Source organism: Arachis hypogaea, chromosome 6 (assembly GCF_003086295.3).
Source record: "Arachis hypogaea cultivar Tifrunner chromosome 6, arahy.Tifrunner.gnm2.J5K5, whole genome shotgun sequence".
NCBI lineage: Eukaryota > Viridiplantae > Streptophyta > Magnoliopsida > Fabales > Fabaceae > Arachis > Arachis hypogaea.
The window spans coordinates 109,035,142-109,096,089 of record NC_092041.1 but is presented as its reverse complement, the minus strand read 5'-3'; the positions used below and the strand labels follow the sequence as shown (position 1 = coordinate 109,096,089).

Here is a 60,948-nt window from a genome sequence, read left to right as displayed (position 1 = left end):
ACGCTGAATAAGAAGGATGCTACATCATCGCCTTCAACAGAATCCACATTGGCATTTACATCGCCTTCAACAGGATCCACATTGGCATCTACATCAACAACAAAGACTGATATTCCAGAGCTTCCGGAAATGTTCAAGGCGATTATCGCTTCACTGAAAGGATTTGATGTAACTTTTGTGATGCAAAGGAAGTTAACAAAGACAGATTTGGAGCCTAATAACAGCCGGTTAGCGATGCCAGAGAAGCAGATAAACGAGGAGTGCAAGTTCTTGGCACACAAAGACGCAGCGATTATGAGGGTTCTTGAGGCTCGGGATGAGAAGGGGCGGCTGATTGGGATGAAAGTAGGGCTGATAGAACCGTCAGGTGAAGTGTGCCATGATCAGGTTCTGAAGAAGTGGAATATGACCTCTGCATCGACATATAATCTAGCGAGTTCTTCTTGGTGCGACATTGCTAGGAGGAATCATCTCAAGAAAGATCATCTTCTCAACATTTGGTGCTTCAATGATGTCGCCAATAAGTTTTATTTTCTTCTCCATCATGTAGGCTCTGAACCCTTGCAATGAAATCAACTCTTAGCGTTAGTTTTAGGGTTTAAAAAGGAAGGGTAATTTGAAGTATTTTAATGAAATTAGGGATAAAAAGGTAAATAGGGATGAGGTAAATACTAAATAGTAAATACCATAGTATAGGGATTGCTAAACTATCTGGTTCTTTTGTTAGGATCTTGATGGCTATGCTTAGAGGCTAACCCAGATTTAAGTTCCAAAAATATTGTATAGAAATACTTTTTGCAGGAAATTTCAACCATCTACATTGAACATTTTATAAAATTAAATGTTAAATAATTAATTTTTTTCTTGTATTTGAGTTTATATTAGTTAATTCTCCATTTTTTTCCATTAATTAATTTCTTTCTTGTATTTGATCAAAAAAATTTACAACAATTTAGCAATTTATTTACATTTCGCTTTACAATTTTAAACTATTATCTTTGTTTAATTTATTATTTATTAACTTTAAAATATAAATATATATACAGAAATATCTTTTATTTGAATTTAAATAAAAATTTAAATTTTATATCTTAATTCTAATAATAAAAAAGGTAAAATATATTTTTTATTTTTTAAATTTTCGATTTTTATCAAATATATCTCTAACAGCTAAATTTTCAAAAAATTTATGACTAATTCAATAATAATACATGATAACTATGTCTGATTTGTTTGTGTTGAAAGTTGTACTTGTAAAATTGTTGTTGAATTAGTCATAAATTTTTTAAAAATTAGCTGTTATAGATATATTTGATACAATTAAAAAATTTTTAAGAAAAAATTAAAATAAAATAAAATTTATAAATATTTTTAAAACTTTTAACAAATTTTAAGGACAAAAAATATATATCCTAATTAAAAATGCCATCGAACAAAGAAGCCTTTCTCTTGCAAACTTCTCAAAACTATATGTACTCAGGTAAACTTAGTGAAAACGATTTTGGAAACAACAAAAAGATAAGAAGGAACAAAAGGAGATAAAAGAAAATCGGTTAAGTGATAGAAAAATACTTGAGCTGAAAAATGGGACTAGTGATATATTTCTCAATCACAAATCTTTTACAAATGTATGCTGCTGAATAAGCTAGCGTTACAGGAACTGGGATCCAGAAAATGACTATTTCTACTTCAACTCCAATATTTCAACTCCAAAAAGTTATGGTATGCAAGTTTATTCCACTTTTTTTGCTAGATTTGGGATCACTCTCTTTTTGAGATGAGTTGGCTATCTTCGACTCGTCGAATTCCAATAACTGATTTGAAACAAAGTTATAAAGTTGTTATGCATAAATTTTACAGGTTTGAGCCTAGTTAAACCTACATTCAGTCTTTTTTTAACTAACTCGGTTCATAAGAATTGTTATTACTATGGTAATATGTTAAACATACTTAATAACCTTATAAAAACCTTAACAGGAAACTTTAGGTCAATTTACATTTGTAAATATGTATAAGATTTAGTTTTGATCTGCAACATGATGCAATTTGTTTGAAAAACAGTTAAAATCTTACAGTAGAAGAAAAATTTAGTTACCGCAATAATTAGACATTTTCTTATTTATCATAGACAATGTTATAGTTTCAAACCAAAATTAAAATTCACACCCTTTCCAGTGGTTTCTAACATTCAATTAATTTCCAAAATAGAATTTAACTTTTGATCCATTATCAATGAACCATTAGGTATTTTTATTTCAAAAAGAAAATGTTTGGAACTTTTATTGCCATTACACTGATGCAACTTGCAAGTAATTTGTTTTTGCAAAGTACCTTATTGGATATGTACTGGCCTCACAAAAAATTAGTAAGAACTTAATAATGAACAGATCATAAGTAAAATTAGTAAGTCAAACGAACCTGTTTAACATTAGCATTTCATATGCAATGAACAGCCAAAGATCCAATTACAGCAGGTACAATGTATAAAAGAGTAGGCTGAAACAAAGATAAAAGGAAAGAAGGAGAGGGGTGAAGGGGAATCCAATCAATCCATGTTAAAAGAGAATGCATTTCCTACGTATATATATGTCACCTGAATCTAAAAAAGCTATTGACCTGAATCTAAAAAAGCTAATTTCAATAGTACTCTTTTCTACTAAAATGTACTAAGACTTCAAAGTTCATTTATAATAGATGAATATTTTAATGATATTTCAGTAAACATAAAAAAGGAGGAACTTTGCAACTTTAGTACTTAATTTTGTAGCTGTTTTCAAACTGCAGGCTGGCCCAGCACACTACTTGGCCCTAATTTTGTCAGCCGGATATACATTTCATCAGATTATTCACAAAATTGTCAAAGAAACATATATTTTCACATGCTTGATCAGCCATATGTGTCAATATAATTTTTAAATACTTTCTATCTTAAACTATCATGACATTATGAGCGAAAGCCAATAACAGAAGGGGAAAGTAAAAGAAGAAATAAGTACTCAGATCCAGTCACCTGAGCAGCTTGAAACCAATTTATCACAAAAATTGAAAGCGCCAAACCAATAGTATATCCTAAAAATGAGCTTTTGAAATATTGAGGCTGTTTTTCTCTGGACACATCAAGCCGCAAAGCCAATGCTATGAAGATACCTGAGAGTATTTTATCAAAAGAATGAAATAACAAAATTATGACATAGAAGTCACTGACTCTTTACCCCAAAATGCACATAAGTATGAAAATATGAAAGATGAAAAATGCATAAAATTCTGCAGTACATACAGGGAATACAATAAAAAAAAGTATATTATCTTTTGATGGCTAATTCCACATTGTGAAGCATATAAGAAAATATGAAACATGTTTCATAACAGAAATGAGATAGGAAAAGTTTTCTATTCAAATGGTCACGGAGAGAACAATGATTGAAACAACCATACAACCTCTATAAAATAGTCATTGATTAAATATGTGGTTAACCATAGGTGAAACAAAATTGAAGATTAGAATAATCTCAAAGAAGAATTTTACGGACTTAAATTAGATGAAGATCTTAGAAGTTCTGGTTAGTAGAGGATGACACTACCACAAAAATTTACATTTAACTTTTTTGTTATATCAAGTGTAATTAGGAAGATAACATTTAGTATTTTATTTTGTTGTTGTTTGTTGCTCTACCAATGGATTTTGAGGTTTCATGAACCATTCCTCCTCATTCCACATGAAACTCACTTTTGCGTCCCTATAAATTGACAGATAATGTGGTGAAATGCATTACCTTTGTTTCAAAAACTTGCATTTTAACATTCCTCAAGTTGAGCCACTTAAAAATTTCAATCTCCCTACTCACTTATTAATGAACAACTCTTTTTCTATAACATATCAGAATCCAATACCAAATATAAATTAAGAAGTTCTACACACTAATCTTAGTGCTACAAAAAGCCGGATACATTTGCAAGAAAATACATCAATAAACAAGTCAGCCTACTAGGAATGACAATGTCACCAAAGCCAAGCATTGAACATGGCCGGGCAGAATCTGCTATGGGAAACAAAAGCTGAAAAATAATTAGAATGATCAATATTAGGAAGATATTGTGTAACAACCACCCCTTCTAAAAACAAAAATTAAATTCGAAATTCGAAAGTCAGTTGGGAGTTGGGCTTAGAATTTTGAATTTTATGGATAGGAATCTAATAACTGCCTTCCGTTTGAATTTAAAATTATCCCAACCACCCTATCACCAAATGTATATAAATAGGGGTGCACCTATAGGTAGAAAATCACTTCTCTCAAACACTAATCCTCTCCCTTCTCTCTCTACAAAAATATATTCTGTGTGCAAACACAAGGAACACAAGAGGCAAGCTCATAGGCAACAAGGAAGCGTTAGAAAAAGTGTAGGGAATTATGCCTTTCTTACTTATGTTTTATTTTCTTCCATCCATGCATGGCTATCATCTTTCATGTATGTTATGGCATGAATTATTCTTTGCTTATCTCTCATCTACACTGAACATGATTATCTATTATGTCAATTATACCCTCTTGAATCCATTAATATGTATCTCATATCTTTTCTATGTGCATTTACATGACCTTTTAATTACCATTCATTCCTTTCATGTTGAGAGTACATGTCCATTTAAAATGTTTTATTAAATTATTTAACATTCCCTAATTTTACTATGTGCTCTTACATGACCTTTGATACCGTTACATCATTATTATTCCTTTAATGTTGAGAGTACATACTCCTTTTTGTAACTTGTTCAAAGAACCCTATTTTATTATATGCAACTAAATGACCCCTTATATCATTATGTTATTATTGCTCTTTATTCTAAAGATCAAAGGGTACATGCTTCTTATAATATCTAATCCAAGTATTTCAAATACCCACTTTCTTACAATATGCACTTAGATTATATTTTGTACATTATATCATTAATATCTTCTTAGGGTCAAGAGTACATGTTTCTTTATAATTGTTTTATTCAGCTAATTAATATCTCTCATTTTATTACATGAAATTATATTGACTTTCATACCATTAGATTAATATTAATATTTCCATGAGTTAAAAAGAGTACATGCTTTCTTAAATATTTTATTCAAACATCTAATATATCCTATTCTACTATGTGCATATCATTATGTCATTATTACTCCTTTAAAGTCAAGAATACATGTTTTCTTAAATATTTTATTCGAATATTTAAATATACCCTATTCTGTTATGTGCATCTATGTGACCTGTTATATTATTATGTTATTATTACTCCTTTAAAGCCAAGAGTACATGCTTTCTTAAATATTTTATTCAAATATTTAATGTACCCTATTCTATTACGTGCATATCATTATTATTACTCCTTCAAAAAAGAGTACATGCTTTTCTTAAATGTTTTATTCAAATATATAATATACTCTATTCTTATTATATGATCGTTGCACCATTATATTACTCCTTTAGGATCGAGAATACATAATTTCTTTAATATTTTGTGCAATTATTTAAAATGTCCTATTTTCTGCACTTTGATATGACCTCTTTCAATCCATGCTATTATATTACCAAGATCTTTTAATTAGAAAATCTATACACATGCTAGAGTCTCATGATTTTCATATATCCCTTTATTATCACAATTGTTCCTTTTCTTCCATGATCTTTTCTTATATGATTTCTCTCTCGTGTATGTTTAAACAACCTAAGTGTAAATTGAACTGAGGGAATGATCCTTCGGTAAGGGAAGGTGACCCCCAAAGACAAGATAATCGAGATGATCCTTCGGTAAGGGAAGGTGATCGAATCGAGATGATCCTTCAGTAAGGGAAGGTGATCGGCAAACCTTTTGGAACCTTCGGTAAGGGAAGGAAACTCCCATCAATGTTATATAATAAGATATCTTTGTTGATATAACTCTTTTCTTGTGTATGTCTAAATAACCTTGATTGTAAATTGAACTGAGGGAGTGATCCTTCGGTAAGGGAAGGTGACCCCCAAAGACAAGATATCGAGATGATCCCTCGGTAAGGGAGGGTGATCGATCGAGATGATCCTTCGGTAAGGGAAGGTGATCACCAAGACACTCGAGATAAGAACCTTCGGTAAGGGAAGGAGACTCTCATTTATACCGGTTTGAGCTCAATACCTTCCATAAAAGTTAAAAGTTAAGAAAGAAGAAAGCATGAATGAAAGTTTGATGTTTATGTTTTTTTCTTTAGATTTAATTATGATTATGTTACTTAAGATGTTATCCTTCTATTTTCCTATATGCTTTCCTTTTTGCACACATGTTTTACAAGAAATATACATATTACATGCCACGTTATACGCTCTTTTTAAAAATCCCGCACGTGGGCTGGAGATGGATATGGAGGTGTTGCATAGCACTCCTACTGAGACGTTAGGTTCTCACTCCCTTTCTTTTCCCATACTGTCTCCAGAGGAACATGGCACAGCGAATATAGACGACGCAGTGTCCCCCGAAGGTAACTTCTGAGTATGACCCCTCGAAGCACGCGTGGATAGTTGCGACCACTACTACCGTGCTCCAAACTATCTACTTAGATCGAGAGTTCGTAGAAGAACCCCAATTGCCCGTCGTAACCTTCCTAAATAGGAATGCTTCAGCATCTAAGAAGCGGTCATCTAAGGTGGTACACCTCGAGTCTGACTCCGAAACTGAGGAAGAGGAATCCGACAACCCGAGCCAAGGATAGGACATGACACAAGGATGGAAGTCTCTTCGATGAAACTAGTTAGGATGCGTTAGTTTCCTTTTCGTCATAGTTACCTTTAAGCACTATCTCCTTTAGAACCGTGTTCATGGGAATTCTTTTATGTTTGCTTGAACCTCTTTGAGTTTTGTTCAATTTCATCCTTTTAGTACTACTCAATTTCCACCCAAAGTTTCGCACGTATTTTCCTTCTCTTCTTACCTAACGATTTAGTTATCTTTGCCTTTTCATATTAAGTGTGACACCCTACTTAAAGACCTTTAAAGGTAGAATATTAATTTAGGGTGTTACATATTGTATAAGGTATATTATTTAACTTCATATAAAGGAGGAGAAAACAAATCCAATTCACTTAGATAAGACTTTAACCTTTATCGGAGCATCAAATGATTTAGCAACGCAAATCATCATCTGGACTGCGGAAGATAGCACATTCAGCACTCCCTTAGCACATTCATCAAATGATTTATCGGAATATCAACTTCTCGATAACAATTTTCTTCTTTATAAATAAGTATTTGTATAAATAAATATTTTTATAAATTATTGTTAAAGTTTTAAAAGCCCGATTTTTATCTTGTTTGGACCCGGTATATTGTATGCCCCTCTGTAGGAGTTGGTGGACACTTCAGTAGCGGTGGCTATGGATTCTTGATGGCCTTGCTGCTGATAACATAGTTGATGCCCACATGATTGATGTGAAGGGAAGGCTTCTTGACAGAAAAGCTATGAGTGAGGGCCTTTTCTCGGCCATTAGAGGTGGTGGTGGAGCAAGCTTTGGAGTCATTCTAGCATGGAAGGTCAAACTAGTTGCAGTTCCATCAACCGTAACAGTATTCAGAGTTAAAAGAACATTGGAACAGAATGCAACTAAGCTTATTTATAAGTGGCACCTTGTGGCAAGTAAAATTCATGAGGACATAATGGCTACTAAGCTTATTCAAAGTCTCCTAGAGCTTCATATGTCAACTAAAGAGACCTTGACATTGGGGTCAATAACATTAATGGCTACTCAAGCTATAAGTAAGCTAGCGTTTGGGGTGAGAAGTATTTCAAGGTTGATCCTCTTAATTTCTTCAGGTATGAACAGAGTATACCTTCTCTCGTGTCAAAGAGTCACAAATAAATAATGTAAGATCTAAAATCTTGGAATGTTAGCAGCATATATAATTAAATAAGCTGCTTTATTCTTATGCTTCTGTGTATCAGCGTATGCAGGGTGTCCTTCTTCCATAATATTATTTCAGATGTTACATCAATGCCTAATATATGTTTTGCATGAGGACCTTGAGAGCTTCAAGATGGTTATTTATAAAAAAGAAAAAAAAATCTATTTACTCTTTACTGTGTCCTAAATTTTTCTTATCCTGAATCAAAATAAGTGGAAGAGCTTGGGCATATTCTGGCGGTGCTAACTCTTAATTAAAATCCCAAATTAGCAGCTTAGCCGTGATTCCAAAATGGTTAAGTAGATAATCATTACTTACAAGTTGAGGATGATTCCGGATAAACATTGTGATCCGGCTTGCTTCAACAATTTTGAGGGCGCATAAACTCCTACTTAGAAGAAAAATAGGAAAAGCTTAAGATAATTATGAACAACTACTAACAATTATGCGAAAATTAGGTTGGAAGGTCTAAAAACAGAGAAAACTTATTGCCATTATGTTGCTCAGTATAATTGATAAGTACACGTGGGATGTGTGAATCATATAAGAAAGACTATTTCGTTGAATTTGCTATTATAAACGTTTTAAATGTAAATATAAGACAGACCATCTTATATGTGAATCATAGATCTTCTAGCGTTCTAAAATGTTTTAAAACTTCGGATATTTCTTTTTGGAAAATGTAAATTATAAAAGAACAAAAAAGATATGTCTTGTATGAAATGTTTTGAAAACCGGATCGGACCGGCCGGTCGAATCGATTTAACCGAAAACCGGCAAAAAGGTCCAATCCAGTGTGTAAAACCGCAAAATAAAAAACCGTTTAAAAATCGATGAACCGGCCGGTTACCTTCAAGCGGACCGGAACCCGGTCGGTTTACAGAAAACGAGGTCGTTATCCCCCATGAAAGGGAAAACTTGCACGCGTTATCCCCCATTCCCCCCTTCTCCAACTCCTTCCTTCAGCAAAGAGCAAACTGCCCTAGCCTCCACCAAAGAAAGCAAACTCTAGCCTCCACCAATAGTTGTCGCCGTCTGTCGGAGTGAGAGACTGCTGCCGCCGTCCATCGCACTCAAGAACTTCCGTCTTCGTGCTCTCGGGCCTCTCGCCGGATCCTCCACGTCGGGTGCTCGCATCTCGCCGTTCTCCTCTGTGCTCGGCTGCTCGCACCTCCCTCCGCCAGTGAGTGCTCGAGCTGTGCGTGTTGGTTGCTGCTCGTCGTCTGTGGTTGTCTCTGCTCGATTCTGCCTCCCAGTCTCACTCGAGTCTCGTCTCAGTCACTGGCATCTCGTGGTTCGTCTGTCTCGTCGCCGGCGGCAGAAGCAACTCGTGGGGTTGTCTCTTGCTTTGTCTCCTTCCGTGGGGTGGTCGCCGACTCGCCGTCGACTGTTGGTGAGTCCCTGCACCATCCTTCCCTGTTCTCTCTTTTTCAGATTTTCCTTCTCCCTGTATTTTTGCATGTTGCTGAATTGCTAATCAAATTTGCCTTTTTACTAATCTAAATGTTGCTGTAAATCGGGACTTTACTTGGATTTGTTAAATTTGTTGCTGTAACTTGAATTTGTTGCTGAATTTGTTGCTTCCCAGTCACAGAATCAGAACAGAATACTTAGTCAGTGCTTGGTTGATTGGCTTTGCTCACTGATTGTATTTGATGATAAATTTTAAATTGATAACTTTTAAATTTTAAATTTGCACTGCCTGTTACTGATTCACCGTTCCTTCAGTACTTTTTGTTGTTGTTAATCATTGTGATGAGCTTTATTAAAATTGGGTTGAAAACTGTTGAATCTTTTTTCATTTTTCATTGTTCTTAACTTCTGTTCTTATTAAAAAATTTGCAATTGGTGATCTTTTGATTTATTATATGCTTCATGTTTTTAATTTCACTCTGCTTCTAGGCTTTGAAATCAGTTTATGATAACTGTGATGCAATTTCACTCTGCTTCTAGGCTTTGAAATCAGTTTATGATAACTGTGATGCAATTATTTAGTTGGATAACTGATGTAATTATTGAGTTCAAGAGATTGAGTTTTTGATTTGCAAGGTGATTTTTGGTTGATTTTTTATTTAATTTTGTAATGGTGTTTATGATTGGGGTTATCTGGTTTTCATTCTTTTTGAATTTGGTAATAGTGTGATTACTTGTTGCTGTTTGTAATGTTTGTTGCTGAATGATGATTGTTCTTTCTTGCCTCTGTTTAGTAATGTTTATTGAAATTTTGTACTTTTTCAATGCATATTTGTATGTGTGTTATTAGTCAAAGTCATGTCAAGGCCATGCAAATTTATTCAATGTAGTTAAGCATTACTTGCCTAGTCCAGTATGTATGCTCTCTGGTTCCCTAGAGTAAACATTTTGTGAATTCATGAATATTATAATTTTTCTTGGAGACAAATTCACAGGGGGAGCATTGTATAATCTCATGTTAACAACAGAGACAAAAATTCACCTCACTACACTATATAATCATGCATCTAAGCTCATATCTATCACCTCACCACAACATCCATCATTCTATCATCTCAAAGGCATCTCCATTGCAGTCCAACCGAATTTACCTTTCCTAAAATCTGCCAAGACCTGGAATGTTGTTGAACATTTCCATTAAACACTTGGAGTGCAAGCTTCTCTAGAATTCTGCAGTGTCATAAAAGCATGTTCTAAATGAAACCAAAACTATGTATATTCTGAAGAGACACACTTGTCCAACACGTTTTTACCACATTTTTATTTTTTTTTTTCGGTTTTGAGAATTTTCCCCTTTTTAATGCGCAGTGTAATTTTTCTTATTAAATTACAAATGAAAAATATTAGAGAAAAAAATTGCAGTATTCTTTTTTCTTTATTTTTAAAAGGAGATATTTTCCATTTTCCTATAGAATTATCTAAAATTGTGTTGTGGTTGTTACTGATCCAGCTGAGAAATGAGCAGCAGCATAGTTATGAGTGTTCAGCTTTCAAGTTTATGGCTTCACAACTTTCCGGCAGTCACACCTTCTCTCTTTCTTCCCAGCGGCGGAGGTGGAGGAGGGAGGTCTTCCCCATCAGCTCTCTCTGCCACACCCAACCTCTCTTCCCATTCTCCTACCGTTCAGGTAAGAAACCAACCCTTTTCGTTGAAGTTCTAATATTTATCGCCAAACAAACACTGCCGTATTCTTTTGGAATTATCTAGATTCTAGAACGTGTTCTTGAATAGTTTTAATTGTGATGTAAAATTTGCAGATTGTTGGTGTGAAAGGCCATGATGGATATGGCAATGTCAATGTGAATAGCAACGTATTTGATGGCTTCCAAGGAGATAATGATTATTGGAGTGATCTTGACAATGATCTTTATTACTGGACAAAGGCATTGCGCCCTGTGCAGGTATTATTATTTTGAATTCATGTTGCCCTATGTATAAGCTTAGTTACTGTAGCTAATTGTATGTGGAGGGTTAATTGGGCAGTGGTTTCCTGGTCATATTGCAAAAGCAGAGAAAGAACTCAAGGAGCAGCTTAGGTTGATGGATGTTGTCATTGAGGTGCGAGATGGCAGAATTCCAATGTCCACAACTCATCCACAGGCAAGTTAGTTTGTTTGTTTTGGTTGGGGGATTCTATATTGTTGATCAATAGACCAGCTTTGGAGCAATGCTTGAGTTATCTCCACGTAACTTCAAGGCTATTTGTTCGAACGAAATAAGTCACTGTTGTATATATCATGTTATGCCTGTCTAGATTAGTACTGGTCCAAACTGCAAAATCAGTCATGGATGTATATATCATGTTAAGTCATCTAGATTAACACCGGTTGGGTGTAGACCTTGCCCATACCCTGCACAATGTGGGAATCTTGAGCATCAGGCTGCTCTTTTTTTTTTAATTATTATTGTTGTCGATTGTAGCCTCTTTATCTGGAAAGTAGTTTTATCACAAGGTGCCAGCCATTTTTCATGGATTCTTTGTGCTTCTTAATGGGGGCATAGAATATTGGTGACACTCCTACAACCAATGGAAAATCTAGTCATTTGGCACTGTGATAAAGATAACACATGTAAACTCTTGACCTCGCTATCGCTCTTCTTGTATAGATGGATCTATGGCTTGGTAATAGAAGGAGAATTTTGGTTCTTAATAGAGAAGACATGATATCAACTGCCGATCGTAATGCTTGGGCAGCTTATTTTGCTAAGCAAGGCACAAAGGTGGTCTTCTCCAACGGGCAACTTGGAATGGTATATAAATTAATTTCTTTTTAGCTGTTGATGTCTTGTTAGGAAGTTTCACATGCCACATACTTAATTCTGTGTTGTATGTACTGCAAAGGGTACAATGAAGCTAGGCCGGTTAGCAAAGGAATTAGCAGCCGATGTAAATATTAAACGCAGAGCCAAAGGACTGCTTCCTCGTCCGGTGGGTTATGTAGCAATTAAGTGTCAATTTTAGTTGTGTCATTCCTTTAATAATTATTTGGCAAAAGAATTTCTCTTATTGCTCAAAAGAATTCCTTTCATTATCTAATATCTATACAAGAAAAACATAATTTAAACCATATGGATAGTAATTTTGTACCTCTTTCTCTGTTGCAGCATTCTTATAACTCCTAAATGATATAAATATAGTGAAACACATTGTTTGAGTGAAAGTTTGGATCAGTAAATTGCATAACCAAAATAATCTATCTGATTGCTGTGTATAATCTTTAGGCTATTTCTTGTGTTTTTCATTTTACAAAAAAAAGTATTTTTCTTTTTAAGTTTTACACTAGTTCTCACTCTTTAGTACTTGTTTCAAATGAATATAACTAAGTTGAAGTGAATTATTCATGTCACTGTGTAAAGGTTCGAGCTGGAATAGTTGGATACCCTAATGTTGGAAAGTCATCGTTGATAAATCGTTTACTAAAGCGAAGAATGTGCCCTGCAGCCCCCAGACCAGGAGTTACAAGAGAATTGAGGTAACTTATTCATTTTATTTGTTACCAAGAGGTTGAAAGTGTTTTGAAAATTGGAACAGTTTCTTAATTGTTCATGAACTTGTATTCTGTTTAAGTTGAAACTAATGGCTTCTAATGTTGAGTACTTAAGTCTTGAACTTTTATCAGTGTTCAACAGCTGGGGGATTTAGGGTTTAGGGTTTAAAGTTTAAAACACGACTGTGACTTAATTATTCTAGCTTTCCAGTAATATAAGAACTAGTCTCCTCCACTGACTAAAATAAAACACACCTAGAGGAAAATAGCAGTATGTTCTGTTCAAGTCCTAATAGTTTCAAAAACAAGATTAGCCACAATAATAGTATAATACAACTAATTTGTTCTGTCTAAATTTGAAGTTTTAGCTCAAAAAAGAAACGATGGTAGATATGTCAACGACAATTAAGTTAATTATTCATAAACTTATCGTATTTCTTTCTGAATGCAAAAGGTGGGTTCGTTTCGGAAAAGATCTTGAACTGTTGGATTCTCCTGGGATACTTCCAATGCGAATCAGTGACCAATCAGCTGCTATAAAACTTGCCATATGTGATGACATTGGAGAGAGGTCCTATGATGTCACTGATGTTGCTGCAATTCTTGTGCAGATGCTTACAAAGCTTCCGGCAGTAGGTACATACGACCCCGTTCCAGTTAATTGTTTGGTTATTTATTTAACAATTTCTGGATCTTTGAAAATGGATGGGCTTCTTTGTGACAACATCTTGATTCCCCTTTTCCCGTCTTCAAACTTATGATTCTTACCCTTTGCTCAATGCAGGTGGAGATGCTCTTCGCAAGCGATATAAGATTGATGTAGATAGTCAATGCGGCAAAACGTATGTCCCTCATTTTTCTAAATCTGTTTTTATTGCATCGATTTATCATTTATGCGGTAAAACGTGTTGAACAGGCATGTCTCTTCAGAATATATGTAGTTTTGGTTTCGTTTATAACATTTTTATGAGACTGCAGATTTGTAGAGAAGCTTGCACTCCAAGTATTTAATGGAAATGTTCAACAAGCGGCATTTCGGGTCCTTTCAGATTTTAGGAAAGGTAAATTTGGTTGGACTGCACTGGAGAGGCCTCCGAGATGATGGATGTGGTGTTCGCTTTCGAAACTAGAACTCTAGTGAAGCTTGAATTGAAGGTAAGAATACCTCCAAGGCTAGAACTCAATCCTCCTTGGTGATAAGTGAAAAAATGGATATCGTGATTATGAATAACATGAATGGAGGACAAAGGTGGTGAATGTTCTGAAAAAGACAACACCATTGAAGAGTTTAAGTTACACCAAACAAAGAATCTTTCCTGCTGTTACCATGGAATTAGTTGGCTCGATGTAAGCTATGTCTGTATAATCAATAATGTATTAATGCAATGTATATCTTTAATTTTGTTAGCGTTAGAGATAATGAAATTGTGAAAGAAGATAAACATCATGATTAGGCCAAAGCATGATCAAATTGAGGAAATTGCACATATTGCCACTTCTCAAGCATATACTCTTTTTTTTTTTTTAGGTTTCCCACGGTATCCCCTAGCCGGGCAGGCTAAGGACTAATCCGCCGCGGTACTGAGCTCCATTTAAGGGTTTGCCGCTGGCCAATGGGTTGCTGCATGCACAAGGTGGGATTCGAACCCCCGACACTTGCTTAAGCGGACTAGTGAGCTAACCACTAGACCAACCCAACTTGGTTTCTCAAGCATATACTCTAATTCTAAAGCCACACCACATATTTTGCGTTGGATCATTCTTTCTCCTTAGACCACAAAATACGAATGGATGGTAAGTATAGGGGCCTACTATACTATCAGCTAACTTGAACAACTTTTCTAAATATAGGATTTTGAATAATTAGGATTTGTTCCGCAAAATTAGGATCCTTCTCTGTGAACGTGGACACATAGCTTTGTGAACGTAGGTATCATCACCTAACGGCTTTATGAATGTGTAGCTCTCTTATCGTGTCACTGGTTCGTGGAGCTCAACCGCCTGTTGTGCTGTTGCTATGCCCTCTGCTGGAGCTCCTCTGTGCGTGGTGCCGAGTCACTTGCACCAAATTCTCATTGCTGTGAGTGGCGCGTTTGGATCCTTGAGGTTGAGCTTTGCTTGGTTGGAGTCCCTGCTCTTGGAGATTGCGGCAGAGGAAAAACTACTTCAGACCCAATTGGCATGTGTTCATCTTTCTGAAAGTTCTCTTTGAAGAATTTCATTCTTAATAATAATAAATAATAAATTAGAATATGTAATATATATTTCTTTTTTGAAAGCAAGATTTTAACACAATAAAATAAAGTGAAACTTATTTGGAAACTAGAGAAATAAGATTATTATTACCAGTTTGTGAGTTTCTTGATTTCTTCCGGGTTTTTTTGAGTGTTGACAATTCCTATAATGAATTTTGATGGGAATTAAGAACATAGCTCAAAGTTTCTATCTTTATTATAGGGTTGTGATGGATATCTTTGGTGGAAGTAAAAGAAGTTAACTTTGTAAGATCTGAGGCTAGTTCCTTCCCAGCTAAGCAAATTTTGAGAGTTATATCCTCTTTTGTTGTTAACTATTGTGGAGAGCTTGTATTGTGTAGCCAGGGAGATAGGAAAATTCGTTGAATTAGATTGGATTTGTTGTTGTTGTAGTTGTAGTTGTGGTTGTAGATTGAAACAAGATTCTGGAGATCCACGGGTATCTATGCTCTTATGTTGCTAATGCTAGATTTCCAATCAATGGGGTTTGCTTAGATCTAACCAAACTATGAAAGTTCTCATGGCATGATTGAGACTATGTGAAGTTTGAAGTATGGTGACTGAAAATGGCAGAATGGGAGGTTGCTAATAGCTATAATATGATTTTTTTCATATTTTGAAATTGAGGTTAGGGTTCATGAATGGAGAAGATGTTGAGAGAACTTGGGATTTCTGAATTTCATCACTTTGCCGATATTATAAACCGGATGCCGAGCATAACAATTTTTAACATTTCACAAACTCAGCCCAATATATATTGTTATCCTTTAGCCACATTTGTTCTAAGTTTTAATAATTTGTTGTTTTGTTGAGGTTATTGATTTGTTGCACACATATATGTTGACAGATTTCTTCAGCACACAGAGGTCAAATTGATTTCACTAAACGTGCATCGGCTTTTGATAACAAGCATTATGGTTGTACCGAAGTTTATGGATGATGCGTAAGTTAGTTTGAAATTGCAGGAATGCTAATAGTAATTTTGAAACTTTGTCTAAAAATTTATTCCCTCTGATTCTTTTTACTTGTCACGGTTGCTTTTTGGTACATCATTGATCAATTGACATTGTCCCAAGTAACATAATTAACATATAAATGGAAATCGAGAGAATATTATTGACTGTTGATAACTCAATATAACTCATCTAGTAGGTTGAAAATGACACCAAGTAGTGTTTTAATTAAACTTTCTGCTGTTTCTGCAGATTCTTCAACAATGCATACTATGTAAGAGTTGGAGGAGTAAGTACATCTGACTTGAACAGATTGGAGATGAGCTTTCTGTTTGACAAACGTGCTTGGGAATTGTAGCGCAGCTGAAAATCACGCCTAGAGGAAGAAATCGCGCCTGTGACTAGGGGTGGCAATGGGTAGGGTAGGGTAGAGTTTGGAGTCAACCCTAACCCTATCCTATCAGCGGGTTGAGATTTTTATATAAATTCAACCCTATCCTATCCGCGGGTTGAGAATATCTCAACCCTAACCCTACCCGCTCTTAATCTGCGGGTTGAGAATATTTCAACCCTAACCCTATCCGCTCTTAATCCGCGGGTACCCGACCCTACCCGCGGGTTATAAAAAATGATGCAACATTATTATATAACTTGATGATAATTTAAAATAGAACTGACTTTTATGTAAAAAAAAAGTTTATTAAATTATCAATTAATGATCTTCTTTTAATGACTAAGGATCTTTTATATTTAGTGAGAGGTCTTTGGTTCAACATCAACTTAGAACATATTTTTATACAAATATATAACATATACATATATAGGGTGCGGGTTGGTCGGATAAGGTTAAGGCTCAACCCGCACCCTATTCGACCCGCACGAAAACCCTACCCGCACCTTATCCTATCCGCTGCGGATCGGGTTAGCAACCTTACCCGACCGGGTGGGATCGGATTGGGTACTCGCAAGTAGGATACATATTGTCACCCCTACCTATGACAAAGAGAAAGAGGAGAAAATCGTGTGACAGAGAGAGGGAAATAGGAGAGAATTGTGCGTGAGAGGGGGAAGGAGGCGCGTGTAACCGATATTGGGGAGAGCAGGGTGGTGTTGAGTGAGAGTGGATTTGGTTTTTAATTTTTTAATTTTTGTATTTGTATACATATCTATATATAGTAGTTGAAATTGGTGTACATGTAATATAACTGTTATAGAATAGTTGTGTGTTCAACAATAAAAATGTTTTTGGAGATCATAGTCGGTATCTGATATCTCCCATCTTTTGTGAAGGTATCTTCCTTACATGTATGGAATTTAGGTTTTTTTTGGATATAGAAAAAAAAAATTGAAAGAAAAAAAAATAAAAAAAAAATGAGAGAGAAAATAGAAGGAAAAATAGAGTTATTTGTGTGTTGTTTGGATGAAAAGAAAATAGAAAGAAATTTTTTTTTGTTTAGATGAAAAGAAATATAAAATAAAAAAAATCATAATAGTATAAAATTACATTAATATTTTTATTTATATTATATGTAAATTATAATTTATTAATGATAAAAAATAAATGTGTAATTTTATTAATATTTGTCATTTTTTTTTCTAATTTTATCCCATCTTTGAGATGAAAATATTTTAGTGAAATCTCACATTATTTTTTTTTATTTTATTTTCTCTTTTCATTTGAACAAAAAAAATTTACTTTTCTATTATTTTCTTTTTCTTCAAATTCCCCCAATCCAAAGAATGTGTTAGAGTTGTGGGAAATTGATAACTTACTTACCTCTAAAGTTGGGTCAAAGGATCGAAGTTAGTATGTAATTGAGTGAGAGTGACCTCCCAATCTATTGGGCCAAGTCGAGTGGAAATGAACTTGGTTCATTGTTGGGTTGTGTCCTTTTGGATTTAAGCTTTTTAGTAAGAATAATATATATATATATATATATATATATATATATATATATATATATATATATATATATGACATTTTTAATAATTTAATTTTAATATACTATCAATATAAAATAATTTTATGAATATATCTAATTATATAATGTTCAGTCAACAAAAATAATTATTTTTTATTTTAATTCTGTAAATAATCACTTAAAAATAAAAATAATTAAATAATTATATAAAATATTTTATAAATATATTAAAATTAAACTCTATTTTTAATATATATTTATAAGAATAATTAATGTTTGAAATCTTGAATGTATAAGTTAAACAGTTAAGTTGATTTCTTAAAATTAAATTATTGAGTTAAATTTCAATTTAGCACATAAAATTTAATTTGATATTCAATTTAAATTTCTACGATTTTATTGGTTTCAATTAGAACCTCAAATTATAGTAATAATAGATTTTAGTTGTTTTTACAATGACCTTTGTCACTGAAATGCTTATCTACTTATCTAACACATTTATTTGATATTGTGGATTTTATATTACCGCTAAAGTGTTGAGTGTGTTGGGTAACAATTAAACGGCGTAGGGATGAAATTCGAAACTCAATATGTCTCCTGCGATTGAAATAAAACTCTAGACAAAGTTCTAAATGTCTCAAATTAATAATTAATCATCATCTTTGTAGGAATGATTGAGAGTAGCAGTTAAATTTATGCAAATATATGACCTAGTAGAGTTCCCAAAACTTTGACTGTTACTCCTAATTATTTTTGCGAAGACAATGATAAATTATTAATTTAGGACATTTGAGACTTTGTTTAGGGTTTTATTTCAATCACAAGGCCAGATTGAATATTTAAATTTCATCTCCGCACGAAGATTATTGTAGGAATAACTGAGATTCACTATTGTTAATTTGAAAGTTCTAATGGGGACTAATAAAATTGTAGAGATTAAATTGAATATCTGGTCATATTTTAAGAATTAAATTGAAATTTAATTCAAAATTATTAAGATAGTATTTGGCTAAGAGACGGACTAAAATAAGTCTAAGGATTATATTTGGTGTAAAATGAAAGAAAGAGATTGAAATAAAAATAGAACTCTAATTTAATTTGTACAAAGAATAAAGTTAGAATTAATTAATTGAAATGAAGATTTGTTAAGTATAAAATGTTATTAAATTTTTAGTCTCCATCCTGATAAATTTTAATCTTTTATATTCTTACTTTTTAGAGGTACTGAAATACTAAAATTTTAGAAATAAAAATTAAAATTTTAATACTAATCTCTAAATAAAAAAAGATGATACTAAATCTCAATTTTTTAGTCTCCATTACAATATTCCAATACAAACGCTACTGGTTGAATCAGTTTTGGTCTAACTCGGCCGAAAGGGTGAGTTTGCTTGGCTGGCTGGGTGATGCAACATCAATAGGGGTGGTCGGTAGCAGCAACGGCATCACGGTGCGAATTAAACCCACATAATACACGTGGCAACTTCTCATAAGCTCACTACTTTGTTTTTCCCTTCATGCTTCCAATTCTACCCCTCTTACCTTTCCTCAACGGATTCGCCAACGCTAATCTAGCAATGTTTCGTTCGTGAGAAAGATTCACGGAACTAACTAAGACGAAACGAGAAGCAGATAAGACCAAGTCGTTTATACTTTATATAGCCGGAATCTTTCTCCGATCGCGCCGGAAGCTCCGTTTTTAAGCTTCGTCGGAGAATCGCCGATCTTCCTTTTGTTTTCTTCTTTCTATTACTTCAGACCCGTCGGTAACCGGAGATGGTGAATTCTATGGTGGAACGCGCCACGAGCGACATGCTCATCGGACCCGATTGGGCCATGAACATCGAGATCTGTGACATGCTCAATCGTGACCCTGGGTACGCTTACTTCCCTTTCTCCTATTCCATCCAAAACGCAGCGTTTTGTGCTTCCAGTCTTCTCGTTACTTCTCTTTGTTTGATTGATTGTTTATTTATTTATTAATTTTCTTTGGAAGAATTGTTTGGAAGAATTGCTAACAAAAACTTAAAGTTGAATTTGATCTTTTGGTTTTGATGCTATGACGGAATTCCGATCGAGTTGTCAGTTTAATTGGAATGAACTGCAAAGTTTCTGAACTATTGATTTGGTTTATGAACTAACTAATGCGTGCTTCAAAGTTTGAGGGTTGAGTGCTCTTAGTTTTTCGTTAGGGGATTTTTTGGCTGAACATTTTGAATTTGAATAATCAGTTACGGTGGATGGCTAAGATTTTGAACCTTAGTGCAGAAGTAGGGTTAACCTAGATGGACTTAGGTCTCCAATTCAAGGCTGCATAAAACTACGCTTCTCAGATTGTACTAGATGGTAGTTTTGTACACTGGACTGGCAATTTTTAGTGATAGTAGATGGCTACTACAGCGGGCTGTGAATGTTAGTGTGTTTCTCTGGCGATGCGCATTTGATGTGTCATGTCTAGTTTGCTGGTTGTTTTCCACAAGACTTCGTGATAAATATCCATTTTTGCTATGTCTGTGACTGATTTGCTGTGACTTTAGAACTTTGACCTTGTGTTGAAACCAGTTTGGGTTTAGTCCGAGTGATTCTTTTGTGCATTGTTGATGGGCGAAAATGTGCTATCGGATTATCTTGATCTTCTTTATTAGGCTTTGGTGAAAACTCACATGTAGTTTGTCTTCATGTGAAGTTGATAGTGAGAACGGTTAGATAATTTGACATGTTTGATTGAATTATCATCTAATGGTTTTCAATATCAACTTCGTATGAAGACATTGCATGTGAGTCTCTATCTTAGGCTGTGCTTGATAAGTGTCTTAAGACAGAAATATAGACACTAAGACTGAGACTGATAAGATAGAAAATTAGGCTAGTTTTGTCCTCCAAAACAAATTTGGGTCTCCCTACATCTCTGTATTTCTGTCCTGTCTCAATTACCAAATGTATCCGTATTAATTGGTAATGAGTTCTTACAGTTTTGATTTTTGAACTTGATTTTCTTTTTAGTGATATAAGTGGAGTATGATTGATATGGATATTTGGTGTGTAATTTTTAACTTTGCCCTTTGTTTAACTTTCATATATTGAAAACTTGGGTTGGTTATGATTTGTCAGGCAAGCAAAGGATATTGTTAAAGGTATAAAGAAGCGGATTGGAAGTAAAAACTCAAAAGTCCAGCTACTTGCTCTAACTGTAAGCACTTTAATTCATCCTTTTTAAAACAAAATAAAAAATAAACTCAGATGTTAACATTGTTCAAGCTGATTTTTTCTTTTGTTTGTTTTTTGCTTCTTCCTTTTCTGGGCCATCTTTTCTTCAATTACTTTTTCACATTCCATTTTGACTTCATAAACATCTATTCATTTTACTGCTTTGAATGTTTATTTGGTTAATAATCTTGATTTTCATTGTAATTTTATGAACTTCTTTAAGATACCTTTCTTTTTTTATTAGTAAAGTTACATTGACAAGTGCTTCAATTGTTTGGTAAAATATGATGAGAAATTTAGTGAAGGTAAAGGAAAGTTCAACTCAAAAACATATTTGATGAAAATTTATTTTATAAACCATATAAAAGGATCCAATGCAAGAGGAAATATAATAATAAGAAGTCAACAGTCCTTTTCCAACCAGATGAGATTGGTTACATGATTCGGAAGACGTGAATAATATGCTAAATAACAGTGCTACAGTGCCTTTCTTCCTCTCGATGAACAATACTGATGTGCTAATGCGAGCACTACTCTTCTACAATAGTACAGTAGGAGCAACAAATGGAATTTACTCCTTATATTCTACATCAATGGATTCCTTGTAACTTGCACATTTTGTGCTAGGTTTTTTGCCAAGATTAAATTATGCCTTTGGAGACTGTTTTCAAATGAAATGCTTATAATGGAGTAGTTGATTACATAACAGGATCCAGTATGATGTTGTTTACTCTCATTATCATAAAAATCATTGCTTCCTATTTGATTAGCTGAGAATTGAAATTTTTTGTGTGTTATCATGTTACTTTGTCATAGTTTGTTACAATGGGATTCATCAGAAGTTTACCGTTATGTCTTTAATTTTCAAATTGAATTTTTTTATTGATGATATGGGGTAGAATTGTAGAAGCCACATACCTATTCTAATGGTGTTTTTTTCAGCTAGAAAGTATTATGTCTAGTCTGGATATAATTGACACGTTTGACTCTATCTGTGGCAACTCATTTGGTCTTGTACTATTCTGCTGTATTTTAGTTACTGGAGACAATCATAAAGAACTGCGGAGACATTGTTCACATGCATGTTGCAGAGAAAGATGTGCTTCATGAGATGGTGAAAATAGCAAAGAAGAAGGTATCATAAATTTTGAACGTTTTCATTGTTTTCTTATGTTAGTGGCCTCTTCTTGTACAATATTTGATTTTATTTCTCATGCCAATTGTAGCCTGATTTTCATGTCAAAGAGAAGATACTGATTCTTGTAGATACATGGCAAGAAGCCTTTGGAGGTCCCCGATCAAGATATCCGCAGTATTATGCTGCATACCAGGAACTGCTGGTATGTTTACCACAATGTTGTTCAGTTATATTTTCTGTTTTATTTTATTTTATTTTTTAACTAAGTAATAAGGAAAGCAGTTTATCAGAGCAAGATGTATCATTTTTTCCTTTCAATAGGATGTTTATCTGATTCCTTATATATGGATCTAGAATATGAGCTTTTATACTTGGATATTGACATAACCTTTTAAAATTTAAGTGTGTTTCCTTTAACTTATAAAGGATTCGTTTATTTCAGCGTGCTGGGGCAGTATTTCCCCAGAGATCTGAGCAATCTGCACCGGTGTTCACACCTCCACAAACACAGCCATTAGCATCATACCCTCCAAACATACGTGACTCTGATACTCGGCAGGACACAGCTGGTTCCTCTGCAGAGTCTGAGTTTCCAACATTAACGTATGTTTCTAATTATCTTTCTTGTCATCAAAAGGTTGACTTGGTACTTGTAAATATTCTTCTAGTGACAATAAATATTGTAATAATAAATATTAAATTCATTACATGTCTATTCCTGTTGAAGAATTTCTTTGTTCAGATCTGCTCTGCATTGTATTTTGATTGTTACTTTTTTTTTAATTAAAAAAAAAAAGAAAAGAAAAACAGTTGTTGTATTATCCCTGATTAAATCAAACAAAGTTATAATGTTTTTGAGGAAATAATGATAAGTAGATAAATATGCAAAATATAGCTTAAGGAGGAATCCATGCATGAACAATTTCTGTTTTTCCTTTATTGTCTGTAATTTCTTATTGCTCCCTTTCATTTCTCACTTTATATGATTATGATTAAATATAAAAACTGCAGGTATTGATCATTGATCAGTGTTTTTTAAGTGTCAAAGGGTATTTTTGACTTAGAAGATGTTAAACTCTGAATTTCCATGGTTCCAAAGTAAAACATTTATTTTTAGTGGAACGTCCAACTGCTCCATATTGTATGTACTGATGCTGATATTATTGTGATGATGGAAATTATGCTTTGGTACAGATTGCTGTTTGCAGTTATGGACTATTTTGTTTAATTGATCTTTCTTTGGCAGTCTGACCGAAATTCAGAATGCACGGGGTATTATGGATGTTCTCTCAGAAATGCTAAATGCATTAGACCCTAGTAATAAAGAAGTAAGTTCTGAACTTCCTCAGTTTCACAATAAAGTTGGTATCTTAAATCATCCGGTCTTAATGGCTTCCTAAGTCCCAAATAACAATGCCATGATTTCTGTTGAGTATTCAATTTTTAGTAATTAGATTTTCCCTTCTGAACATGCTGCTAATGTATGAATATGGGTTTCTTTCAGTTCAAAAAGACTATTGATTGTCGTGTTATAAAGAATGTGCTCCTGCTTGACCTAATGTATTTTGCCTGTTTTCAGGGTCTTAGGCAGGAGGTTATTGTTGACTTGGTGGAGCAGTGCCGAACATACAAACAGAGAGTGGTACACCTTGTTAACTCAACTTCGTAAGGCCTGATGTCCCTTTCTGCAAAATTATGATAGGACTGTCATGCATGATGTTCTTTAAATGTTTGGTTCATGTTAGTCAAATTGTTGATTTATTCTTTGATCAAAGAATTTAATAGGTCTTACTAAGAAGAATTTAACAAGGTCATTATTGTGGTGGCTTTTGACTGTTTTCCTAGTGATGAATCACTGCTTTGCCAAGGACTAGCTCTGAATGATGATCTGCAGCGTGTACTTGCCAAGCATGAATCTATTTTGTCAGGAACTCCTACTCAGAATCAAAAACCCCCAGAGAATTCAAAGCCTGCAACTGCTGGAGCACTTCTAGATGTTGATGCTCCTTTGGTTGATACTGGAAATTCTAGCAAACAAATTGATAGAAGGTAATTGACTCTATTATTTCTTGATATTGTTTTGCTTATGTTGCATTATCTGCATTCATAAAAACCACTATTGGTTTTACCTTATAGAAATAATCCAATTAATTCAATACTGTGCTCCACTCAATATTCTTGTAGTAGAACACAATATAGGGTTAATGCTCACAAAACCGAGGCTCTGTGCTAGTCTTTTAATTTTGAAATGAATAGTTTAGTGGTAGTCATCATAAAGATTTACGAAGGTGGGATAAGTTTTCAGATTTAGGCAATATATCACTTGAGTCAAGACTATGTTAAGATCATGAAAAATCTCCAATTGTGTGTAGTTAACCCATTAATAATCAGTTTATTATATCCTGCCGATAGTGAGCTAGGAGATCGGTGTAATTCTGGCTGCAGATTTAAATTTTGTTATTGTTATTTGTTTTATTTTATTTTTTGGTATAAACATGTAGAAATAGATTTAGGTATGAAATATAGTTGACCTTATCTATTTGGCGCCTTCTAAATAGATGGATCGTCATACTTGTTCAATATTTTTATAATGTATTTACCTGCAGCTCCCCTCCTAGTGCTGAAGCAGGATCCTCAACATTGAATCAGTTATTGCTTCCTGCACCCCCCACCGCCAATGGTTCAACCATCCCTGCCAAGGTTGATCCCAAATTCGACCTGCTCAGTGGTGATGACTATGCCTCACCAAAAGCAGATACTTCACTTGCTCTTGTTTCTCTTGGAGAACAACAGCCTGCTACTCCTGTGAATCAGCAGAATGCCCTTGTTCCTTTTGATGTGTTTTCTAATGGTAATAATGCAGCAGCGGCTACACCTGTCAGTACTCAGCTAAACCAGCCACCTAATTTTGCTGGCCAAACCAGTCAGATTCCTACCCAATTTCAACAACAGCAGAGTTTTGTATCTCAAGGTGGATTTTACCCCCAAGGAAGTGCACCAAATGCAGGGTCACCTCAGTATGAGCAGTCACTCTATACACAAAGTTCAGGTCCCGCCTGGAATGGTCAGGTTGCACAGCAGCCACAGCCATCTTCGCCTGTTTATGGTGCATTTATGTTTCTTTGTTCAATTCAAACAATAATTTTTTATGTAAACTTTTCACAATTATATCTCTTCAATTTTTTTTAGTTTTCAATGTTTTTGTTTCCCAACTAACTGGCAGTCATATGCCAAGTTTGTGACTGGATAGATGAAGAGAACGCAAGCCTACAACATTTCTGCACTAGTATAAGACTCTATTGCATGTCTCATATATTTGTGCGTTTGACAGGCACACAAAACACTGGATCACTGCCGCCACCTCCCTGGGAAGCTCAAGCGGCAGATAATGGCAGTCCAGCTGCAAGCACTCCATTTCCGCAACCACCACAAGTTAGTCAAGTGATGATGACAAATGGCGCCGCAAATTCTCAGGGCCCTCAAACAATGGGCAATGGCCAGGTTGCTGGAATATATATGCAGCCAACTGCCAACAGTTATACGCCAGCAATCAATAACCATGTTGGTCAACACAATCAATTCGGCATGCATCCTCAACATATTCAAGGCGTGGCAGGGCCCTACATGGGTGGTATGATGCCAAATCAAATGCAAGCTGGTCCAGTGGCTTCCATGTATCCTCAACAAATGTACGGAAATCAATTTATGGGATACGGCTATGGTCAGCAACAAGGAGTTCCATATATTGAGCACCAAATGTATGGTTTATCTGTTAGAGATGATGGTGGTTTAAGAAGCTCTTACCAGTCTTCTACTACATCTTATGCTCCATCTGGGAAGCCTTCCAAGCCAGAAGATAAGCTATTTGGTGACCTTGTTGACATGGCAAAGGTGAAGCCGAAACCTGCTCCAGGTCGAGCTGGTAGCATGTAAAAACTATGACTGGGTTTGCTTTTTTCACCCATTAGCTAACTCCTATCTTATACTGCTTTTTATTTTTCATTTACTTTTATGTTTTTATAATATATATCTTTTCATTTTTGTCACATAATGTTTTTGTTTGTTTGTCTGGGACTTAGACATTTGGAATATGTACATTCATTTTAGAGAAGAAACATTTGAAAATGGAAAAAAAAAAAAGGCTAGACCATCTTTTGGGTTGGATTGAAGCTTTGTGACATTTCACATTTTAAATTGCTCACTGCTGTTCAGGATTGTTGAATCTAACGGTAACTGAAATCTTTAACATGAGTGTTACATTTCATTATTACGTCAAATCGACTATAGAGTTGTAATGGTTATGATGTTTCAGAAACTAATGGCCAAGATTGGTAGGTTCCTAGGGCGAAAGGTGTATGGGAGTTTGTATTTGAAGAGGATATCACTTTGCTTTTTAGTAGGCAGCATTGAAATATTGCCTTTCTAATTGTTGGCAAATAGCATAATTATTTCGTAACGTCTTTCAATGTAGCCTATAGAAGCCGCATTGTCAAATACTTTTCTCTTTTATTATAATTTTGTTTTTGGTTGTTAGAACAATAACATGATTTGAGCATAAAGGAAGAGTGATTCAGTTGGATAAACTAGATATATGTTAAGATAGAAGAAATACCCAATTTCGTCTGTCTATTTGCACTAAGGATAACGCGATTCTGAACCAAAAAAAAAATGAAAGAAACAATTTGGCCTAGACCTTAATTGTTGTGAAACAACTCATTCTTTTCGTAAAATTTATGCGTAGCGTTAATGGAACCCAGTTGGCATGTTAATGTGATGACGTGGAATCGGTCAACGACGGATTTTTTTTTTTTGGTTAACGACGGATTTATTCTACCGTCACCAACATCGACCTCCATTATATGACTCTTTAAGATTTAAGAATTAGTCGAAAATTGATTTGTACCATTTTCACGAACCCCAACCTCTATCTTATCCTTACCCTCGCTCACACCACCACTATACTCTATCCTTCCATCATCATTATCATGGTTAACAGCAACGTTTACCACCCACCAACACTTCCCTCACACCGCCACCGACCCTTTTTCCAAATCCCACACGACCATCATCTCCTTACCCCCAAATCCCGCAACAACCACCATTGCAAACTATAAATCAAAAATTGAGAGAGAGAGAATGGCATGGAGGTGGAAATTGAGATTGGGGTTGGTGAGAGTGAGCAAATTCGTCCTTCACTAATTTTATCTTCCAACGTGCAGTGGCACTTAACGGCCATGTCATGACACTTATTTGTCAGCTAAGCAAGTTACGTTAATAGTTTACAGAGGGTTACATTGTCTCTTAGGATTAGGGGTTGAATTGTCCTATTTTATTTTGTCAAAAAAGTCCTTTTTGTCCTTTGCAGAAACGGACAAAAACCGAATTGAGTAAATACTCAAAAAGACATGGCGTAGTTTCATCAAATTCACACAACAAAGTAGTCATGAAAGAACATAATTTCAAAGTTATTATTTATGAAGCAGGATGTTATTATAAATGACATATAAAGCTCATTATTGCTTCATTTTGTTATCCAAAATCCAGATTACTATTTTCTCCAATCAGGCTTTCGTCACAAAAGTGAGAGGAGCGTGTTTGTACTCTAGGACTTGGTATTTGGCTCATGATTATTACAAAGAAGGCAATTATTTGACCTCTATTGCAACTCTACAAGCATGACGAGTTGCATGATAAAACCAAAAGAATCTAAATCTGATGGTTGTGTCATAAAACCACTCATTCTAAAAATTTAAACTGATAGAAGAAGATAACATTAATGGTTATATTTCTAACATTCCTGCTCAAGCAAGAGCCTTTTTTTTTGGGTTTGCTTGATTTGCTATTTTTTTCATTTTTTGGGTTGTAACTGAATTTATGTATTCTGTTGAGCTGAATTTGTGAGTTACGAAACTTCTTTATTGTTATCATGAGTTAAGGTGAAAAAGTAGTTTAATAGGTTGCTTTCTATCATTAGATGTAGACTTGTAGTTTGTGCTAATAGTATGTAGTTGTCCTAATTAGATTTGTATCCATCTTACTAACTGCTAGAATATACAATATCTAATAAGTATATCTCATCGTGATTTTATGTTGAATTAATTTGATATTAGGTTGATTCCCCCATCATGTGTGCTTGCATTGGCTCCGCCAATCCCTAAATTTTCCAGTCATATATCTTTGTATGTGTTCATTCATAGAGAAATTTTCTAACTACACCTCAAATTTATGTACGTTAGGTACTCTAGTTGGTTCTCTATACTTTCTCTTGTTCAAAATAACATTACATTTTATCTATGTTGATTAGCTGTTTCTCAAACTCTGATTTTCGCTAATGGTTACCTTGCATATATATTCTGAACCATTGGAATTCGGATCCGAGTTCATTGTCATCTTAGGTTCACTTCATAGCTTCAGGAATAAAAAATTGTGATCCGAAGCTCCGAGAATTAATGGTCTCCAATCTCGATCCAGTTAAAAGCAATATGGGTCCATGCTCAACACACCATGTGAAAATTGAGGTGACTTGAACCACTTTGGTTCAGAGATAGAGAAAGTTTAAGAGAGACAAGAGAGAATTGAGAAAATGAACTAGAAGCAGTTACTTGCATGTGAAGCAACTTTATATACAAGCCTATCTCTAACTCTAACTCTCTTTTAGAAACTTGAATAAATATCTAGCTGCTGAGATGAACTAACCAATAACAACTAACTAAATTCTTATTATTATTATTATTTGTTGGTAGTGAAAGTGGATTTTCTCAACAGGAAGGCATTTCGACTATAAATTGTGTCGATTTAAAGAATTAGTTAAAACTCGTAACAGAAGCAAAGACGAGTAAGTCGAAGAAAGATGGTGTGAGAGCGTCGAAATTAAAAAGTAGTTATTTTTTTTTTTGAACATCAAGACTTGTCACTCGACCTTCAAGCTGAATTAAGAATATGGGTGCAAAATTTGAGAAGCAAGTTGAAGAGAATATGGGACTTGAAAACCAAGGAAAGAGAAGACGTGGGATGTCAAAATTTGAGAGTCAAGATTTTTCATAGTCAAGACAGCGTCATGACTTGAGAAAAAGGAGGAAGCTAGATCGTGGTCAAGGTTCTTCATGGTCAAGTCTATTCTCATGATCTATAAATAAGAAAAGTTTAAAAGAGTTTACGGACTTCCATAAAAAACATTTCACCATCACACCAAAACTTTGCAAAAACTTCCAGTCCCAGCGACGCCATTGAAGATCATGGAATGCAAGTGCATGTAAGTGTTAGGAGTTCATTTTTATTTTCCTTTGTTTTCTTTTTTCGTTTTAATTCATTTCTTTGCTTTCAATATTTTATTGTTATTTTGCTTTCTTTCCATTTCAATTTTACACTTTCATTTATTTAAAGCTTTTTATTTATTTTACGTGCTTTCTTTATTTACTACAATTTGCCAACCAGTAGTTCGACGCGGTTTGTTTTGACAAAAACTCTAAGTAATTTTCGGGTTAAGCCCACTCTTTTTCAGATGAGTCGTATTCGCTCTCCGAATTGAGATCTTGATACAAGCTTGATTCAACACTCTGTCGAAGTTACAAAAAATCAAGTGAAATAAATTGGCATGCCCGGTGGAACTCTGGGTTAAGTAACGTATCAAATTTTATATGTGATTACGCAATGAGAAATTAATAATATCTGATAGAGCCTTTATTTCGACGGATACGTCGAATAATGACGCTGGTGAAAATAGAAGAGGCTCAGAGGCAGAGGCTGACCCATCAAGTCGAAGGATGAATCTTGTGAACACAGAAGGAGTCTCTTCGACTGTACTCAGTACATGGCCTCCATATGTACTGCCTCCAAATTACTCTCCACCAATGAAAGACCCTAACATGGGATTTATAGGAGGTATGGGCACTACGAAAAATAACCCCTTGTATAACCCCACACCTCCTCCAAGTTACCCTCCAGTGGGCATACCGACTCACTATAACCCTAATATGGCAAAGTATAATATTTATCAATATTTAATGAACAATCTCCCATATTTAAGATCGGTACCTATGTTCTTGTAACTTAATGTAGTAATGCCAAATGTCATTTTGATACAAGGCACACGAGCAACCCCAGTAAGGTTGCCAATTAGTGGAGGACATGCTTCCATATTTCCAGAGATATCAAGATAAGTTCCTATTGAAACAACGTCTCCTAACACAGTTGAATATTTGGCTGTGTTTAGACAACAAATGAGGATAGCCATCATGATTTTGTCAATATACTTACACAGCAGATGGCTATTTTAAATCCTATAATGAAAAATAATATTGCAAGGTTAAAGCAGATAGCTCGACGTGTTGATGATATTGCAGGAACAGTCAATCGATCGTTTGTGCCACCAATAGGTGGAACGCAGGTTAATAATCCTCCTCTAATGTTAAATAGAGGAGATGATCCAAATAGAATTTTGAATGAGGAAAAAGCAAACAATGTCGCTAATCTTATGGTCAGAATATAACCCATGCTGTCGAACAAATTTTGAATAAGTAGGATTAAATATATGGGTGACAAATGAACCTTATTTTGTATCCCTTTTTTTAGATTATATTTTGCAGGCTGAACTCTCTAGGAGAGTCAAAACTCCCAAATCCTTCACTAAGCTGCAGAAGAAAGTGGGAAATCGACGGTCGAGTATATAGTTTGATATATAGTCGAAATAGGTGACTTGGCTAATAATGAGTATTTGAAAATGAGATATTTTTCTTCTTCACTTACAAAAAGTGCCTTCACTTTGTTTTCAAATTTGCAACCTAACTCGATTCATAGTTGGACTCAATTAGAAAGGAGCTTTCATGATTAATTCTTCAGAGGAGAAATGAAAGTAACTTTATTAGATTTATTTACAGAAAAGATTTTGATCACTAGATATTGATATGAGCACCTTTGACCCAGCTCTTATCAAAGGATGCTATGTCGGGGCTCATGGTATGAACTTGGTCCCTAAAGCCAAGGAAATCTTGGCCACAGAATTCACTTGATGGGTATATCGAGCTATTGGGCTAGACTCTTAGCCTATATGCCTGAGAAGAATGAGTGCATAGGGAAATGTGAACTAGATTGTATATATGATCTCGACCTCTTAGGGTTTGAGAAATTCGATTTATTTTCAAAAGACTTGCACAATAAAAAAATTGAAGTACAAGACCTTCTTGAGGAAGTTGAAATTGGTGGAGAAGGTCGAGTTACATATGTTAACAAATGCTTGGATCTTTTTTTAAGGAGAAGCTAATAAAGGTGTTGAAGAGATATCAGGATTGTTTTGCCTGGCAATACGAAGAAATGCCTGGGTTGGATAGATCTTTGGTCAAACATAAGCTTCCCCTTATTGATAACGCTTAATTTATAAAGCAAGCTCCTAGATGTTTTGCACCTAAAATCATGGTTAAAATCATCGAATGTTTGTTGAGAGCTGGTTTCATTCGAACAGTCAGTCATGTCAAATGAATTTTTAATATTGTACCTCTCATTAAGAAAAATAAAAAGCTAAGAGTGTGTATTGATTTCAGAGATTTGAATAAAGCTACCCCAAATGATGAGTATCACATGCCAATTGCAGATATGCTGATCGACTCTGTAGTAGGAAGCAAACTTCTAAGCTTCATGAATGAATACTTAGGTTATAATCAGATATTCATATCCCAACAAGATATGTCAAAAATAGTTTTTCAATGCCCTAGAGCCATTGACACCTATGCATAGTTAGTCATGCCATTTGAACTAATGAATGCTGGGGCAACTTATCAAAGAGCAATGAATTCTATTTTCCATGATTTTATTGGTAAGTTTATGGAAGTTTATATTGATGATGTAATGGTGAAGTCAGAGTCGAAATAATCTCATTTAAATGATTTAGAGATTGGTTTTAAACGAATGAGATATCATCGACTTAAGATGAATCCATTAAAATATACTTTTAGTGTATCTGCAGAAAATTTTTTGGGATTCATTGTGCAGAAAAAAGGAGTAGCTGTCGACATTGACAAGTGCAAAGTTATCTTCGACTCATCACTCCCCAAAAACAAGAAAGAACTTCAATCTTTCTTAGGTAAAGTGAATTTTCTTTGACGTTTCATTTTGAACCTATCAGAAAAAACAAGGACATTTACTCCTTTGTTGAAATTAAAGCAGGAAGAAGAATTCAAATGGGAAGAGGAACACCAACAAGTATTTGACCAAATCAAGCAGTATTTGACTTCATCACTAATCTTGGTACCTGTTAAGCAAGGTCGACTACTAAGGTTATATATAGCTGTGTCAGAAACAAGTTTAGGAGGCATGCTGACCCAAAAGGATGAAGATGGTAGTGAAAGAGTGGTATACTATCTAAGTCGAATGTTGATTGCTGTAAAAACTCGATATAGTACACAGTCTAAAAACTTTGCTTAGCCTTATATTACTTTTGTACTAAACTTAAAAGTTATCTAATTAGAAAGAATTTTTATGTTGTGTCGAAATTTGATATTATTAATACATGCTTTCTTATCCAATGTAAAGAGGATGAATTGGCAAGTGGATGTTAGCTTTAATCGAATATTCTCTATTTTATGTCCCTGCTAAGGCTATCAACAAGTGATTGCTGACTTTCTAGCAGACCACCTTTGCGTCGATATTGATGAACGACCCATAGCTGGATACTTAGAGCTCAAACCTTGGAGGTTATTTTTTGATGGATCAAAACATCAAAATGGGGTAAGAGTTGGAATAGTAAAATTACTCCTGAAAACATATCGACAAAATTCATGTTTTGACTAGAGCTAGGTCTATCAAACAATGAAGCAGAATATGAGGCTTTAATTATTAGTCTATAGCTATTAATTGAGAAAGGAGTTCAAACAGTCAAAATTATGGAACATTCACAAGTAATTCAACAGTTAGCCAGAAACTATAGAGTTATAAGTCAAAATTTGACTAAATATTTCATGATAGCAGCTCAACTGTTAGCTGAATTCGACTCGATTTTAATAAAACATATATTTAGAGAGTCGAATTAGGAAGCTAATGAGCTAGCTCAAATGGCTTCTGGCTATAAAATATCTCCCAAGTTGATGAAAGAGTTTAGAGAAATTTGAAACTAACCTAACTCCTATAGAATTAAGAGGGGTTTGTTGTGCAAATGCTCTCGACCCAAATAATTGGAGATATAAGATCATCGACTTCCTAAAAAACCTCAATCAAACAACAGATAAAAAAAATAAATATTTAGCATTGAGCTTTGTATTGGTTGGAGGAAATCTATTCAAGAAAAGTGTCGATAGTTCTTTACTCCAATGCTTAAGTATGCAAGATGCATATTTAGCTATGGCAGAGGAGCATAAAGGTATTTGTGGAGCTCATCAATCTAGCTTAGTATAAAAATGCATTGGATTTTATATTGACAAGCACTGTATTGGCCTTCAATAATGAAGAATTGTTCCAAGTTTGCTTAACACTGTGATCAATGCCAAAGACATGGTTTGAATCCTACTGAGAGGTCTACTAGAGATCAGAAATTGCTGAAGAAAGAACAAGATGTTTCTTTTCCGCTAGTTCTTTTTATGAAGCACAAACGGGAGAATTTATCCTGGAAGCAGAAGAACTACTAAAGCTGCGCGAAACTATCACAAGAGTTTATGTACAAAGAACGGGCAAACCTGTATGGCTTGTATCCGAAGACATGGAAAGGGATGCTTTTATGTCAGCAGCAGAAGCTCAAGCCCACGGAATTGTTGATGAGTTCCTGCCTCTGATTTACATGCTATAATCAGGTTCTGGCTATTTAGAGGTTGGGCTCTTGACTTAATAGGAATGATCCATCCTCCTTCGACTAAGGGACACAAATTTATTTTGATAGCAGTGGATTACTTTACAAAGTGGGTGGAAGTTGTGCCCATTAAAGAAGTTACATACACAAGTCAAAATAATTGATTTTATTGAGAAATTGATCATTCATAGATTTGGTATCCCCCAAACTTTGACTACAGATCAAGAGATCATGTTTACTGGTCAACAAATAAAGGAATTTTCTGGGTCACATGGTATTAAAATAGTACACTTGACTCCTTATTATACACAGGCTAATGGCCAAGTCAATTCCATTAATAAAATTTTGATAAGTTTGATAAAGAAGCATATAGGGAGGCAGCCTCGAAACTGGCATACTACACTAAGCTAGTGTTATGGGCTTACAGATGTTCTCCAAGAGAATCAATTAGATTAACACCTTATGAATTAGTGTATGGCCATAAGGCTGTCTTTCCACTTGAAATAAATTTGCAAAACATAAGAGGGCAAGGCAGAATGACCTGCTAGTCGAACAATTTTAGTCGAGTATGATTGATGAATTAGTCGAGTTAGACCAATTTTGACTCAAGGCGCTAGACAGAATGATAAAACAAAAAGAAATGATATCTAAGTCATACAATCGAAAAGTGAAAAGTAAAAAGTTTACAGTTGGTGACTTAGTGCTAAAATTAGTATTTCTGACTGAACAAGTTAAAGGTAAATGGTCTCCTTTATGTGAAGAATCCTTTGAAATAGAAAGAGTTTTCGATGGCAATGCGTATGGAATAAGAGATGCAAATAATATTCGAACCATGCATATAAATGGTAAATACCTCAAAAAATACCATTGTCATTAAAACAAAGTTAGTCGAGAAATACTAAACAAAATAAGTACATAAGAAAGTTAGAATAAGCTCATACATTAGCTTTAGATCCTCTTGACGTCGACCCAAGCTTGAGGATTCTTGCGTTGGTTCATCTTTAGCATTGATGGCTCGAGTGACTGCTTCGACTAAAACATCCTGACTTGAAGTTTTTGAAGCATGAGCCTTTCAATCATTTACAGTCAAAGGGAGAGAATAGCATTAGTATATGCGATTTTGTTTTTTCCAAATTTTAGTTCAGTCAATTCTCTTTCTAAGGCTGTAATTTTTTACACTATTTGTTTTTCCTTTGCCTGACCCTCTGACAGAACTTTGGTTACTTGAACTTAGTCCTTTGAAATTTTTTATGCTGTGTATCATAGTCGATTAAAGCCTCAATTGATTTGTTCAGTTCTTGGTCAACATCTTGAACTTTGGAAAGATGGATGTAAACATCTTCAATGAATGAGCTAAGAGATGAATGGATGCCAGAGGAGATACGTTGATTGAGAAAATTAAGCACATCGGTAAGTTAAGCCTTCATGTCAGCATTATTGTTGATATCCTCTATAGAGTGATTTGAGCAATCAAGGACAATGTTGACAACTTAAGGATCTGGACCCATAGGCACAGGAAAAATAGCTTCTTCTATGACCTCTTCTTCTCTGGTCGACGCTGCCTAAGTTGAATTCTCAGCTTGAGGGATAACAATGCTTAACTCTGGACCAAGAGACAACACCATAGTTCCTTCAGAGGAATAAACCTGTCGAGCTTCAGATAGGATATTTTCTAGGTCGAAGTCGATGTCATCGAAATTCAAATCTCCAGCTTCTGGAGAAAGAACATTAAAAGGTAGTTCTATGTCTTCGTCAACGAATTTCTGTGTCGATGGTCCCGGAATAATAGTGATAGTTACAACCAATGTTCTGAAAACCGGTTTGAACCGGCCGGTCGAACCGGTCGAACCGTGAACCGAAAACTAAAGCGATTCGGACAATTAGAAAAACCGCAAAATTAGAAAATCGGCGTTAAACCGACGAACCGGCCGGTTACCGATCGGTCGAACCGAACTGGGACCCGGCCGGTTTTTTAGCCGTGCAGCAAAACGCTGCCGTTTTGCATTTTGTGAAATGTGAACCCTAATTCTCCTTTGCCATTCGCACTTGCGTGTTGCATCCCAGACTCCCAGTTCCACACAGCCACACCCACAGACCCACACCCACGCACTTCAGCTCCACTCTCATCATTCATCACCGTTACGATCCGTCACACCATCACGTCAGAGAGAGTGAGAGATAGAGAACGCCTGAAGCCCTGAACGCCATCACGATCCGTCGCGCCTTCAGCACCGTCGTGCCGTCAGCTCCATGGCGCCGTTGGGTCCGTCGCGCCGTCAGCTCCGTCGCGCAGTCAACAGCGTCGCGCCGTCAGCTCCGTCGCGCACTCAGCCACTTCGACCAGTCACCTCCGTCGAGCTTTGAGAGAAAGCAATAGAGTTCGGTTGAAGCGTTGAAGAGGTGAAGCCTGAAGCCTCAAGGTGCCTTCGAGCTCTGAGAGAAAGCAATAGAGTTCCAGGGAATTTTTAATTTAGTTATGAACTGTTGCATGATGAACTGACTATGAGTCTCTGATACTGTGATGAAATCTGATACTGTGAACTTTGTGAATTGACTCAATTCTGATGAAACTGTGAAATCTGATGAAACTATGAACTCTGATTGTGTGAACTTGATTGTGTGAACTCTGATTTATAATTTATGTGACATGATTTTGTCATTGTGAACTCTAATTTTGTATACTCTGATTTTGAGAGATGAAACTGTGAACTCTAATTATGTGAACTCTGATTTATGTGACATGATTTTGTCATTGTGAACTCTGATTTTGTATACTCTGATTTTGAGAGATGATTCTGTGAACAATGAATTTTTTGAACTCTGATTGTGACATGATTTTGTGAATTCTGATTTTGTCAACACTGATTTTGAGACATGATGAATTGCTAAACTTTGAATTTTGGATGTTGTTTGTTCATTTGTTGTGAACTTGAGAGTTGATATTATTGGGTTGGATTACTGTGAACTCTGTTCATTGAGTAGCTCTTTGATTTTGTGACATGATGAACTATTGAACTCTGAAACTGTGAACTCTGATTGATCAATTTCATTTCTCAATTTTTCTCCAACATTTGACTTGGATTGGTGGACTACTTTTCATTGTACTTCATCTGCTTGTCACATTGTTATTTAGTATTGCTAACAATTCTATGGAACCTACATTGAGGAACTGCCACACCAAATTGGCAACTTGTACTTTTGATCCAACCCACCACATTGCTTATACCATAATGCATTATTTATACGATGAACTAGATATCAATGTATTCATCAATAGTTTATTTCTGTAGATAAGCAATTTTATAACATGTTTCTAGGTGGAATACTATGGAAGTCCAGTTAGCTTGAAGAGCATTGCTCAAATCAGCACCCCTGATGCCAGTTCCCTTCTGGTACAACCATATAACAAATCAAGGTATGTTGTGCACTTATCCATGATAAAGGATAATGATTGATTATTATTGAATTAGATCAAAAACATTAATTTGATCTTATCCATGTTATTGTAACAGTAAAGGGGTTTTTGTTATGGTCTATGTGTCTTTGTTACTTCATGTACACTCCGTAGATTTTACTTCATGTCTTTGTTTTATTTTTTGACATTTGAATTTGTATTTGAATGAGATTATAACATTCTGGTTTATGTAGTACTTTTAATTTGAATGATATTTTAAAATTTACATTAGAATATAATTATATTTTCATGTGTTTATTTATATTTTATTTATTATTTTATTATAAAACGATTTTTTCGGTTCAACCACGGTCGAACCGGTTGAACCTATGAACCAGTGAACCAGTAGCTAAAGCGGTTCGATGACCGGTTCGATTTTCAGAACCTTGGTTACAACAATTGACCCTGATCCATATGTAAGCCCAGATTATTGTTGAGTTTTAGCATGACTAGGAAGAGCCATATAGCAAACTTGAAAATTGCAAAGATATAAGGATCATGTGACAGTCGAAAGGAACTTAACATTGAAAAATTTAAACAAAAGAAATACCAGAGGAGAAGATGTCAAAGTATGAGATATTGTTGTCGATGGTGGATTCTAGGAACTATGTTCACCAGTCGATTGATTAAGGCATATATAGAGTCGAGAGGAATTAAATTGATACACTTGACCTCGTATTATGCACAAGAAAATGGTCAAGTCGAAGCTATTAATAAAACTTTAATTAGTTTGATTAAGAAGCACATTGGGAGACAACCTCGAAATTAGCATAATACATTGAGTCAAGTATTATGGACTTATTGGTGTTCCCCTCGAGAAGTCACAAGGTCGACACTCTATGAATTGGTATATGGACATAAAGTAGTATTGCACTAGAAATAAATTTGCAAACAGTTAGAATGGCAAGACAAAATGATATGTTTGTCAAACAATATTGGTCCAGTATGATTAATGAATTAGATTAAATAGACCAAGTTCGACTAATGGCTTTTGATCGAATGATGAGGCAACAAGATAACATTGCTAAGTTATACAACAAGAAAGTAAAAAAGAAAACATTTATGGTTGGTGACTTGGTGTTAAAATTAGTCCTCCCGACTGAGCAAGTTAAAAAAAAAAAGTGGTATCCCTTATGGGAAGGACCTTTTAGAATCGAAAAGATATTTGATGACAATGCTTATGAGCTAAAATATATAACAACTGCTCAATAAATAGGTCATATAAATGGTAAATATTTAAAGTTATATCATTGTCATTAAATAATAGCATGAAAGGAACATCAAAAAGAAAGTTCATATTCAAAGCAAATACAATAATTTAGAACAATTTTCAGAATGTGAGCTTAAGATCTTCCTATTTTTTACTTAAAGTAGTAGCTTCTTTGACAGTGTTTTCTTTGGCCTTGATTGTTTGGTACACATTTTCCATTAGGGTAGTATGACTTGAAGTTTTGGAGGCATAAACTTGATTTATTTTCTGAAGTTGTTGATCCAAATCTGCATTGGTAGCCTCGACCTTTCCTTGCTGGCCTTTAACTCAATCAATTCTTTTTTGAGAATCTTGACTTTAGTGGCCAGAATCTTCTCTTTAACCCGACCTTTCGATAAGAATTCTTCAACTTGAGATTTGGCTGTTTCACATTTCTTTAATTGTTTATCATGGAAAGCCAAAGTCTCAATAGCCTTGTTGAACTTTTTCTCGATGGTGTTGACCTTGGCAGTATGATTGTAAATATCTTCTATGAAAGTTTCCAAGGCTGACAAGGCATCAGTCAAAATTTTCTAGTTCAGAAAGTCAAGGGCGGCTAATAGTCGAGCTTTCAGGTCAGCATTATTGTTGATTTCTTTCAAGGGATGATTGAGGCATTTGAGAACAATGCTGACCTTTTCGATAACTAAAGGATCGGGACCTAGTGGAAGTTGCATTTCAGGAGAGGTGAATTCTTCTTTATGAGTTGGAATAATTATTGTTGTATCTTGCACTTGGGGGATTTCAGGCTCTTGACTAGTAGAAGATACAACTTTTGTCCCCTCGGAAGAGTATACATCTCGAGCTTCCGAAAGGATGTTGGCAAGGTCAAAATCGAAATCATCAAACTTTAAGTCTTCCGCTTCTGGAGTAGGAACATTGATAGGAGATTCATCTTGTTCAACCTTAATTGGATTTTGGGTAGGAAGAATGGTCGAGGTAGCTGCAGCTGATGTTAAAACAGGACCAGATTCCTATTGGGTCTCTGCATCTGTCGGTAGAGGCATGTAATTTGCTTGAAAAATATATGGGTATTTATGTTACATTGAAAAAAACAAAGTGATTGTAATAATGGAGACAAAAGGCAAGTAGAGTTACCATTGGGGAGTCAGTAGAAGCTTGGAAAGCTGCAGTCGATGGTGTAGGCTGAATGGGACTTAAGAAAGGTAAAGAGACAGTAACCTTTGGAGGTTGGGTAACTTCAGTTTCGACGCTTGATGGGTTGACGCCTGCTTAAGAATAGCTTTTTGTGTCAGCTTGAGACTTTGAGCTACGCCTGGTAGGTTTCAACTAAAGGAAGAAAAAGATCATTAAATATGCACAATGTATGTTGACTATTAAAGGTGAAGAGTGAAGAAAGTACTCTAGTAGGAGGAGCTGGATCAAATTTGTGTACTTTCTTAGGTTTGTCCTCCATGAGAATATTGACTGCTCTCCCTTTTTTCGAAGGCAAAGTAGCCTCACCTGATCATCCTCTGCCTCGACCCCTTTTGGACTTTGCTTTCTTGGGGACGGCTTCCTTATCTGATTCCCAGTTTTTCTTGACCTGTTTAGGGTCAAGAGCAAAGCCCAATAGGGTCGGTGGTCGAGTAGCTAGAACATAAAGAAATTATAAGGAAAATGAGGACAGAAAAAGATTAAACATTTGGGAAAACACGTTACCTGGAGGATATCCAGCAATCCTCATTCGACCATGAATTTTATCCCTGGTGTCGGGTAATAGATGGCACCAATTGTGTTTATGCCTGAAGTACAAGGATCCTTCTTTCGGAGTTCATAATCTACTCCCAAGGCTCCTTTAGGAGGGTCGGGTAGTCGATCAGCGAGACCAAAAGGGCATTGGAAAAAGGAGAAAATTTAAATGTTTTCATAAAATGTTTCTTCTGAACAAAACGATCTCGGGATAAAGCTTTAAAATAACGATCGAGACATCCATGAAAATGTGCTTCTTTTTTCTTTTTCCACACCTCTAAAGCCTTGATGAAAACGTACCTTACATCCTTGAAGTGTCATTTTACCTTATAATACTTTTCAAAGGTAGTGATTTCGTTGATGTGCTCTCCTTTAGTTTTCTTCGACACAGTAGCAGTCTGTGCAGAAGAATTCGGTTAGAAAGTGCTTATTTGACTGAGGGGCAATGTGATTCATAATACTTCGACCATCATTTGTGGAAATTGAGGGTTGAGAGGAAGCAAAATTTGAGGTCACATCGTTGGTATCGGGTAACTCTCTGATGGTTCAAATATAAAACTTTGTCAAATTCTTCCAAATTCGACACTGGATAGTGAATCATTTGGGCTCCAATTTCGAGAGAGATAGGAGAAGGTAATGCCATGCAAGAGTAAATTGCCTCGACACATATTGTGGGGAATAAGTAATAAGTTTCTTTTTAAGAGCCATAATCAACTCGTGATGGAGCCCTATGGGGAGAATTTGTGGAGTAAGGTCTTATGCCCACATTCCATCAAGAGCCTTTTGATTTTTTGATTTGAGACTTGTGAGAGAGTAAAGGTATCTTATGTTGCTTTTTCGACAAGCTAGAGGATTAGGAAGATAGCTCGAATCGTTGTTGCTTTTGACATTAAGGAAAAAAATTATAAAATGGCAAAAGCATCAACGGTTGACATGCCTTTTGGTTTCAACCATGTGAGAGTAGACAGTCAAATACCATTGAGTGGAGACTTAGGAAATTCAGAAGGGGCAGTGAGTTGAGGTTCAAGTATAGATTTCAGCCATAAATTGACAACCCAAAGACAACCAAAAGGGTTGATCAACAATTTTCCTCGTCAAATCTCGCTAGCCATCAAAGACAGTGTCTCACACAACTGACCTAAAATAAGAGAAGAAAGATTAATATACTTCTTATGGTAAAGCATGATGGCTAATGGACGATAGTTGCTTTTTTGGATCTAGATTGACTTTGAACAAAAAACAAAAGCATTGAGCCATAAAAGTAAAAAAGTGACATGTTTGCTGTCGATAACAAGGTCCCCTTTGGAATCTATCTTGTTCTAAATAAAACCCGAAACAGAAGTCGAGTCCAAATTGATGTCAAAAATGTCTTCAGAAGATGCTGTTGTTCTGCAGATATCTTCATTAGGAGATACACCAGTTAAAGTGGTAATCTCAAGTAGGGTTGGATCCATCATCCCAAAAGGAAAATAAAAATTATTTGTGGCCGGACATCGAAAGTATAAACTAGCTCCAAGCATAGGAGCAGCATTGAGAGATCGTAGGTGGATAGTCGAAGAGCAGATACTATGTCTAGAGACTTCCAGAGGGACTTGTAAGTGGGAGAAAGCCTTGACATCCAAGTAAAAAATAATGAACTCGACTCTTTTGGGAGTGCAGTCTTAAAGACTCGACTAGCATAGTATGTGGCTTTGACATTCTTACAAAAAATTAAAGGAAGGTGTTCGGGGGAGATGGAAAGAAAGAAGCAATCAACTTGATTTGTTCTAGGGAAGAGATTGGACCTAAGAAGGAATATGTGACATTAGAGACTTGAAATGGAAGTAGTACCTGGCTACGCCATAAGGCAGTAGTCTCGACATCTGGATTGGGAGCTCTTAAAGTCTCATCATCATTATAAAATTATGACACGCTGGTTACCAGAGGTGGAGGATCTACGATGTGAATGTCGTCATCACCTTATTGGGACGAAGAAGCAAGAGTAGCAAATAAGGCTCCACCTGGAGTAGTAGTAGCAGCTCTGGGAGCAGAGATAGAGGCAGATGCCATGGTTGTTCCTGCTATAGAAGTAGTAACAGGGATGTTGGTGGTGCTAGTCGCAGCTATAGTAGTTGATGAAGATGAGGTAGATGTACGATTGGAGTGCTACTAGAATGAAGGCCGTATTGAGTAGCCATGGAAATGAGATTTTTAAAGGGTAAAGGGGTTGAAAGAAAGTGAGAAAGTTTTGGGAAGAATGAACTTCTGGGAAGTGTTCAATCAAGGAATAATGATGAGGACTTGGGAATATAAGAAAGTTTAAATCAATGAAAAGCCCATTAAATCCCATTAGGAATGTTAGTATCCCAGAAACGCACGAACCGTTTCATTTTCTTGTAATCATTTTTCAAAAATTGAATATTTAAAAGAAGCACGTGAGGAGCACGTGATGTAGTAAAATTATTTTGACACAATGTTTTAAAGGAAAATATTGGGACCTTTTGAAATCGAAGAAGTTTTTAATGCCCTTTGAAATCGGAGGATGGCAATGCGTATGAAATGAGAGATACAAATAACGGTCGAACCACACATGTAAAAGTGAAATATCTTAACAAATATCATTGTCAATGAAACAAAGAAAGTCGAAAATGCTAAACAAAATAAGTGCAACTAGAGTAAACTCCTTGACATAAGTTTTAGATTCTGTTGACGTTGGTCCAGGTTTGAGGATTCTTGTGCTGCTTTCTGGGTGTCGGTGGCTCGAGTGACGGCTTTGACTAAAGCATCTCGACCTAAAAGCTTGGAAGCATGAGCTTTTTCAATTATTTCCAGCCGAAGAGAGAGAGAGAGAGAGAGAGAGAGAGAGAGAGAGAGAGAGAGAGAGAGAGAGAGAGAGCAACAGCAGCAGCAGCATTAGTGGATGCAACTTTGATTCTTCCTGATTTTAGATCAGCCAATTCTTTCTCTAAGGTTGCAATCTTTGATACCATTTGTCATTCTTTTGCCTGACCCTCTAAAAAAAACACCAGCGACTTGAGACTTAGCCGTGTCATATTTTGTTACCTAAGTGTCATAATCGGCTAAAGTCTCAAGTGACCTGTTCAGCTTTTGAGACGTCCTCAATAAATGAGTCAACAACAGAACACATGTCGGAGGAAATATGTTGATTGAGAAAGGCAAGCACATAAATGAGTTGAGCCTTTAAAATGTTATTATTAACATCCTCAATGGAATGGTTCAAGCAATCAAGAATAATATTGATTTTATCAACGACTTGAGGATTTAGGATCATGGACACAGAGGAAGTAATTTTTTTTATAACCTCTTCTTCTTTGGATGATGCTACCTGAGTCAACTTCTCAGTTTGAGGGATAATAGTGCTTAGCCCTAGATTAGAAGACATCACTATAGTTCCTTCATAGGAATAAACCTGTCGAGCTTCGGACAAGAGATTTTTCAGGTCGAAGTCGATGTCATCAAAATACAAATCTCCAGCTTTTTGAGAAGGAACATGAAGTAGTGGTTCCATGTCTTGATCAACAAATTTCTGTATCGATAATGTGGGAGTAGTGTCTTCGTTGACGAATTTCTGTGTTGAATATCCAATGAAAACATAAGGATCAGGTGGCAGTCGAAAGGAATTTAACACTAAAAATCTAAATAAAAGAAGTACTAGTGGAGGAGAGATTAAAATATGAGATGCTATTGTCGATGAGGAATTCTGAATATGAGTTGGAACAGGGGCATACAGACCAATAGTCAAAGTAGTCTAAATAAGCTGAAGGAATTCTGTTTTAGCATAAGTTGGTTGATCCACTTCTTGATTAGAAGGATTGTCGATATTAGCAACTTGAGAAGAAATCATTTTCTCTAGATTGCTTCGACTATTAGAAAATGGCAAGAATAAAGTAAAATTTCTAAGATTGTCAAACATCATTAAGAGTAGGGGTGGCAAAACGGGTCGAACCCGTTGGGTCGATCCGCTAAACCCACTAAAAAAGGTGGGCCGGGATAGGATTTAGAGCCTGCCAAATTAAAAAGACCCGCCAAATTGGTGGGTTTTGGCGGGGTGGGGCGGGCCGGTCCGTCGGGCCGAAAATTTTATTTTCCTTTTTTTTTAATTAAATAAAAGAGTGATCACTATTATAAAATTAATAATTATAGAATTTTTAAACACTTTTTTTCATTTATTGTTTTAATTTTTCTTTTAGTTATTAGCTTTATTTATTTTATTTTACAATTTCGTATATATGCTCAAATTATGTGACTTATTTTTTAAAATAAAGATGATTCTATTGACAAATATTATTTTGAACAATTTATTGAAGTTAAAAATAAAAAAATAAAAAAATTATATTATAATTTGACTATTTTTTATTTATATTTTATTTTTTAATTATTATTTTTTGATTAATTTTAATGAATTTTATTTTTCAAATAAAAAAAAAGGATCAAGCGGGCTAGCCCGCCAACCCGCCAATCCGCCATTTAAACCCATTTTAGTTGGCGGGACGGGGTGGGGCGACCCGTTTTGCCACCCCTAATTAAGAGTATACTTTTGAGGTAGTGAGTCAAATTGTTTGAGGCTATGGTGTTTCAGCTTTTGCCCGAACATCAATAGGTGCACGTTTTTTTGAGGTAAATATTGGGCCACTTGATCTTCCTCTGCTCTGACCTCTGCCTTGTATATCCTAGTTTCAACTGGTTGTCGGGCAACAACAACCTGATTGATGGGTGTCTATCGAATAACTGAAAAAATTAAAAGATAAAGTGAGATGAGTGTCAGAATTATGCCTAAAAAATACTTGGGAAAAAGACTTATTTTACTCATTTTTGGTTTTCTTTGACGCAAGAGAAAAGACCAGACTCGAGAGGGCTTGATTGACAGATGTACAATGAGCAAAAAGTTATTTTGACCACCACTCATGAAAGTTAGGAGTTGAAAGAAAACAACGAGTAATATTCAGATGTTGGTATTAAGTCGACATCCTCTGGTAGTTCATCTCTAACGTCTTGTCAAATTTTGTTGTCTCCGACACCTCATAGTGAATCTTTTGAGCCATAGGATCGAGAGACAAAGGAGAAGGTAAGACTTGGGCTAAGCCAAATTGTTGAGCTACATACTGGGACGAATATATAAACGACTAGCTTCTTTCTGAGATCCATGTCGATTCATGTGGTAAGTCGATAGGAAGGATTTGAGGAGTTAAGATCTTACATATCATCGACTAGTGCTTGATTTTCTGGTTGAGAGCTGGTAAAAGAGTTGAGGCATGAAATAGAATTGGGACGAAATGACAATGGGTTTGGAAAATATGAAATTATTGTCTTAATTGATGTCGAATAGAATTTTGATAAAGTGTCGAAAGACACCAATAGGAGACATGGGGTTTGGTTTCGTCCAAGAAAGCTGGGATAGACGAATGTCATTGATTGGAGTGTTGAGTACTTCTGACTCAGAAGCTGTAAGTCAAGGCTTAAGAATAGCTTTAAACCACAAATCTACAACCTAAAGGGGACCGAAAGGGTTAATCAAAGGATCCTCTTGACGAATTTTGCCAACAATCAAGGAAAGTGTTTCATAAAGTTGACTCATAATCAAGGCAGGAAGGTCAATGAGTTTTTTGTGATGAAGCATGATGGCTAGGGGTAAGTAATTATTCTTTTGAATTTGGACTGACTTTGAGCAGAAAACAAAAGAATTAAGCCAAAGCAAGAGGAAAGCTACATTTTCGCTGTCAGAAATAGGGTCTCCCTTCGAACCCATGTCAATTTGGATAAAGTTCGATATGGAATTCAATTCGAAGTTGATGTCAAAATCATCCTCAGAATAATCAATCAACCGTAATACGAATTCACCATCAACGGGTAAAGCGATCAGGGCCAAAATGTCCATCAGAGTCGGACCCATCATTCCATAAGGAAAATGAAAGTTATTGGTGATAGGACACCAGAAGTACAAACTGGCCCCTAGTAAGGGAGCAATATAAGAGAGATTAAAGGTAGCTAATTCTAAGGCACGCACAACATTTAGAAATTCCCAAATTAGTTTATATGTAGGTGAAAGTCAAGACATCCAGCTCAGAAAAAGGGGACTTAAATCCCTAAGGGGAGCAGTTCTAAAGACTCGACCAGCAAAGTATAAAGCCTTGACATTTTTGAAGAAAATTAATGGTAAATGCTCTGGTGGTGATGGAAAGAAAGAAGAAACATAATCAAGTTGTTCTTGGGTGGCCAAAAGACCTAAGAAAGAATACAATACTCTATTAACTGAAAATGGCAGGAATATCTGACGGCACCAAGGATTAGAAGTTTCTGCATTTGGATTTGGGGATCTTAAAGCTTCATCTTCATTGTAAAACCGTGCCAGTGCAGCCATTAATGGAGGAAGAGGAAGGGTTGTATCACCTTCTTCCCGAGAATGAGAAGCAGCGGCCATGGTTACTGAAGAAAAAAACGCAACGATAATGATTGCCATAGAGTTTAAATGGAAAATTGATTGGAAAACTGTGGAAAGTGTGTTACTCAGAAAGAAAAGGATTAGGGTTTTCAAGCAGCAAGGTTCTTGGAAATTGGGGATGATTTGATTTGAGGAGTAATGATGGAGTACTCTATTTAAGAAAAGGCCCATTAAAACCCAAGACATTATGCATTCCCAGAAAAGCGTATGTTGTCTTAAATGATGTGTAATTGTCCTTTCAAATTTTGAGAATTTGAAAAGGTTGCATATGTCCAGCACGAGAAGTATTAAAACTTGTATTTTTGGAACAAAATAACAAGTTTTAAAGGGACAATTTGTTGGTATACAAAATGATTTTTGCTCGACAAGAGGGTGTTTTGACTACAGAAATAGAAAAATGCAGGCTAAAGTTGAAGAGAGATGATGTAGAAAGCGTCGAAGACAAAAGATAGTTATTACCTTTCCTTGAGCATCAAGGCTTGCTGTTCAACCTTCAAACTGAATGGAGAACATGAGTGCGGAATTTGAGGAGCAAGCTGAAGAAAACGTTGGACTTGAAGATCAAGAAAGACGTGGGTGTCAAAACTCGGGTGTCAAGATTCTTCATGGTCAAGACAAGGTCATGACTGAGAAAAAGGAGGAAGTAAGGTGGTGGATAACATGCTCCATGAAAAGTCAAATAGTAAAAACTCAGAAGAGTTCAGGGACTTCAATCAAGAACACTAGATCATCACATAAACTCATAAAATTCTCAGTTTCTACGACGCAATGAAAGAACGTAGAGTATAAGTGCATGTGAGTGTTAGAAGTCAATTTTTAACTTGTTTTCTTTTGTTTATTTGATTCATTTTCGTTTATTTTCTTTGAATTTTGTTATTATTTTGCTTTGATCAATACTTTACGTTTTTATTGTCTTCTTTATTTAATTATTTATTTCTTTGTTGTTTTTTCATAATTCTGTCACTAGTAATTTTGACATAAAATTACTTTGACATCATAATCAAGTAATTCCCAAGTCGATGTCACTCTTTTTTATAGAAGTCGTATGTGCTCCTCAATATCTAAGATCTTGATACAAACTCGTTTCGATACTACTTGTCGAAATCGACCAAAAGACGAGTGAAACAGTCGATCTAAAAGCGACTCAAATACTTAATTTGAGATTTGGATCCTCTAAAGTTTGAATTTTACTTTAGAGAGTAAAGTGTGATCTTCTACCCTTGAATAGTTTCTCTTTCACATTTATTCTTGATTCACCTATAAAATAATTAATGGTGAGAGATCACACTTTACTATCTAAAGTGAAATTCAAACTTTAGAAGATTCAAATCTCTTAATTTGGATTCAAAATACTCCTTTTGTTTTAAAATAATTGTTAATTTGACTATTTTAATAAGTGCAGATAATAAAAAGTATATTATTTATATTTAATTATGATTTTAAAAGTCGAATCAAACTGAACAATTCAATTGAGTTAATTGAAAATTGATTATCTAGTTGATTCAATTCAAACTAAAAACACTATAAAAATATAAATTATTATCCTCAATACCTCTTTTAACTGACGATCTAGCCGTCGATAAAAATATGTGGCTCAGAGTCCTATTGCATTGGTAAAATTCAACTCTTTTTTATGATGGTCCAATATTGATAATAAAATTAAAAATCATTAGTTTTATAACTCATATTTAAAAATCATTAATTAAAAATCACGCGTGGATATTGTTGCTGATCTCTCAACTTTTATTCCATGAGTATTGACACAGCACACCTGAATTGTAATATAGTTTTGCTTACAACGAAACTAAAATTTGTTAATCAAATTTAATTATTTTATGTATAATATCAAATTAATTTTATAATCCAATGATTATTAGAAATAAATTCTAACTGTTGGAAATAACTCTAATATTTTTTAAACTGCTTTATATTTATGATTTTTTTTTAAAAAGTAAAAGTAATGAAATGTTGTTACTATATTTTCATTTCATATTTTTATTTTGAAAAAAATAATTTTAAAATAGAAAATATTGTAAATAAGTAAAAGTGAGAATGCAAACCAAATGTGCTTAAGCTTCCACTTTTTTTTCCTAATCATAAAAGCGAAAAGTGCATTTATTTTGAGGTAATTGTATAAGGAATTTTAATAAAAAAAATTTCGTTATTAAAAATAATGGATTTTAAATTCCCTCGAAAGAGATGGAATTTCAATTTTCTCTTTTAAAAGCACATTATTCTTCACCTTCCGATCTTCAAACAAGGATTATTCTCGTCTCTCCTTCTTCTACTATTTTTTTTATAGCTCTATTTGTTTTGTGACGTTCAGTTTATGAAATATGAGCTTGTTAGATTTGATCGATTTTAACCAATATTAAATTTTAAAATATTTTTATTTTATATATAAATAAAATTTTAACTATCTCAGCGAATTGTATTATTTGCTTAAAATAAGATCTTTTGTAAATGGATTTAATTTAATTACTTTTCTGAAAAAAAAAAATTATTTTAAAATATAACTAACATAATTAGTTTGTTCAGACAAATTATTTTACGATTGAAAGGAACTTAATTATAGAATTTATCTATTATATTAAAAATACATTTAATTTTTAAAACATTCTATCCAAACATATTATTAGATGAAATTTTACCTTTTTATCATGATGTAAACTACAATATTAGATTTGGGTTTTTGACTTGGGCTTGGATTTTAATTTGTAGACAACGAATCCTAAAAAAATTTAGATTAAAATGGCAATAGTTTTACTGCCGTTACACAAAATTGTTATTTTTTTGCTAATTTTAGCGTTTTTAGTTTCTGCCTGAATTTTTCATATTTTTGTGGCATTTTAGTTTACTATGGAGGGTTAAACCGAAGTCCAAAAATTTGTCTAAGCGATAAAAAATTATTTATTTAATACAATAAAAATGACGATTAAAATTGTCTTTGTAAATGATAAAAAATATCATTTTTATCGGATAAAAATGGTAGTTTGTAATTGTCATTTTAAATAATATGAAATGTCATTTTAACCAACTAAAAATACCGTTTTAACCAACTAAAATGCTGTTCTGTCAGAATAAAAATGGCAGTTCGTAAACGCCATTTTAACCAATCAAAACCGTCATTTTAACTCTGAAAATAACGGCGGTTTAAACTGTCATTTTAACCAACAAAAAAATGCCGTTTTATTTAAAAATAATGGCGGTTTGAACCGCCGTTTTAATCTAGAAAGTTGTGGCGATTTTCTAAAAACCGCCGTAATAACTAGAATGGTGCCCAGAATTACGTCATTTTCTAAAGCCATTTTTAGTAATAATGGCAGTTCAAACTGCCATAAATACCCAAAAAACTGCCATTTTAACCAATTTTTTTTTTGTAGTGTTTGTAGACAACAAATCCTAAAATAATGCAAGTAAGTTGATGGGATCGAGACTATAAATACTGTTAGTTATCACATTTCTCTATACTCTAGAATGTGATTAATTCTTAAAACATTCTATCCAAATACATCTTAAAATGAAATTTTACTATTCTATCACAAATATTTTTTAAATTAAGATTTATTTTGTTCGGCTAATATACTATGTAAACTGCAATAATTGGACTTGGGCTTTTGGGCTTGGGCTTTGTAGACAAAAAAAAACCCTAAAATAACGCAAACGAATTGATAAGATTGAGACTATAAATACTATAGTTATCACGATTCTCTATATTTCAGAAGGTGACCGTATTTGAGTTTTTTTACTGTCTGAGTGTTAATCGTCACTTCAACACAATAGATATATGATCAGATATACGATCTAACGTAGCTAGAATCGAGTTCATTTTAATCAATTCAGAAGAGCGAAATCAGGTATATGATCTAATCTCTATTTAATTTGATTTATAATTCATATACAATTTGATTATATCTTGCTCAAACAACATAATTTCTTGATATATAGCAATCTTTTTATTTGTCTATAATGGAAGGTTAATGAGAACTTCAATTATTGTAATTGATATAATTATTGCTCATACTTAAAGATAGAAGATTTTATTTGTTCTCTCTAAGTTGTGGTTAAATTTGTTTTATATATGATTGGTTAAATTATGAAAGGAAAAGCAAGTTGGTTTTTGGGATTTTAGGAACACGTGATCTTTAAACCATGTCTTCTTTTGCAAAAATAAAAAAACCTGCATAAATTGAATAAAAAATTAAAAACCTTAAGATCTCTTTGTTTTCTCTATTGATTTACAGTTTTCATTTTATATTTGTTTCCAAAATTTTGTGATGAAAAAAAATTAAACAAAGCATGAAAAAGATAAATTTTGGTTTTCTTATTTTATTTTATGTTTTTATTTTTTCACAAAATTTTGAAAAATAAAATAGCAAAAACAAGATAAAAAAATCTAAAATCAAGTCCTTGATTTTGAAGTAGAAGATTATTTTGTAATCAAACCCTCAGTTGACCAGCCGAGCTCACCCATCCTGGTGCACCCTAATCTGATGATCAACTTTTTAGACTTAATAACTCCAATTTTGATTGCTTTGATTTTCATATATCTAGCATCTTAGCTTGATTGATTGAAATCCAGCATTAAACCAGTATTCAATGAAGATAACATAGGTATAGGGTGTTAGGGACCAAGACCTATAGTTTGGCTTTTTTTTTTTTTCTGTGGTCTTAATTAGTTTGTTTTTTGTTAAATGGGCATTTTATTTGACCATGTCAATAATATTGTCTCTAATGGTAAAGACCAACACAAAATAATAAAACTTCACAATATCAAAAACATCAAACAATGTATTTTATTGAATGGAACCATTTAAATAAACACATCTAAAATATTTTTTTAAAAATATTTTTTAATAATTAAAATTTAATTAAATTATATTATTTTTGTTAAAATTAGACTAAATAAATTAATTTAATTAAAAAAATAGTAAATTAAATCTTAAATTAGTCTAAATTAATATTATTTTTATAAAAAATGACTAAAATATTCTTATTATATATATATATATATATATATATATATATATATATATATATTTTGAAAATTCCTAGCTAACCCTATAGCAGTAGAGAAATAAAGGATTAAAATTTAAGATTCTCAAAATTAATATATATAATAAAAGTATTTTAGTCATTTTCTATAATAAAGATATTATAAACACTCTCTATAAAAAATAATATTAATTTAAATTAGTTTAAGATTTAATTCATTATTTTTCAGTCAAATTAATTTATTTGGTCTAATTTTAATAAAAATAATACGATTTAATTAATTATATGTATTAAATTTTAATTATTAAAAAAATATTTAAAAAAATATTTTAAACATCTTTATTTAACTTCCTTTTATTAAAACCAAAACGAATAATTATATTTTACAATGAGAACATATTAAATAGGAGAAAGAAGTCAAGGCGGTTATTAATGTTCCTACATAATATTTTAGGGAAGTGATTCTTCTATTCTTAAAATTGATGATGTCACTGTTTTTATATATATTTTGAAATCGCTCTTTATATTCATTATTTTATTTTTTTATAATTTTTTTATTGAGAATAATTTAAGAATAACATACAATAAAAAATAACCTTATGAATTAGGAATGGCAAAAAATTTATATTAAATTTTTTTATTTTTAACAAATTTTTATTATTCTAAAAGTTTCAAGCTATCAAATAAATTAATTTTTCTATTAATTTAGTTTATCTATAATTATTAGAACCATCTGATATAATAACGCGAATTCAAAAAATTTTAACAGCAGGATAAAATATATATGACATAATAATATTTTTTTATAATAAAATTATTATATATACATAAAAATTAATTATTAAATTATTTATTAATTATTATATATTTATGTATACATATATATTATTTAATTTATTTTTAATATATATTTTATATTTTAATATATATTTTATATAAATAGTATTATATATATAATTATTATTATAATTATATTTTGTTATTGTAAAATATAATTAATTTTTAAATATTTAATTTATGAATTAAAATATTAGATTAATAATTTAAATAATAATATATAATTTAAAATTTTATTTTTTAAAATTTTATATTTTAAAAAAATTGAATAATCTTTCTTTTAACAATACAATTAAAATATTTCTTTATATATATATATATATATATATATATATCACTAAACAATAATTATTTAAGAATTTATTTATCATATAATTAAAAGTCAACTTTTTTAATTAATGCAGTTTGTATGAAAAAAATTAAATTAATTTAAAAAAATAATTTTTATTTAAGTTAAAAATTAATTATTTTAATAAATATTTAATATAAAATTTTAAATTAATTATTAAATACCAAAAATTAAACAAAAAATTAGTATAAAATAAAATTTAATAATTTAATAGGGATAAATAAATATTATTATTATACATTTTTTAAAAAATTTCAAATTATAATAGACAATAAAGTACCTAGATCCATCCCTATTCTGACATGTCATGTTAACATGTTAATTTGGATGTTAACTAACACGGGGAGAGAGGACATTTAATACAAATTAAGCGTAAAAATCTATTCTTATTCTTAGTATTTAACTAAGACATTAGTTAGGAGAACTAAAATAGAAATTTTGATTCTTCTCATGCATCCAATGTATAAAAAATTTAAAAACATTTCATTATTTGTACTGTGTGTATTCAAATTTTATACTTACAATATTTTTAAAAATATCTTTAATATATACGTTTATTTAAAAGACCCGTATTATTAAAACAAACATAATAACTGTTTCTGTTTGCACATGAATATTTATGCGGGAATAAATTCTCTCAAATTTTTTTATTTAAAAATAAAATATAATTTTTATTATTAATTTTATAAATAGAATAAAAAATTTTAAAAAATATTAAAAAATTTAAAATTACACTTTATTTCCAAAATTAAAAAAAAAATAGATCTATTCTCATATTTACGCATCCTAAAATTGCGCACACAAGTAGTGCAGTCCATTGACTTCATTCATATCGTGGTGTCTTACACATAAAAACACACATGCCACATGGCCCTTTAAGTTGTCACTGATATTTATTTATTTTAATTTAATATATTTATTGCTACACATGTAAAAGAAAAATATTTGAAGTTGTCAATTAAGATTTGATAAAATATGTTTCATTTAAAAAAAAACGTTTGCAAAAAGAGTTTTAAAAGTATTCTTAATGTTTAATTTGTATACTCCAACTTCTTAAGTACGTCTTAATTAATCTCTATGTTAGCTCTATTTATTAACGATAAATTAATCAACTTAGAGTAATTTTAAAACATGAATTAAATATTAGAGAAAAATGATTATTTGTTTTTGAATTAGGGACAACTTTAAACAAAATCAACATATATAATTAACAATTGGAGAATAATATAAACTTAATTATTTTAAACTTTGAAAGTAAAATCTCTTTTCCTTCACACCTTGAGCATGTTGAGAATTTTTTTTACTTTTTTATGAAGAAAATACTTTAAGAATAAAACCATACCCTACCAACTAAATTTTATCCATTTTGCATATATAAAAATAAATAATATTGAAACGTTTTTCTTCACCATTCAAGTTCTCAATTCTCATGGCACCACTTTCAAAGTAGAGGACAAAAAAATGCTCTAAAAAGAGGAGTCAAATCAATAACTTTGATAACCCGTCCCATTGAAAATGTTCCATAATGATAATTATTAGCACCTTGAAAATTTGAAAGAATATAATAATAACATATAGCCAGCAAAAAAAGTTCTGTCAAAAACACACAAAATAATAATAATAATAATAATAATAAATCTTAATAATTCTTAGCTAGCAAATTATATTTTATACTTTTTTGTATCTAACAGTTGGCCATTGAATTTGCAGAACCAAACTGGCAATTCATAATCTAAAGTGAGGATTCTGAGTCACAGCAAGGCCTTTGAAAACGACTTCTCAGATACTGATCTCTGTTGTTGTCTTCTTAAACAGGTAATTAATTTAATGATTTATTTTTGGTATATCTGCAGGAACCTTTCTCATGAATTAAATTAATTTACTAAGATTAGATATATATGTACATATATAGTGGGGACGGAATGATGAGTAACATAATTGATAACATAACTTTTTGTTTCCTATGCTTTTGAATTTAACTATTTTAAATTAAATTCAAATTATAATTAGGCATCTAATAAACCATTTTTTTAATAATTTCCCTTCAATTTGTATGAATATATATGTTCTATCATTAGCCTTAACTTCGAATGCTCAACTTGTTAATTAAAGTTTACCATCCCAAATAAATGTGTATATCTTAAGAAAATAATTGGAAAGATTTTTTTATCAGATAAAGTATAAAAAAAATATATGAAAATTATTCTTATTATTTATTGATAATTATTTTCTTTCATTCATTATTTAATAATTAAGATTACAAGTAAAAGAATTAAACAATAGTATTAGCTAACATTTTAAAATAAACATTTGTAAATCACACATTTTCTGGGTCGTTTTCAACCTTCTTTGAAATAATTAAGAAATAAAAAATGGGGAATAATGTACAGTGATCAATATACGAGCAAAAGAAAAACCCTAAAATAAAATAAACAAAGTAAATTTAAGAGAATACAATACTTACACTTTGACAAAAGTTATTAAATACAACTTAATTATACTATCAATTTTGGAAACAAAAGTTATTAATACAACATTATCATCAATGATTTCATATCATATGCATGACAAGTAAATTAAATTTTTATCACTAATTATCGGATTAGCTAGCAATAATAACAAGAAGGTGAAGTGTGCATATATATTTACTAGCAGTTTTTCAGATGCACTCTGTGAAATTACATTTTTATTGATTATTTTTTATATAATATCATAAAAACAAAATAAAATAATTCAATAGTTAAGGAATTTGTAAAGATTATAACAGAAGAAATCATGTCCAATTCCTTCCAAACCTTGGTCCTTGATCCTAATATGCGATTCCATAATCTTTCTAGACCAAAATTTATTGAAATTTATTGGGATTAAACTCTAGAATTTTATTTATTATATACTATCTGATTACTAGTTTTTTTTTTAATCTTGAAGACCCAACTACGATAACATGTAAATATTTGATTTTAGTCTCATTAAAATCTAAATCATTAAATAATCTTAACTTATTATTTTTGTTTTTAAAACAATAGTGAGATCTCTGTATATAAATTAAAAAATATAATATAATTATACTTGTTTATGCAGAGAGTAATTTATCAAAAAATACCCCAAATTTTTAAGTTGCTGATAAAAATATCCTCTAAATTTATTAACGATAAAAATATAAAAAAATGACTATTTTTAATAAGTAATAAGTTTGTATTTTATATTTGGCAAATCATTTGTGTATTTGATTCTCAAAAATAATTAAACAACTATTAAAAAGTGAATGCAAAAAATAGGATCAAAATTCAATATCTAGATTTTTTATTTCTTAAAATTTCTTTTGTTATAGACAAAAAAAAAGCACACAAATCAGTTAATGTAAAATTACTAAATTTTAAAGATAAAAATATTTTATTTTTTAATCATATTTATAAAAAATAAATTACATCAAAGTCTGGTCTCTAATATCTTTTGAAAATATATATTTCACGATTGAGAATTTCTTTCTTATTTTAAAAGTATTTTTGTCATTAGTCATAATATTAGAAAATATTTTTGTCAATAATTTCATAATTAAAATTTGTTTTTGATTTTTTCTAATCCTTGGTATTACTAACAAAAATAATTTTAAAAAATATGAATAGCGAATAAGACACATATTTTATAGATTTAATTTGCAAGATTGAGGATACGAATAACAAATAAGATAAATTTGATTTGACTAGTTTGAATTAATATTGAGGGTAATCTTAGGTAAATGAAAGCATATTTAAAAATTATTATATGATTTGATAAATTTGATTAAAAAATATATATATATAAAATATATTTATTTGAAAAATACTAAATTTTTTTTATTATTTTTAATTATTAATATATTATTAATTATTATTAAAAAAAGTTAAGTTAATAACTATAAATAATAGTTTAAAATTATAAATTATAATAGTTCCCCAACTTTTTTTTATTTATTCATCAACAATGAAGAAGACAGGTACTAAATATATAGATAGTATATAAATTGAAGAGAGTTTTAAAGAAGTCACATCCTGAAGCAAAGAAACATTGGATGCATCAAAAGCCTTAGATTTCTCCGAATATATTACTCGCTGTCAAGCAAAGCTAATTTGGTTTCATATCATTTTAGATCGGGAAACTTCACGTGAAATTTATATCTGAGAGTTGAGAGTTGTTAGATAATTTGACTGATTTAATTAAATTTTTATCTACGATTCTCAGATATTAACTTCACGTAAAATCGACTTCACCAATTTTCACCTTTTACGTCACCGTACGTTAGTGTTTACAAGCTGTCTTTAAATTACAAATGAAACAAGTGCGTGGTACCTACACAAAAATCTACTTACATATATAATGATCTAAAAAAACTTATTGCTTTTTCTCTTTTCAATATATAGAAACACTAGAAATAATACAATATATATATATATATATATATATATATATATATATATTTTAGTCTCAACCAATAATCTTATTAGTCTAAGTTTCTGTGGGGCTGTCTCACATCAGTAATGAAAGTTGAAGCCATGTCTATACCATAAATATTTATGATTCCGTCTGCGTTTATTTTTCTCTTTAACTACCAAATCCATCATACATATCACAATCGCTTTCGCACAGATAGACCCACGAAAGCAAATTAACTCTATTGAATTCAAAGATTTATTAAGATACATACACTTCTCAAATTATAAATAAGAGAGGAGACGTATGTTAATTTTTTTTCTCCAAGGGTAATTTATTAGGTGATCTTCTTAATTAATTCATACGTGTATATTTTATGCATGACTATTTAATAGGTAATAATGTATATTAATGTCAATATCAGTATCGCATAGATAGATAAGAAACTTGTGCTTTGAATTGACATTGACTTATTATTCCTTTATTTGTCACCTTTATTACAAACTAATAATAATATTCCTGTGGTTGTCCATTATTTTTAAAATAAATTTTAAACAGGTTTTATAATTATCTCAAAAGACAATAAAATTTTTAACAAAAAAATATTTAATCTGATCTTTAAATTTTATTTTTATGAGACTAATTAATTTTTGTGTCAGTATTTTTTTTATTTTTTATTTTTGGCACAAAAATTAATCAGTCCATAAAAGTAAATTTCAGAAGGCAGATTGAGTATTTTTTTTGTTAAAAAATTCATAGTCCTTTCGAAGTAATTGTCAGGAACTGGGTTAAATATTCACTCTTATTTTTTGAAAAGAAAAGTATTAATAAACAACTATACTAAGTAGTATATACTAAAATTAGTTATTAATATTGATTACTAATATAAAATATATATTAAAATATAAATATATATTAAAAATAAATTAAATTATATATATTTATATATAAATATATTAGTGCCTGATTTTAGTGTCTAAATAGTATTTGTGATTAATAAATTCATATAATGCAAAGGTGTCTCACTTAGTCAAATTAATTATAGTCACATCCTAATATACTCCATTATTTTATATCAAAGCCTATATTCAAAGAAACACAAACAGAAGTAGAAAACTAAAGTGAGATAGATGCATGTTTTAGATGGAACTGTCTAAAATTGGAAATGATTCTTTTATAAGAAGATTGATATACACGAATATTGTTTAACTAGTTTAATGTGTCATTTCGAGAATCAAAACTCTAGTAATTAAACAACGAAAAAGTATGGGAATTTCTTTTTAGGCGATTAGTGGTAATAAAAAGATACATATGTAAAAAAATATAATTAAAAGACCTATATGGACCAACATCAAACAATCCATCACAATCATAACAGTTTTGACCTATGGAAGAAAAGATAAAAACTCTAGACTCTAGTAAAAAAATATTAGGCTAGTGGATTCGAAAATATGTTGAAATTCAACTTAATTAGAAAAGAAAAAAAAAAAAAGAAAATATGTAATGCGAAATGCATTACACATAATAATGTTCCACCAACCATATCCATATACTTTTATTGTATTGTTTTTCCTTTACATGCCAAATCCTTTTCTTATAGTTATTGTCCGTACAGAAAACACGAGACTTTGACACATGTAATTCATGCATTTCCATATAGGTTATACACACAACACATATACACAGGAGTATTCATTAGGTGTTACATGCATATATAAAAAGACATTACAACACTTGAATCAAGATACCAAAACTTGAAATTTCTATCTCCAACCTCTAATTAACTTAGGATAATGTCATTATTGTATTCTAAACCAAGAACTCTTCACCTTATTTGTAAAGTAATTAGGGTTACGTACCCTTTTGCATTGCCTTTCGTTTCACCTTCCACATAGAAAAGAGACCTAGGGTTCGGAAGTGGCATTCGCCACCTACGACTACTCTCCAATCGAGCGAGTGTGATCCACGCTCCAATGAGAACCGTCCAATGTGCAATCTCCATGAATCACCTTTTCCAAGCCTTGGTGGACACGACAGGCATAAAATCGAGAAATAGAGCACCACCCAAAAGTAGCGCGTTTAACCCACGCGCCAATCCATATTTTCCCTTTCATTTCTTTAGGTACGTTCCCTTCTTATTTTCTCCGACATTCCATAAAAATATAAAAATAAATTATTTTACAATTAAAAATTTCTTTTTTTAATATATATTCATTTCTAAGTATATTTATTTGTTTATTTTTTATAATAGATTTTATGTGTAAAAATAATTATGATGTTTTTTGTAAATTGATAAATTATATTAATACTTAAAAATATAAAATCTAAAACGTAAAAAATGTGTTCGTGGACAATGATATATTATTATTATTATTATTATCCAATGAAAATTAATTAACAATAAATTCATTCTTTCTTATTATAAAAATAAATTTTTATCAATAATTTAAAAATTTGAAGATAAAATATATCTTAATAAAAATATATATAATTTACCAAACACAAACATTCAACAAAATTCTAGAAATAATAATTACCCTTTCCGTCTAGGGTTTCCCTGCCATGATCCACAAGCAATTATGAGTGGCAACTGACAGGAAGCTCATGCTGGCGCCACGTGTCACTCTCCAGATGGTTGATCCTTTCTCTCACCTCACACGCACACTCCCTCTTTCTCTCTCTACATTTACATTTCTTTTGTGCTAGTTTAGGAAATGCATCATATGACACGATACTACATCTTCTTTTTTATTTTTATTTATTTCTAAAAAAACAAAAGAAAAATAAAATAAAATAAAAAATAAAAAACAATTACAACAACACACAAACGCAAACCCCCATCTTCCAAATCCAAAGTACAGCAAGATAAAAATTCTTTCTCTCTCTTCTCTTTCTCTTTCTCTTTCTCTCTCTCACACACACTCTCTCTTCTCCCTAAAGAATCGAAAACCCTTTCTCTCACTAGGGTTTCTGCGTGATTTTTCGCACCCAAATTCTGCTTCTTGAGCTGCGAATCCAATCCTCAAACTTCATTCTAATCACTCTCCTTCCAGTTCTCTATCATTTCTTCTCGTTTCTTGGAGGAGCCGTGGAGTATCGATGCTCCAAGCTAGGGGAGAAAAATCGCGTGCTCTCGTCCACGGGTGAGTCTCGGTGCTCCTTCACCTGCTTCGTCTTATAATTTCCCTCTCTATCTCTATCTCCTTCATAGCTCGCTCTTCTGTTTAGCTTTTGATCTGAACCGTTGCTTCGATTATTCCATAGAGCTCTTTTTTTTTTGTTTAGATATTTAGGTATCGTTGTACTGTTTACGGTGGGTGTGTGTCCACTTCAGCTTTTCCTTTGGGTTATTTTATTTATATTTATTTATTTATGTTTCTCTTATCTGAATTTTTATTCCT

At 32.9% G+C, this 60,948-nt stretch overlaps 4 protein-coding genes and 1 pseudogene across 11 annotated transcripts in view; 4 read left to right on the top strand and 1 right to left on the bottom strand.

Moving 5' to 3' along the window:
* Positions 1 to 1,703: 1,703 nt before the first annotated feature.
* On the bottom strand, positions 1,704 to 7,157 carry LOC112757767 (signal peptide peptidase-like; annotated as a pseudogene).
* A 1,676-nt stretch (positions 7,158 to 8,833) lies between these two features.
* LOC112755583 (DAR GTPase 3, chloroplastic) lies at positions 8,834 to 17,340 on the top strand. Of its 8 annotated transcripts, XR_011862668.1 has the most exons (14): positions 8,834 to 9,308; positions 10,839 to 11,016; positions 11,147 to 11,290; positions 11,373 to 11,489; positions 11,997 to 12,140; positions 12,232 to 12,318; positions 12,747 to 12,862; positions 13,332 to 13,513; positions 13,662 to 13,719; positions 13,856 to 14,224; positions 14,406 to 14,671; positions 14,841 to 15,056; positions 15,980 to 16,075; positions 16,338 to 17,340. XR_011862668.1 is itself a non-coding variant. In XM_025803762.2 (10 exons), the coding sequence occupies exons 2-10, from the start codon at positions 10,846 to 10,848 to the stop codon at positions 13,977 to 13,979; spliced, it is 1,143 nt and encodes a 380-aa protein (XP_025659547.1). In that variant the 5' UTR covers positions 8,834 to 9,308; positions 10,839 to 10,845; the 3' UTR covers positions 13,980 to 14,364. The 8 variants fall into 8 exon arrangements, 1 of the variants encoding a protein (XP_025659547.1); XR_011862669.1 differs by lacking the exons at positions 15,980 to 16,075; positions 16,338 to 17,340 and having other exon boundaries at positions 13,856 to 14,032; positions 14,841 to 15,199; XR_011862670.1 differs by lacking the exons at positions 15,980 to 16,075; positions 16,338 to 17,340 and having other exon boundaries at positions 13,856 to 14,032; positions 14,765 to 15,199.
* Positions 17,341 to 19,333: 1,993 nt separating this feature from the next.
* Positions 19,334 to 26,521, top strand: LOC112755581 (TOM1-like protein 9). The gene is made up of 10 exons (XM_025803759.3): positions 19,334 to 19,884; positions 21,119 to 21,197; positions 22,251 to 22,349; positions 22,441 to 22,554; positions 22,795 to 22,955; positions 23,599 to 23,680; positions 23,932 to 24,017; positions 24,198 to 24,401; positions 24,959 to 25,458; positions 25,684 to 26,521. Exons 1-10 carry the CDS (start codon positions 19,784 to 19,786, stop codon positions 26,283 to 26,285), a joined length of 2,028 nt encoding a protein of 675 aa, XP_025659544.1. The 5' UTR covers positions 19,334 to 19,783; the 3' UTR covers positions 26,286 to 26,521.
* Positions 26,522 to 30,636: 4,115 nt separating this feature from the next.
* LOC140173758 (uncharacterized) lies at positions 30,637 to 32,768 on the top strand. The gene is made up of 3 exons (XM_072198331.1): positions 30,637 to 30,828; positions 32,337 to 32,427; positions 32,470 to 32,768. Exons 1-3 carry the CDS (start codon positions 30,637 to 30,639, stop codon positions 32,766 to 32,768), a joined length of 582 nt encoding a protein of 193 aa, XP_072054432.1.
* Positions 32,769 to 60,263: 27,495 nt separating this feature from the next.
* LOC112757766 (protein EMBRYONIC FLOWER 1) overlaps positions 60,264 to 60,948 on the top strand; it is a 6,473-nt gene continuing 5,788 nt past the window's right edge. Inside the window, exon 1 of the mRNA XM_025806324.3 lies at positions 60,264 to 60,690. The gene's annotated coding sequence lies outside the window, so the exon portion shown is untranslated. The remainder of the gene's footprint in view (positions 60,691 to 60,948) is intronic.

Bases quoted from the DNA above. Each gene is read 5' to 3' on its own strand.
- LOC140173758 (XM_072198331.1), top strand. From the start codon at position 30,637: ATGAAAAATAATATTGCAAGGTTAAAGCAGATAGCTCGACGTGTTGAT. The intron at 30,829-32,336 runs GTCAGAATATAA...TTCATTGTGCAG, and splicing joins ACAATGTCGCTAATCTTATG to AAAAAAGGAGTAGCTGTCGA. The intron at 32,428-32,469 runs GTAAAGTGAATT...TGAACCTATCAG, and splicing joins AGAACTTCAATCTTTCTTAG to AAAAAACAAGGACATTTACT.
- LOC112755583 (XM_025803762.2), top strand. From the start codon at position 10,846: ATGAGCAGCAGCATAGTTATGAGTGTTCAGCTTTCAAGTTTATGGCTT. The intron at 12,319-12,746 runs GTGGGTTATGTA...CACTGTGTAAAG, and splicing joins AAGGACTGCTTCCTCGTCCG to GTTCGAGCTGGAATAGTTGG. The intron at 13,514-13,661 runs GTACATACGACC...TGCTCAATGCAG, and splicing joins TACAAAGCTTCCGGCAGTAG to GTGGAGATGCTCTTCGCAAG.
- LOC112755581 (XM_025803759.3), top strand. From the start codon at position 19,784: ATGGTGAATTCTATGGTGGAACGCGCCACGAGCGACATGCTCATCGGA. The intron at 23,681-23,931 runs GTAAGTTCTGAA...GCCTGTTTTCAG, and splicing joins TAGACCCTAGTAATAAAGAA to GGTCTTAGGCAGGAGGTTAT. The intron at 24,018-24,197 runs GTAAGGCCTGAT...CTGTTTTCCTAG, and splicing joins CACCTTGTTAACTCAACTTC to TGATGAATCACTGCTTTGCC.